Genomic DNA, 64,154 nt, shown 5'->3' on the forward strand with positions numbered 1-64,154 from the left:
AGCACGTACAAACTCCAAAACACAACGGAAGTGCTCCAGGATGCTAGGGGCCGTGTTGGCTTTTGTTACCTAGTGGCTACACAAGCCAGGAAGGACCAACAATCGGGTTGGGTGTGTGGTAGTAGGTAGTAACAGGTAAATTAATTTTTTTTAATTAATTTTATTTATATATATATATATATATATATATATATATATATATATATATATATAAAATAAAAATCCTCCTGAGACCCAGGAAAAAAGTATTTTGATTTTTTTAAATATAAATCAAGTATTGGCTTGGTAAAAAAAACACATTGCAAAAACAATTTTGTTTTTAACAGATTTTATTTAAATTTTACAACATGTGCACTCCAGTGCACAAGGGGAGTTCATTGATCACGAATGTGAAACTAACAAAATTCAAGAGCTGATTAAAAAAAATTAAATGCTGCACTGAAATCTTTGTAAGCAGGATTTTAAAACATATTTACATAAAAACATCACAAAACAGTAGATCATGGGTCAACTTAGAAGTCACTGACATTTCACTGGCTGTAGGCCATTCGTCTAGGAACAACTGATTGCACTGGTTTTTTTTTTTTTTTTTTAATTTCACAAACGTCCATTCATTTATGATATCTAAGAAAGCACTGATTTTTTGGATACACAGAGGAACATTTGGTACTTCACACATCTCACATATGTTTTACTGTTGCACCCAAGCATTCTGCACCTGAAAGGCCTTGGGCTGTTAACCATTTCAGGCAAGTGGAGTGCACCATATTTTCTTACACTCTCATCTGGTTGGGGCTTCCTTTTCTTGATTTCTGGAGAGAACTCTTCATCACTGGTATTATCCAGGTCTTGTTCCCATGTTTGTCCCTTGTTTATCAGTTCTTCGGCCAAGAGGAGCTTGAACTCCAGGTACTGTGTATTCTTTTCAGCTTGTTCCATGGCCTTGCTGTCTTGTCGATATTGAAGCCATGAGTTGGTGATGGCCAGATCAATGAAATGAAGTATGGTGCGAACAGTCCACTTCTTGGTCCGGCTAGATCTTCTGTAGAACCTGAGCATGCGATCACATAGGTCAACCCCTCCCATGTTGATATTATATTCTGCAACCACTGCAGGTCTTGGGACTTGGATTTGTCTCTGTTCTTTCTTTGACCATCTGGAACAGGTATCCTGGGGCTCAATTCCATGAGCAGTTGATGCCATGACAACAGGCTTGTTGTCCATCCACTTGGTGACTGCTATTTCATCAGGTCTCCGTACAATCATTTCTGACGAACGTCTTGGTTTTGAGCTCAGGATGTTGTCAGCAGTGAAGTGGCACTCTTTTGGGATTCGATTCTTTTGAATTGTTCCTGTACCTAGAAGGCCCCTTTCTTTAAGAGCATCCAGAAGACTGATGGTGGTAAAATACCGGTCAAAGTAGACTAGTGATCCTCTAGGAAGTGTCTCTGTTAAACGCAGGACTGCATTTCCACTTATCCCCATCTGTTGGACTTGAGTGAAGGTGTTCTTTCCCATGTAGGTTTCAAAATCAAGCACTAAACCACCTGGACTTGCAAGAACAAACACTTTTAACCCTGTTGGATTTGGCTTCCCAGGTACAAACTGACGAACTGGACAACGGCCAGTGAATGGAACGATCAGTTCATCAATACAGACCTTTGTTGGCCTGGGCAGATTGAGGCAACCTTGGAGGACCCTCTTTAGAACTGGTCTGACTTTCCACAGGGGATCCTTTTTCTTTTCGCTTTCTGGCACACTGAGATCGTCAACCACTTTCAGCGAGGACCTGATCTTGTAGAAACGATCACGTGTCATGGAATCAGCTATAATTGCGACTCTTGTTTTGGCAGCCCAGTACATTCTAATTCTCGGATATCCAAGGCATGCCATGTACACAGAGATTCCTAAAAAGGTATTGATCTCCTCTGGTGTTGTGTTTAAACTACACCCTGAATCCCGTACCATACGCTGGTTGGTGAAGAAGGACAAGTCCTGAATTAGTTTTTTATCAATGTACTGCTGGAAATACTGCTGTGGGCTCCAATCATTACGTGTCATTAGTGTGCCATCATCTCGAATTCTGCATTCTTCCAACACAGGCATGAACCTAAGATAAAGAAAAATTACTTAGCAAAACAAAAGTCAGAAAAATTATTTATACTCAAATATCCGATATAGTTCACTTAAAACACTTTTACACTATCTTTACAAGTTAAATTAATTTACTGTAAAGCATTTCTGTATGTTACTGGTACTTTTGTACTCAAAATCAAAAATTCCAGATTCTCCTACATGTTGGTTTTGGACCAGATAGGACGACGGCAGATTTCAGCTGGCCCTGTGTCTTTCTCCATTACATCTGGCCCTGCATCTTGGTCATCTTTGTCTGGTCCCTCATCTGCGTTCTCACCCTCTCCTGTCTGGCTCACATGACTCTCATCTTCTGAAAGATCTGTCTGAATTTCCCTCAATGATTCTGTTAAGAATTCTCTCTGCCTCTGTCAAAGAGCTGTCTACTAGAAAAATGTGAAATAAATACAAGTACAAAGTCCCGACGTGCACTAGAGTACACATTAATAAATTAGTCATTTGCTCTGTGAAATTAAATAAGCTTAGTTCTGAAAACTTCCTCAAATTACTTACTAGATGTTTATTTTTGGAAATTTATAAAAATATGAGTTGCAAAAATACTTTAAATGTAAATATCATGCTTACCTTTCCTTCTTCCATAAAATGTGCTTGTAGGGATGCCAGCCATTTTGAAAAGGAGGGAAAAGGATAGTTGGCAAGGCCACACCCCCACACATGTGACATCATTTTAAAGGTACACTTGTCCTCTCTAAGAAACAACAGGACTTAGCAGAGTGGCATGTAGAGTATGAGAGATACAAGCCAAAACTAAATGTGTACTACAGTGCACAAAAATGAACTGCTGGGTCTCAGGAGGATATATACATATACACACACACACATATATATATATATATATACACATACACACACACACACACCCCCGTCCACCAGGGCATGAAGCAGGTATGGAGGAGATCAAAACTCCAGACATCCAGAGGCCCTCAGAACATAAGAGACCAAGGAAGACCAACAGAGGGGCAGCCGCGCCACTATCCCAGAAAGAGCTGAGGAGAGTCCCAGATGAGGGGTCACTCAGCAGCCGCGGAGCAGAAGCCAGGGGGAGTTGCAGTGATGTGCCCATGAGCATCGCCGGCAGCCAGCTGTGCCAGAGTGACCGAAGTGGCCCGAGCGAGCTCCAGGCTCCGATAAGCAGCCACCAAGGAGTGAGCCGGTGTGTACCTGGACGCCCAACCCCGGACACAAAGAACCACACTGAGGGCGTCTGCCACTGGTAGGGGAAGTGGTGGGGGAGATAGGCCTCCATACCTTGGAGGACCTGGGATGTTCCCAGAGAGGTGGCGTCTGATACCCGACCTGACATATGGACACAGACAAACAGGCACACACATATACAAACATCCATTCCCACCCTCATGCTCTCATATGCAATTACTCAACACTCACCCAACGTGGAGACAGACATAGAGAGACACTGTACACACAATCACACTCCCCAAGCGTGCTCTAAGCCCCGGGTCTAGGTATCCTTGCCCCTGGAGGGGGAAACTGCACCCAGACCCAGGTGGTGTTACCCTTTTCCCTGGGGTGGGGAGAAACAGACCTCCCCGACTCCACAGCAGCAGGGAGGCCCCACATTCCAGACCCCAGTCGGACGGCCAACTTCTTCTTCTAGCCCCCCCGCTCTGCCCCTCTTGTTAAATCATCAATTAACAGTTTCTGTAAAGCTGAGTTCAGTTTCACTAGCCACACTCAGACCTGATTATTACAGACCTGCTGAATGAAGAAATCCCTTAAACAGAACCTGTCTGACAAAGTGAAGTAGGCTAAAAAATTTCAAAAAGCCAACGCATCACTTCACAATCTAAAGAAACAATATGAGAAACAAAGTCATTGACATCTGTCCATTTGGGAAAGGTTACAAAGACATTTCCATTGCTTTGGGACTGCAGAGAGTCATTATCCACAAATGGAGAAGACTTAAAACAGTGCTGAACCTTCCCAGGAGCAGCCTGCCTACCAAAATTACTCTGAGAGCGCACTGCAGACTCATCCAGGAGGTCACAAGAGATGCAGCCAGAACAGCATCTAAAGAACTGCAGGCCTCACTTGTCTCAGTTAAGATCAGAGTTCATGATTCAACAATAAGAAAAAGACTGGGCAAAAATGGCATCCATGGGAGAGGTCCAAGGAAAAAACTACTATTGACCAAAAAGCACACATTTGCCAAAAAACATCTTAATGATCCCGAAGACTTTTGGGAAAATATTCTGTTGACTGACAAGACAAAAGATGAACATTTTGGAAGGTTTGAATCCAGTTACATCTGGTATCAAACTAACACAACATTTCATAAAAAGAACATTATAGCAACAGTCACACATGGTGGTGGTATGTGATGATCTGGAACTGCTTTGCTTCACGACGCCTTGCTGTAATTGATGACTTCTGCTCTCTACCAGAAAATCCTGAAGGAGAATGGCCGGCAATCAGTTCATGTCCTGAAGTGGACATGAACTGAACATGAACTCATGAAGTTCAAGAGCACTTGGGTTATACAACAGGATAATGATCTGAAACACATCAGCAAGTCCACCTTTGACTGGTTAAAAACCCTCAAAATGAAACCAAAATAAAGGTTTTGGATGGGCAGGTGACACTACCATCATTCATTGCATTTCAGATGGAGACGAGTCTGCTTACAGAGCAGAGGTGAGAGCCCTGACATGGTGTCAGGAAAACAACCTACTGCTCAATATCTTCAAGACCAAAAAGCTCATCATGGGCTACAGAAGACTGCAGAATGGAGGGCACACCCCTATTCACATTGAGGGGACAGAGGTGGAGAGAGTATGTTGCTTCAGGTTCCTCGGGATCAACATCAGTGATCTGAACTGGTCAATCGCGTGCATGTGACATTAGCTCTTCATTCCTTAGTGGCTGAGGAAGTTCAGCATGGACTCTAGAATACTCACCAACTTCTACCAATGAACTATCAAGAGTATTCTGTCTGGCTGTATCACAACCTGATATGGCAGTTGTAATGCTCTTGACTGCAAAGCTCTAAAGAGAGTGGTCAGATCAATCACAAGATATTGCCATGTCTTAACTGCAAACCATCCAGGACCTCTACAGACAGCACTGTAGATCAACAGGTCCCCTCTGATCCCAGCTATACACTCTTCATGCTTCTGCCGTTGAATAGGCAGTACAGGAGCATTCAGACTCACATGAGCAGATTCAGTGTCAGTTTCTACCCGCAAGCCATCAGGCTACGAGTAAGTGCAGTTTTCCTCACTGTCCTCTACTTCAGATTCCTGCATGGCAGATAATGAAGATGCTGCAGACGCACCTAAATGTTCTTGGTTGAGCCTCCGGTTAGTTGTCACCAGCTACAGGTCAACAGCTGGCTTTGGGTCAAATGTCTCTGTGGTCTACCTTGACAGATGAATGTGCATCATGGTTGAGAGTTGAGCATTTGTCAGACGAGATCTGTGTGCAAATGTGCACAAGGGAGTCTGACTGGAGCAAGTTGCCGGACTTTTGGTACAACGCCATTGTACATAACCACGTTGGCAGCAACCCCGTCTGTGCACACAGTGACCAACTTTGTTGTCCAGTCATCCAGTCCTGTGTTCTCGAAAAGCCTCACAAGTCTGTCTGTTATGGCCTGCGCAGTTCGGTCAGCACCCAGTTCAATCAGTCCAAGAAAGTCCGATGTAAACTCTCTGTTGCTAGACACAGACACAATGTAAACAATTTCCTGCTTAGCTTTTGTGATGCCCTCAGATCCATCAAAAAGCATCCCCCAAAATTCGGCAGACTGTACTTTGGCTCGTAACTCCCCACTGGTGGTGTGAGCGATGCTCTGCATGATCTGTGTGCCCCCTTCATGTGAATTAGACGCACATCCGACATTTACTCCTAGCCGCTTCAATAATGGAGTATCCTCGGAATATGAAGACATAGGGCGTGCATGCTCAGCTTTATGGAAGGTGAGGAGAAAAATATTAAACAGAGCTTGCCGCTGTTCTTCATTTTTTTTCTTGTCTTGCTGTCTGTTAAGTGGGCGACTGGACATTTCTTCACAGCTAGCTTGTTTATTAGCAATGACTTGTGCCACATTCACATGTTCCTTATGTCATGGCGAATGGGGTGTGGAGGAATTAAATGAGGATCCAAGCACAGGCACTTGTAGATGTGAAGGAGGTTTATTGAAAAAATAAAGCACAAGGTGGAAATGGCAAAATGGAATCAAAACTAATCTATATTGGGACCAACTAAACTACTGAACAGCAAACATAAACACGAACATGAAGGAAGGTGAGCAGATGAACCTGAAGGCAGCTGGGCGGCAGACTGAACTGCGGAGATGATTGTGGTGGAGGTGTAACAGGTGGTGGAGTGGCTGACCGAACAGAGGGTTGTGACGGAAAAATAAGTTCAGAAACAACTGTTTCAGTGAGGTTTCCCTCTTTCCCTGAATGAACCAATGCAGGGGAAGAAACAGGCAACAGAGTGAACACAATTGCTAACACTTAGTGTGGGCTCAGAAGTGACAGTCTTTGAGGCGATGGTCATGGGTGATGCAGAAAATCCATCATTATTCTTAGTGGAAACATAAAAAAATAGCCCCAGAATAAACAATTACAGAGCCAGAAGAAACAGAAAATGTGTCCTTTTCACTCACCACAGCTGGCTGCTTTAACATCCTCAAATCTGGCTGTGGGGTGACGCGAACGTCGCTTCCTCCTTGGAGATGGCTCCGACGGGCCGGTTAACTCCACGTCCCGCAGTTCAGACCGCACATCCTCCTTTGAGGCAAGCGGTAGCGGCGGGGGGTGGAGAAGATGAAGTTCGTGGAGAATGAAATCCTGAACGAGCGGGTGCAGTGAGTCCAATAGTCAGGAGTGACTGGAAATGAGTTGCTGTAGCCTGGCTTCCACAGCGCTGAGAAATCCCTCTCCCTCATGCTCCAGCCATAGGTTGACCAACCGTGAAGCAGAGTCAATTATGACCTCCTGAAGCTCCTTGGGTGGGGCGAATGCTGCTGGATCCATAATGTGGCTGGTCTGTACTGTCATGGCGAATGGGATGAGACATGTGGAGGAATTAAATGATCCAAGCGCAGGCACTCGTAGATGTGAAGGAGGTTTATTGAAAAAAAATAAAGCACAAGGTGGAAATGGCAAAACGGAACCAAAACGAATCTATACTGTTAGCATGGTGATTGAGGACTCCCAACCATTTAGCATTGTGGAGGACAAAGGATTCAAAAGATTTGTTAAATCATTCAATCCTAGCTATGTTCTCCCCACTAAAAAGGTCATAAAAGCAGTGAAAATTTAGTTTTTACAGAATAAAATGTGAACAGGCAGGACTGTGTAGCTACCCTACACACTGCTTCACAGCCACGTCGTACTTTTAAACAAAATATTTTTTCTTACCTTTAGGCCCTGAAAGTCATGGTGGAGGCCAGGTACCAGAAGATGAAGGAGAAAGCTAAGGCTAGCATTGAGAAGGCAGCAGCTGTGAGTCTGACATCAGATATGTGGACCTCCATCAACACAGAGGCCTATCTTGCAGTCACCTGCCATTTTGTTGATGAGTCCAACACATTAAACACCGTTGTTTTAGGAGTGCAATATTTTCCTAATGCACACACTGCAGAAAATATTGCACAAGTGAAAGGCTCACTCATGACAGAATGGGCAATTACTGACAAAGTTACATGCCTAGTAACAGATGGGGCTGCCAATATGGGGGCTTGTGCAAGGGAGCTACGACTCAAACATGCCATATGCATAGCTCACACCCTGAACTTAGTGGTGAAGAAGGCCCTTGACCAGACCCCTGAGCTCTCTGACATCTGAGCCAAGTCCAGGAAGATCGTGGGATATTTCAGGAGCAGTACCACTGCAAAGGTAAGTTCTTAAGTGGCTTAATTACAGTTTCTTTAATGCTACTCAAGTGTATAGTTCTGCTCCCTTGACAATCTAATGTATGCTTTTTTAATTGTATTTTGTAAGGAGAGGCTTTCAGTGGTGCAGGAACAACTAAGGAAGCCTCAACTCAAACTAATACAGGAGGTGGAAACCCGCTGGAACAGCACTTGTAATATGCTGCAAAGACTGTTCGAGCAAAGGGAGCCAGTGGGTGCTGCTTTGGCAAGTCTCACAACAGACATCCCACCTATTTCATCTGAGGAATTTGGTATAATTTCAGAGTGAATAGAATAATCCTTTAATTGTCCCACAAGGGGAGATTTGGGTATAACAGCAGCAAGAAAACACATATACAAACAAACAGTACACAAGACACAGAACATACACAATTTTTACATATTTACATGAAGGACAATGGTTACCAAAAACTGAGTACCATACTGTTGTTAAATTAAATAAAATTAAATACAGATAAGAGGCAACCCTGGTTATAGTGTGAATCGGTTGATAAAATAGTGCAAGATACAGCGCTGATGTAAACATCTATGTTTGTTGGGAGCAGTTCTGATTGTACAGTCTGACAGCTGCAGGGAGGTAGGACCTGCGGAAACGCGTGTCTGGTTGTCCTAGCACCATTTAACGATGCAACCACTGAGCTCTCTCAGGAAAAAAAAAAAAAAGAGTGTCTGGGTCAAAGGTCATACCTTTACTCACTATGCTTGTTCATTGCCTCAATGAACAAATGGAGAAATCACCATCCATTGGGTCTTCTCTGGCTCAGAAGCTGAGGATGCTATTGAGAGAGAAGCTGGATAAAATACAAACCATGAGCATTATGTTCCTTGCAACACTGCTGGACCCAAGGTTCAGAAAACTCAGCCCTGCAAGAGCTAGCGAAGCAGAAAAAAGACTGAAAGCCGAATGTTCTTCCGTAATGAGGGCCTCCACCACCTCCTCTTCCTCCGCACTACCACCACAGCCATCAACGTCACAAACTGTTGAGGCTGTTTCCCACGGTACTATTGTTATTGCATTTGAGTTGCATTTATATAAACTGATTGTTGGGTTTTCCTCTGTATCTATTATTGTACGATCTACTGTACAATATAAAGCGCCTTGAGGCTACTGCTGTTGTGATTTGGCGCTATATAAATAACAATTAATTGAAAATTGAATTGTTAGTATCACATAAAAACTCTCCTTATTGTTTAGGTAACAACCTGTGCCGTCGCCTGGATGAAAATGTCAGGCAGACACAGACACAAAATGTAACAGCAGATGCGAATATTGAGGTCCAACGGTACATGATGGAGCCAAATATTGGAAGGCTGGAGGACCCCTTAAATACTGGGAGAGACAAAAATATGTCTATCCTCACTTATATAAGTTAGCACTGACATACCTGTGTACCCCTGCCTCATCTGTGCCCTGTGAGCAAATGTTTTCAAAAGCAGGGGAAATATTGTCCAAAAAAAAGAAATCGCCTACAACCTGCCACAGTGGATAAACTGTTGTTTTTAAATAAAAACCAATGATGTGTCCCCTAAACACTAATCACTGTCAATACCTCAACGTTACAAAAGCACAACCACTGTCCATACCTCAACCACACCTCACAGTAAATGATCATTTCCATTTTAAGCATTTCCAAATAATCATTTTCCATACTGCCAGTATAAATATACACAGTATACTGCCATCACTACAATATACATGTTTACACACTCCTTTTGTTGTTGACATTTACAGGCTGTGTGCAAAATGCCACACTCTTTAAATTCATGCCAACTAATATTTTTACGTCCAGTAGATGTCCTACTAGAGCAAATGAAGCTTCAAGACGCTTTGCGCTGGGGTGAACCAGTTGGATGAAAAGCTTCAGTGCTTCATGAAGCTTCATCTGCCCATCACTACTGAACAGCAAACATGAACACAAACATGAAGGAAGGTGAGCAGATGAACCTGCAGGGTGAACACACGGTTGAAACACAGACAGACCAGCAACCTGCACACGAGAGGACACGACTTAAATACACGCAGAAGAACACCTGGAGATTACACACAGGTGGGGAACACAGCTGGAAGTAATTGACGAGATGAGACAAGAGAAGCTAAACTGAATACACTCACATAAGACACGAACCTTCACAATAAAACAGGAAACAAGAAGCATCTACACAAAGACCCAGACTAGACACTATACTAAACCTACAGGAATCACGAGGGCACCAGAACAAAACCTACATTAAACATGAGACACAAAACCTAAAAACAAATCCCTTAACAAGAATAAACAGAAACAAAGAATTCTACTAATAATCAACAAAGCACAAGAATCAGAATACAATCCAAAATGAAACCAAAACATAAGAACTCAAAATGCTGGGTCAAAATGACCCAGAACCGTGACACCTTACTTTTTTCATGTTTGTCAAATAAAGGATGGTTAAAATTCTTTGAGCCTTTACAAAACACACCTGCTAGATGTGGATGGGTGTGGCAAATCTTGCACCACATTTCAGTGTGCTCATTGTTAGCTTCAAGCCACAGCACATCTTGGAGCCACTTTTCTCTGGCTCCAGTTGGTGTTTCTTAGCTAGTGGCGGCACACCAAAGAAGCTGCTTAATGTCTGTTGTTTTTTGGACATTTAGCTGGTGACAAGCAACACATGTAAGGTTAAATGAGACAGTCAAGTACGCAAAGTGTCACTACGCATTCCTAATTTTTGTCACGCATGCGTACCTGCGTACCAGTCATATGCACCCCTGTCTATAACACACAGCCAAACAACTACTCACTCAATAACCACTATCAAATTATCATATCTATTCAACCTAACATACATGGTTTAGGTCATTGGGAGGAAGCTGGAGTACCTGGAGAAAACACACACATGCGCAGTTAACCCTTGTGTGGTGTTTGTATTTTTGTTACTCAGCCAGTGTTCATGGGTCTGGTGGACCCGCTAGAGTTTTGGCTTTCCAAATTAACACTATCAAACTATTTTATGTTAAATTACTCAACAGATGTTTACTTCATCCCAATTACAAGACATATGAACAGCAAACATGGTTAATTTTTTCCCTTTACCTTTGTTAGATCACATTTATGAATTAATGTGCTTCTCGTTTTTCTTTTATATAAAATGTTATAAATAAATCAGTTATAATCAAGTGGAGTGAGTGGAAAGACACAACACATTTACACGTGAAAAAATAATTAATTGTTTAATTTTTCTTTTGAAAAAAACTGAACACGGGTCTCACAGACCCGAACACCATACAAGGGTTAAAAATGCAAACTCAGCCAAGGCTTTAAACCAGAACCCTTCTGGCTGTGAGACAACAGTTCAAACCACCACACTACTGTGCCACCCATGGTAACTCATATTATAATTGATAATATAGGGACAGAAGTATGTCCTGGAATACAAAAAACATATTCCACAATCTGTACTTACTTACCTAATTCTCTCCCTAACAATCAACAATACAAATTCTCCCAGCCCCCAGAAAAACTGGGTTATCATTTCCACACTGGTTAGCATTTACTCTGTCAAGTTTGTCGTTATAACTAATAACTATCCATCCATCCCATCCATCCAAGTTTGTACAGTTCTATACTGTAAACAGAGCCAATTTTACACTGTATAATTTCCATAGGATTTATTAGTTTCAGATTTTTTTAGTCATATCATATGATCTGATTTATTCTGTACTGCTAAACGAAACAATGTTTGGTTTCTCAAACTGTCCATAATTGCTAGTGATAAATTCATTGGTTTCAGGATGCACCTTCTGCATCTTCAAACAAAAAATCAGAACAAAAGTATAATAATTAAATACATTTTTCAGAAGAAAGCTACATCTTGATACATGCTTGATTACCGGCCAGTTGCACTGACCTCGGTAGTAATGAAGGTGTTTGAGAGGCTGCTGAAGAACATCATCTCCTCCTCCATCCCAGACACCACAGATTCGCTGCAGTTCGCCTACAGATCCAACAGATCTACACACCACTCTCAGCCATGTGGACAAGAAACAGGGTAACTATGTGCGAATGCTGTTTGTTGATTACAGTTCAGCGTTTAACACAATAGTGCCCTGCAGACTGTTCACAAAGCTGAGGGATCTGGGACTTAACAGCCGTCTGTGTGCATGGGTGTTGGACTTCCTCACTGGCAGAACTCAGGTGGTGAGGGTGGGCAGGTGCTTCTCCAACAGCATCACCATCAACACAGGAGCACCTCAGGGATGTGTCCTCTCGCCACTGCTCTACTCCCTCTACACTTCAGACTGTGTGGCCACCCATGGCTCCAACACCATTGTGAAGTTTGCTGACGACACAGTGGTGTTGGGTGCCATCTCCAACAACGATGAGGCGGCCTACATGGATGAAGTGAAGAATCTGGCATCGTGGTGCCAGGACAACCACCTCCAGCTGAACGTCAGCAAGACCAAGGAGCTGGTGGTGGACTTCAGAAGGGGTCAGCACAGAGACTACAAGCCCATTATCATCAATGGAGCTCCAGTGGAGAGGGTGCAGTCCTTCAAGTATCTTGGTGTCCACATCTCCTCAGACCTGACATGGGCTGCCCACATTCAGGTCCAGACCAAAAAGGCTAGGTAGCGCCTGTATCACCTACGACAACTGAGGAAGTTCAGGGTCTCTCCAAAGATCCTCAGGATTTTCTATACAGGCGCTGTGGAGAGCATCCTCACACAGAATATGACATCGTGGTTTGGGAACAGCTGTGTGAAGGACCAAAAAGCTCTCCAGAGAGTGATCCGTACAGCAGAACGCTGCTGCAGGATTGCTCTCCCCCCGCTTCAGGACACCTACACCAGGAGATGCCGGACTAGAGCAGCGCAGATACTGAAGGACCCGTCCCATCCTGGCAACAAACTGTTCCAACTTCTGCAATCTGGTAGAAGGTTCCGCATCTTCCGGGCAAGGACAGAGAGACTCAAGAGGAGCTTCTATCCCCAAGCCATCCGTGCTCTAAACACACACACCCGCCCTCTCACATCATCTATAATTGACTGAGTCAGGACTCTTCCAGACACTAAACCAAGGCACAATGTACATTTCAATTCCTTTAATTTTAAATATGTTTATATTGTCTATCCTGTAAAATAGTCAGATGTCTATTCATATTAATGTACAGAATTCACCTGCTTGCTGCTACTACTGCACATTCACCCAATATATATATAATGTTTTTCCTCTACACCCCCCCCCCCAATTTTTTTGCACATGTCGAGGAGCGTGTCAGGCTACATTTCACTGTGTGTTATACTTGTATAACTATGCATGTGACAAATAAAGAAACTTGAAACTTGAAATGCTGGTTTAACATAAGGATCTAAAATATGTCACACTATGTTGTTGGTTGAATCTCAGATTTGTTTAACCTATGCAGATGTAAGTGTAAAACCATTGCTTCAGTGGTGGACCTTGGCTGGTGGTGTGTGAGGAAACATGTTTTGCCTTATAGTGTACCTTTTCTTCAAATAAATAACTAAATACTTTTTAAAAGAGGAATTTCCTATAAACAAACAAATGTAATAAAACTCAGTCCTTCGTCACTGTAAATGTTTCACTGAAATTCCATCAAAAAAAAGTCAGAACTCTCATCACCTGACCACTTTTTATCCAATGAGCTGTTTTTCACCCCTCCCCCCTCACTTCGTGACTTCGAGTTGAGGAGTAGCAACACTTTGCTGGTGTGGAGAAGCCAACAGGTAGCTTTAAACTTTCAAATTTTGCCAGCTTTGTAGCCCAGCAACCAGTCAGATTTAGTTTTCTTGAGGTTTTTCTTTGGTGTATATTCCTTGATTAAGTTTTGTATTTCAGTGTAATTCTCATGCTAAAGCTAGCCTTTTTTGATGACACGTGTATTTAATTAGTCAAGGTTAAATACCTAGTCTAACGCACACCTTTTTAGTTAAACTGTAACATTTGAAAATACTCAGATGTTATTATTTATTCATCCCACTGTCTCCAGATTTTAAGCAATGCTGAAATATAGGTGACACGTTATTAATGAGACATTTCAGATAAGATAAGCTAACATTTAACTCTCTGGAGTGCAGATTATATGGCCAATTTACGGTGTATCAGAAACATGCGTATATAATAGTTTTTTAAAATGTGTTGATAGGCCAAGTAAAACCAGAGTTATGATACATAATTTAAGCTTTTTCCTGAAAACTGTTTTTACGTTTAGTGCAGGAAAATATAAAAATGGTATTTTCTATACATTATTGCCTCTCCTTTCCTATTGTGGTGGATAAATGAACATGAGCCGATCAAACAATTAAATCAAAAGTAGTCAAAAACAGCCAATTATACCCTTGGCTCCAGAGGGTTAAGAACACCTGTACGAGATCAGTTTTCACTGTAAACTATTTTCCTGAAATATTACATAAATTGTACTTTTTTTTTCTTTTTCTGAGACAGTGAATTGCAATGCAGCCCCCGAGAGCAAAAAGTAAACCGAAAGATGAAGCAGTAAAATTTGCATCTTTGGGGCAGGACAAAGATGGATTTGAAGTGAAATGCATAAATTCAGTAAAAGGTGAGGTACTAGGATACTTGTTGAGGATTTTTGGCACAGTCATAAGTTTAACCATTGCAGTAGACCAATGTTGAAATTTTCTATTTTCTTTGTAAGGTTGAGGAGTGTTTACTAGGTGCAACTATAACAAAGGAGACGTTGTAACCCAGAAGGAATATGAAAACAGAACAAGATTGTACCATGACGCCTTAAAGGTTTTTCTTTTTGAATTCCGGTACAATGGAAAACAATTATGGTATGTAAATTAGAATAATTAATTTTTCAGCCTACTTTTTGCAAAAAGTTATGACGACCACATTAAGACAAACTGCTAGTTTGTTACAAATCCATATAATTAAAAATGTAATCAAATTGTTCAGCCTTTTTATAAAGCTTGTGTAATTTTGTGTCTTACATTTTTTGTTGTTTCAGCATTGATGCAGCCAGAGGGGATGGCTCCTTGGGCAGACTGGTGAATGACGATCACGTGAGCCCAAACAGCAAAATGAGGACAATCACAGTAAATGGAGAGCCTCATCTATGTTTATTTGCCATAAAGGACATCAAGCTGGGGGAAGAAACAACATACAACTACAGTGACTCTGACTGGCCATGGAGAGTAAAGGTACATATTTATATTTACATTTATCGTAGTGTAGCTACGTAACTGTATTGTATAGTCTCAACGTATCTGTGTTGAATGGATGTTAATGTACTTTTGTGTTTGCTTGCACAAGGTTTCAGAGCACCCTGACTGTCCTCAAGCTGATGTGCCCATGGCATCGTCGTCCCTTAAAGATGATGAGCAGGTGACTAATTTTCTGCTGTTGTTATTATTGCAACAAGAACACACCAGAGTTGTTTGGATGTTGAGTGAGGGTGTTAGACACAAGTCCTATAGTGTTGGTTAATGTAAGATACCTACATTATGAGGACTGTGTGTGTTTTGGATGTGTAAGTCTACTGAAAGATGATCTCTTCCACAAAATTTTCCTGATGTTTTCCTTTTTTTTCTTTTTTTTCTGTAGAGGAGGCAAGGGGCGTGAGACTTTTATCTCTTTCTATCTTCTATCTTAAGACACATTACAGGGTTTTGTAATTGGAAACTGGGTTTTTTGTATGGTTGGTCTGGAAATTTTGTTTGATACTTTGTGGTGCTTGCATGGTCCTTGAGACATGGTGCTTGTAAAGTCCCTCTATAATCTGCACAAGGGACTGGAAATGTAAATGCAGTGTATGTGTTAGCATAGCATATTAATACATGTAGTGTTCTCTTTGTGTTTTTACAGATGACCTCGAGAAGCAACCCCAGAGCAGAACAATATTGAAATTGTTTTTTGGACTGTTGGGCGGATATATTATTGCCATAACTGGTCACCGAAAGGGAGTGATCATCAACATGACTGCTGAGGAGGTTGAAATGGCAGAAAAAACTAAGCAGGGTGCCCGCATCATCCGTGTATGTACTAAAACTATATAAATCTAAGTATACATAGACATTTTTTTATTCAGTTGAATAAACATGTCTTTTCATGTATTAAGTTAAACAGCACAAAACTCAAAGATACCATGGGCAAGCAGCTGTCCCCCTGTACAAGAATGAGTATACCTGGTTGCAGCATTACAATCATATCAGAGAGTATGTTGAAGGCTGTTCAGAGGAACCGACTTTTTTCCACAGTTCTAGTGGAGGTGTTCTTCATAGACTACCGGTATTTTTCAAGGCAGCCTGGGAGATGATGAATCTGGGGATTGCCCCCCACCTTCAACATGCTACGTTCCTCCACTTACGTGAGAAAACCTTTCATTTTTATTTTTTGACACCCAATGAAGTAGGTTAAAGTGTCATGGGTTTTATTCATGTGGTTTCTTTTTAAAACATTATTCTTTCAGGCCAAGCGACAGTTGGGACGTAAATTTTACGACAGAGTGGCAACATTTATGTGCCATGATGCCATCACAGCCAAAAGATTTTATCAAGGTTATTTAAATAAGCTAAAGTGAAGTCATATATTTATCTATACACTTACATTTATTCATATTTAGTAATATTGCTTTGCACAGCTGAGGACCCTGCAGAGGACACACTCCAGAGCCGAGCACTGACCACCAATGCAATTGCAACATATGCAGCAAGGAAAAGGAAAAGGAGAGAGGACAGAGGATCTGTGCAGGACGAGGACAGTGAAGGATCTGAAAAGGAAGAACAGCAGTCATCAGGAACAGAGGAGCTTTTAGACAGAACGCTCTTCCAGTGTAGCAGTAACAAGGTATGTGTGCCCTGATTCCCTTGGTAAGAGTTTTGATTGGTTGCACTTCTTTCATATATAATCATTTACTCCATCATGAACAAAACATATTTAATTTGTACCATAAACAGATGGTGAGCCCAGGTCAGGGTGAGGGTGCCGGTAGTGCCGGAGCCACAATAAACGAAACTAAACAGGATTTGAAAAAGGGGGTGGAGCATCTACAAAAAGTGACATACCAGTTGCGCAAGAGAAAAGTATGTAATGTATGTTCTTGTACTTGTTTTTAGTGTTTTCACTGATTACTAATCTTTTAGCTTTTTACTTTTACTTTTCTAAAATCAGATGGTGGTCTTTTACAAAAATGATAGGACAGATGTGGGGAAACTCACACAAGAAGACAATCCAGAAGAGGAGGAGGAGGATGAAGCGAGGGAATGGGTTCCTAAGGTGGGCAGGAAAAATCCAGCAGAGTTTCTTCTCCTGCAGTTAAAGATGTAAGTGTTTTGTTTCCAAACATCCATGAAAATGAGTAAAATATATATTTTTCTGCTCTAAAAGCAGTCTGTTAGCTCATCTGAAGATGATGGGACAGATGACTGGAAACCCACACAGGATGAATCTGAAGGCTATTCAGAAGAGGAGGAAGAACAAGAACGTAAAAGGATTCCTAAGGTAGCCATGAAAAACAAAACTGGGTGTCCTGTGCCACAAAGAGAGGTGAAATTCATCCTCAGTTTCGGTGCTTCCACAATCAATCCATCAAAAATGAGCCAAACATATTGTTGTCTTCTCTGAAAACAGATGGCGGCAGCATCTGAAGAGGATGGGACACATGATAGCAGACCCACACAGGATGAATCTAAAGATGAAGCAGAACATTTGGGACAAATGATTCACAAAGTGGCCATGGAAAAGGTAAAAATTGTCCTCTGTTTCAATGCATTCAACAAAATATGTCTTTGTATTCTTTGACGTCAGATGGTCAGCTCATATGAAATATGCAAGGAGTAAAGGTATTGAAGGTACATGAGTTTAAATACCTGGAGTCAAGCATCCAAAGCAACAAGCAGTGCAAAAGGCCAGGCAGGGGATGGCAGGGCTCAAGATGCTAAGATTTTGTTTGGGAGTGACCAGAATGGAGAAGATTAGAAATGAGTGCATCAGAGAAACAGCTCATGTTGTATGGTTTGGACACAAAGTTAGAGAGGCAAAGCTGACATGATTTGGACATATGTAGAATAGGCATAGTGAATATATTGTTCCATATGGAGCTGCCAGGCAGGAGGGAAAGAGCAAGCCCTTAGAGGGAGTTCAAGGATATAGTGATGGAGGATATAGATAGGGTTGGTATGAACGAGGAGGCGGCTATGGATAGGATAAGATGGAGGCAGATGATCCACTGTAGTGACCCCTAAAGGGAGGAACCAGAAGAAGAAGAACTCAGCTTATTCGAAGAGGATGGAACATGATGGGAAACCTTCACCAGATAAATTCAAAGACAATTCAGAAAAGATGTGTTTGAGGAAGAGGTGAGTTAGCTGCAGTCCATTTTTAGTGAGGTCATGAGGAGGAGTAGAAAGCTGCAGTAAATCTAATGATCGTGCTGGTGTATGTACAATACCAGCAGTGAGTTCTGAGGACTTGGACGGTCCAAAAACTATTTGCTAACAAATCAGCACAGGCACTTATAGTGGTGCACTATTACAAAATGATTTTACTCACAAATAGGGGGCTAAAGTTCATTCCTTGCAGTTTGATTTGTTTCTAAAACCATCAATACCAACATGAAACTGGTTTATAATTTTTTTCTTCTTCTTGCATTTCTGTGTGTTATATGTACAGGACAGGGAAACGGCGATGAGCTCATTACGATTACAACACCAAATTCCAGTTGTTACATAACAAATCTGAACATTACATCTAGATGAGCTAAAGTAACCTTGTTTTTCTTTGTCGATCATCATTTTTCAGATGCAGCAGGCCTATGTAAGCCAAGACACAGCAATGACTGTGAATAAGAGTTCAGAAAGAAGGGTGATTCACCAAACCAGATGCTTGAAGAGGCTCACTTTTCATCAGTCAACTCTCTTTGAAGACACGATACCAAGATCTGGTAACTGGAAACCAGCAGCTGTAGTAAAAATACACATTTCCTGATGTTTTCCAATGTTTTAAATGAACAGCTAAGCCACTTGATTTGAATTTAACTGAGACTGCAACTTAAAGTCAATGAGCAGTGGTTACACAGATGCTCTTTTACTCAAAAAGTATAGTCAGCCTATCAGAAAATATGCTTAAATCATGATGGGGAAACCCTGAAATGTTGGATCTTACTGTATGTATTCATGTCACATGGTCGCAGCAAATGAGTGAAGTTTCTGCATGGCATCAAAGAATTGAAAATGAATGGTATAAACTCAAGGAACTTTGTTTTTCAACAGAACTGCAAACATGATGTGGTGTATTCGTCAGAGAAGATGTTGAAAAAATGTGCCTTTTGTAATGCACATTTTCCTGCTTTCAAGTTGATTTGCGTGAAATGTAAAGGTGAGTATTCTTGTCCTTTTATTTTAGATGATTGTCAAGATATTACTCTATTAACAAGAGGAAGTTATTACCTGTAATATTTAATTTATTGTTTCTGCTGGCACATTATTTATTCACTTATCTTATGTTTTTTAAGTTACTGGCTCTGCTCTACACTACACACCAGCTTTCTTACATTTGTCTGTTTTAATTCTGTCATCTGCCAGTGTATAATAACTTTGGGTACGGTGTGTGAATTCTGCTTAACAGAATGTGAACACATTCATGAGCAAAACATTGTCAGGCTGGCAGCTTTCTAATTCTTATGGAAATATTCAACTCATTTCAATTTTAATCTGATTCTTGTGTCAAATATTAATGACACAAGTTATTCAGTAACCAGTGAAGACATACAAACAGGTTTTAGAAGTAAACTTTTAAGTTCTGCTTTCCTGACTACATCAAGCAGCATTCTGCTTTTAGTATTACCAGCTATTACAGGCCTTTTAATGGAGTAATACCAGCTTGCCAAACTACGGCAAAATAAAACTCCATCTAACCTTCAGTCATTGACTAAAAAAAATGCAACGTGGTCATTATTAGTGGACCATTAAAATCAATTTATGTAAAATAAATATTGTGACACCATTTGTTCCACTACTTTGATACTTTAGTACCAACTCGTCTCGAACATGTACAAGTTAATTACCAATTCTCAAAAACCATCCCTAAACAAATGTCTTTTGTATGATATGTAATTTTTGCTTTTGTTCTGGGAACCTAAAATCATTAAGCTGCATGGAAGTACTGGAATATCTTTTGTAATGTAAATACATAAACACGTTCTGTTTTTCATCTGTCTCGTGTAATCTTGTATCTGGCACAAGTCCTGTTACATCAAAAGCACAAGGTTTGGACTTGAACTGGTAGGTTATTGTAAGATTTTATATTGTTAAATTTTAGTACTTAAAATACATGATGTAGACTTATTTTTCATATTTTTTTTTTTCAAGATTAGTGAAGAAACTAGTTCAAGTGAAGAGATGTCAGGGGAAGAATATATACCGCATTCTAGCAGTTACTCAGACAGTTCAGCTGAAATTACCCCCCTACGTTCAAAACCTTTAAATATGCTCATAGTCGAGGATTGCAGTGAACTTTCGCCAGAAATTCAAAAAATCAGAGGCAGCACAGAAATTGTCTTGGTTGAAGGGTCAGTGTCTAAAGGTGCAGATACTACAGAGAAGCAGGTGAAAACTTGCTTGCAACTTGCAATCCAAAAAATTATTGTTTCATCTGTGACAAACCACAGTCAAAATTGGCCCGACACTTGAAGACCCATGAGAAGACGAATGCTGAAGTTGCTCAAATTTTAGCACTCCCAAAAAAAACCTCAAAATATCGTAAAAAGATGCTTGAAAAAAAATGAGGAATAAGGGTAACTTTAAACACAACACAGATGTTTTAACAAGTAGTAGTGGACTATTAAAACTAAAACGTACATCCAAGAAAAACTATGATGTGAAACAGTATGTGCACTAGTGATGTGCGGATTGATCCTGAAATATTGATTCCTCCGATACCAATCATTCACGTTCTAGAATCCATTCTCACATTGAAATATCGATATTTTAGTAATTTAGAGTAAATTTGTAGTTTATCATTAACAGGAACACAGTGGAAAGAAACTATAACATTGGATTGTCTACATTCAAAGGAACTACTTCCTCTTCCGCCTTTCATAGTCATGTGCGAAATACGGCTGTATAAATGTCTCGCAGCCCCTTGGCGTGCGCACTCACAACAATGGCTGAGCGTAATCGGAGTCATGTGCGGACTTATTTTACCTCCACAAACAGCTGAGACGTGGTTTGCGATACATGTGGCAAAAAAGTGCTCCAAGAGTGAGGTGTTGTGGCCATACGCTCACCGGACCTGGAGTACCTGATGATCAAGTGCCGGCCATTCTGGCTACCGACCGAATTTACAGCAGTGATTATTACGGCTGCTTACATTCCCCCACAAGCCGACACTGACCGAGCACTCATGGAACTGTACAGCGCGATCAGCAGTGAGGAAACCGCACACCCAGAGGCGACGTTTATCACAGCCGGAGAGTTTAACCCTTTAAAGCCAGTCGGAGCGGAGACGCTCCCTTTTGCGTAACTATTTTTAAATCCCGGTAGCTCTGCAACCACATAAGCTAGCGCAATAATTTTTTTTGCATATGAAACCAGAGGAGTTGTACTTACATCTTATGCCATCAGCTTGTCCTGGTCACAGTTTCCTTCCACATATAGCTTTGCAAAAACTGCATAAAAAGCACTTGCAGCAACAAAAACATAATATTCCAGAAACATGCTTTGCCGATCCGATCAGCTGTTTGTAACACTTCCTATGTCCATCAGCACGAACTATCGCATGTCCGCCATGTCCTGCCCGAAACCGGAAGTGACGTCATTTTGCGGAAATGTAGTTTTTTACCATCAGGGCCTCATGAGCCTATACTGGTGTTTTTAAAACTTATGTTTGACATTATGACTTTCTGTGTCGTTTCTGGGATGCTTAGGACTCATATTGCACTGCTGGAAATAGTTTATTTTGATGCATATTCTGTTTTTTTTTTTTGGAAATTTGCCTTATAATATTTATTTTCGTTTTTCCTGCAGTATATAAAAATTGGTGTATTTCAAAAATAAAACTATGAAGACACTCAGAATAAATTTCCTGTGGTGGGAAACTATTTTGTGCAACTTTTTTTTATATTTACAGTTTTGAGGGATAAGCCTCTTAAATGTCTCTAACTAGAAATGTATGTTAAATAAACAAAAACGATTTTAATTTTTTTTGTAGTTTATTGCACTTTTTTGCAATTTATGTAATTACTATGCACTTAATGCAGACATGTTATTAAAATTTGGGCTATAATGGTTGTATTGATGTATATCAACTTGAAATGCTCCCAAAAATGGCTCCACAGCATGTAAAAATATAATATAAGCTCTGGCGGACTTGGTTCTATGGTAGGTCTTAAAGGGTTAATAAGGGAAGAAAGTTTCACCAAAACTCCACCAACACATCCATTTCAACACTCATGGAGACCGGCTACTTGACCACTGCTACACCTTGTTACGATTTGGGGTTGGCAGTGTATTGTTTTAGGCGTTTTGTTTTGGCATGACTGTTATGTGTTTCCTGTTTTACTTTGAAAGTCTGTGTTATCTTAGTGTGTTCAGTTTACGTTTCCCTGTCTCGTCAGTTCTGAGTTGCCCCAGCTGTGTTTCCCTCTTGTTGTCCATTTCCTGATTGCCCCCTCTAGGTATTTAAACCCTGTGTTTCAGTGTGTCATGGTAGCGACCGTCCCCCCGTTGTAAATAGTTTGGTGTTTTGATGTAAATAAATATCATATTTTGCTTAAAAGAAAATAGTTGGGATTTTTTTTTTTTTTTTTGTGGAAGCCCGTATTAGTCTTTTTTATGGGTTCGCCCTCCTTAAGAGCAGTGAGCTTGGGGGCCTTTTTCCCTTATTTTTGTATTTTTCCTGTGTTGCACGGCGGTTGCCTAGGCCGGGGTGTAACAACCTCTTTCTGGGATGCGTACAAAACCCTCCCCCGCGCCATCCTGCTCCTGCCCGCCTACAGGCAGAAGCTGAAACAGGAAGCTCCAACCATGAGGGCGGTGCACTGTTGGACGGACCAATCTGAGTCTACGCTGCGGGACTGTTTTGATCACGCGGACTGGGAAATGTTTCACGTGGCTGCTAATGGCATTGATGAGTACACAGACTTACTCTGCGGATTCATCAGGAAATGCGTGGAAGATGTCGTCCCATCCAGAACAGTTAAATCCTTCCCAAATCAACTGGTGGCACGGAGCACCGCTTTTGCCTCCGCGAACACATCGGACTACAAACAAGCACATTTCCAACTCCGGAAGACGATCAAAGCAGCCAAACATGAGTACAGGGACAGGGTGGAGCAACAGTTTGACAATCCTCGGAGTATGTGGCAGGGACTAAACACAATCACAGACTTTAGAGGGAAAACCAGCACACCGCAGACCACGGCCTCTCTGTGTGAGGATCTAAACGTATTCTACACTGGATTCGACACAGCAAACACCATGAGACCGGACAGTGTGCGCACCGCGGATGACTTCAGTGCGCACACTGTGTCTGAGGAGGATGTGTGGAGGTGCTTCAGGAAGGTGAACGTGCGCAAAGCTACTGGTCCGGACGGGATTCCCGGCCGAGTCCTTAAGTCATGCGCGGCTCAGCTGGCTGGAGTGTTTACACACCTCTTCAACCTTTCTCTCTCTCTGTTTGTAGTCCCAGCCTGCTTCAAAATGGCCACCATCGTCCCTGTACCCAAATCCTCCACCATCTCCTCATTAAACGACTGGCGACCTGTAGCCTTGACCCCCATCGTAAGCAAATGCTTCGAGAAGCTTGTCAGGGACTTCATCTGCTCTGCACTACCCAACTCACTGGACCCTCTACAGTTCGCATACCGCCACAACAGGTCCACTGATGGTGCCATAGCCCTGACACTACATACTGCCCTGTCACACCTGCAACTCAACACCTCAAAGACTAAGGAACTGGTTGTGGACTTCGGGAGGTCCAGAGAAGGTCCACTGCCGGTTCAGATAGAGGGGGAGGAGGTGGAGGTGGTCAACAAGTACAAGTACCTCGGGCTGTGGGTGGACAATAAACTGGACTGGTCATGCAACACAGAGCACCTGTATAAAAAAGCCCAAAGCCGACTGTACTTCCTCAGGAGGCTGAGGTCTTTTAACATAGCAAAGAAGGACTCATGCAGGCTAGAGAAACTGATCAGGAAGGCTAGCTCTGTGGTCGGCATGAAGCTGGACACTCTGGTGACAGTGGCAGAGAAAAGGACACTAAAAAAGCTGCTGGACATTATGAACAATGCTGGGCATCCTCTGCACACGGCCATTAACAACCAGAAGAGTCTGTTCAGTGACAGGTTGCTTCTCCCCAAGACAAGAACTAACAGACTTAAAAACTCCTTTGTCCCACACGCCATCAGACTGTTTAACTCCTCTCTGGAGGGGAGAGGGAGGGGAAACAGGAGGACAAAGGAGGGGGGAACAACTAAGCTGTAGTGCCTCTTCACCTCACTGTACAATACCTTGTGCAATACTTTTTTGTAAATAGTCAATGGTGCAATAGACCTCAATACTTGAAATGTGCAATTCACTTGTATTTCTATTTTTTATTCCTATTTATCCCCTTTGTATATTTTATTTATATTTGTCTCTGTATTTATGTGTGTGTGTGTGTGTGTGTGTGTGTGTGTGTGTGTGTGTGTGTGTGTGTGTGTGTATATATATAATATTCTGTAACTGTAACTTCTGTCGGTGCTGTGCTTTTTGGAAATCGAATTTCCCAGAGGAACCCACCCGAGGGATTAATAAAGTTCTATCTTATCTTATATATTGTACATATATTTATTAGTCTCAGGTTTAGCCATTCTCATATTTTGCTTGTTTTACGTTATTTTATTTTTGCACAACTCTTTTGCTTGTGAAGCTCGTACACAAGAATTTCACTCACATGTACTGTACCAGTATACCTGCACATGTGATGTGACAATAAAAGTGATTTGATTTGAATTATTAGGGAGACATTCAAAAGGGCTGTTGGGGGGGGGGGGGGTAAATACATTTTACAGGGTTTATTTATCGGATAAAATACGTTAAATGTCACCGTTATTATTGGCCGGCCTGGAAACAGCGGGGGTGTCCAAATTCAGAGGCTGCTTCCACCTGAGGACCCGGCCTTCACGGTCTAAAGAAAGCCGGGTAGTACGTCACGAGCTCCCTTGGTGGAGTGAAACTCTGCTGTCTGCTCCTTGCTATCTAAAATATAACCGGGCACTGACGTAAACTCTCCTGTTTAATCATTTTCTGTTTGACGTTTATTCAGCTGTGTGAAAACCCCAGAGGAACCCTCCCGAGGGATTAATAAAGATAAATTTAATTTAATCTAATCTAATAACTTTAATCTGAGCCAAGCCGATTTACTCACGAACAAATAAAACACTGAAAAAGCCAAACAATAAAAATTTTAAGTTATCAAAGTGACTTATACATGATGTTTAACCCGAGTAGCGAAAGACCGCGGGGGTTTGAAAACGATGTGTCGGTCGGCTCAGATATTTGAAGTTTACACAGCTACATTCTCACCTAAAAATATGTTAAAAGTTTTTTTGCGACCCAGAAAGAGAAATAAGAGTAATATTAAAACTAAGTCGCTACCGCCATTGTTGGAAACTGGAATTGGCTGGAAACTCGCAGAAACTGGAATTCTGCGATATGGTTTTTCAATTTTGTTGTCCAGGTGGAAAATCGGGAGAAATTCGGGAGAATGGTGGCTCCGGGAGATTTTCGGGAGGGGCACTAAAATTCAGGATTCTCCCAGAAAAATCGGGAGGGTTGGCATGCATGGTTGTGGCAATATCACTAACCTTGTCAAACACCTTAGAGTAAATCATATCACAGAATATGACGAGTGTATGTTGAGGCGAACTGAAGAGGAGGAGAGGGACAGGTGCTGCTAGGGCGAGACAGACATCTCTCACGGAGTCCTTTAGTGCTGCTGGCAGGCAAGGTGTTCAAATAGCGCACAGTTTTTTTATTTCTATATGATGAACCCTACATTATTAAGTGATAAGAACAAGTAATCTGATGTCCTGTAATCATTATGATGCTATGATTTGAGATACAATGAATAAAATAACTTTTTGTACAAAGTATCGGTATCGGATCAGTATCGTCGATACCACCCTGAATATTACTTGGTATCGGATTGGAAAGAAAATCAGTGGCATCGCACATCACTAATGTGCACTGCATGTATTGTCAAGGAATGTACCTTCGGAGAGACCTCGTAAATGTCTCTCAAAACGATGGAGGCTGATGAAAAGGCAGGAAGAAAAAGTCTTGTCCTTGTCCATGATGGTGGACTCAACACTGTGTCAACAAATATCCCAAGGTGTATGGAAGCTTTTAACTGTGATGAAAGATGATGAAGTTTCTGCTGCTGTGCGAAGTGACTTTTACATTCTTCTCAAGGAAGATTCGATATACAACCTTGAGGATGGGATCAGACCTGCAAATTTTCATAAACTTATCCAAGCTGTCAAGGAGGTGGCTGGGTTTGATGAAGACAGGCTCTCCTATACAACTCCAAGTCTTGCTCTAAAGTTGGGTCACTCATTGCACAAGATATTTAACATCATACAGTGTAGGGCTCTGACAGCAGAAGACAATGAGCTGGAAAAGTCAACCCAGACTTTAAAAAAAACTGTACGCATCAAAATGGTCTGAGCTTATCCTTCACAGAGCTTTAACAACTCTGAGTGACAAGCACTTTAACAAGCCATCCACACTCCCTTTCACTGAGGATGTGCAGCGTCTTCACCAATAGCTTGAAAAGATGGCAAATTCAGCATCAGAGAAATTGAAAAATAATCCATCACCACAAGCCTATGGGGAACTTTGCAGAATAACTCTGTCAAAAATTATTTTATTCAATCGAAGAAGAGGAGGAGAGGTTTCAAAGATGCAGCTGGAAGCGTTTCTTCAAAGGGACACAGCTGCCCTACATAAGGATGTTGCAGTTGGCCTCTCTAAGTTTGAGCAACAACTGTGTGCACATTTCAATCGTGTTGAAATTAAGGGTAAAAGAGGCCGAAAGGTTGCTGTACTGTTATCACCAGACATGTTTGAAGCCCTAACGCAGCTCATAAGCAGAAGACTAGAGTGTGGAGTCCCGGAAGAAAACCCCTTCCTCTTTGCAAGACCCAACTGTTTGACTCCTTACACAGGACAGGACTGTCTCAGGATTTATGCAAATGACTGTGGTGCACAAAGTCCTGAACTCCTTAGGTCAACACAGCTACGCAAACATGTTGCAACTTTGTCTGTGTCCGAATTCAGGGGAAGGATGCTTAAAATGCCATATTTGGATGCAATGAGGTCACAGCGACTTGGCGAAAGCTGTCCGAATTCAAAGAGCACTCAAAATGTGGCGACAAATGCGTCCTACCTCTCTGCGAATTTGAAGGTTAGTCGTGTCTGAAACCAGGGAAAGGATACGCCAATGCCACATTTGGAGGCAATGACGTCACAGCGACGTGACGAAGGCTGTCCGAATCCAAAGAGTACTCAAAATGTGGCGACAAATGAGTCCTACTTTGCCCTGAATTCTAAGGATGGGTCCGATGTATCCTTCATTTCCTACTATATCCCAGGAGTCATTGCGGGCCACCTGCCGCATAAATTCCGAACCAGTAGAAGGATTTTGGATCGGAACAATGGCGGGCGAACCGGGCGTGACAGTGGGAGAGGAATCCGCATTCAAATGTAAGTACTTGAAAATCTGGTGTTACAAAAGTGAAAACCCCATAGCGGTTCTGTTGGTAGTCTCTGGGCATATGCCTGTGTTTAGCTTATAATCCATAGAATCCCCGTGATAGATTACACGTGAACTAGTATGGTGGCCCCAGCAGTTTGTCATGCATTGCCACTCACATACAGCTACGTTATATCTTGCTAATTAATCGGTCTGTGATACGTTGCAGGGAACAAAGAGCAAACAACTCTCCTCATCAGATTGCGACCACCTCTTCACTGGGGTGAAGAATACTGCCACTGTTGCATGGAGGTACAAGAACAAATCAATTCACACCCATATATGAGTGTAGTTTCATGAACCCTCATGCTGCACAGAACCTGTGATGTCCATTCGGTATCACTCTGGCGTGCTGATGTGCAAACATTCGGATGTGGGGATCAACATAGTTGCAAAGGTTTCTGTCTGCTCTTATTTTTCAGGTGTGATCAGGACTATACTGGAGAAGATGGGCTTGCAGGGGACAGTCACCCCCTTGCAGGCAAGGAAAAAGTGGGATAACCTCAAGACAAAATACAAAGTATGTTCTTCTCAAGCAGATAAGTCACGAGGACACAAGTTAGTAAATGTACACCTGCTAAGAAGTGTTGTGGTGTTATCATGTGTTAACTGTCGTGTTTTTATTTCCCCTGCCTTTAGGACTGCAAGTATCCAGGGTCAGGCGAGGGTGTAAGTGGGAAGCCCACTGCTGCCACTTGGCCCTGGTATGCGCTCATGGACGAAGTAATAGGATAGAGGCCGTCCATCAGGCCCCCTTTCCTACTGTCCACTCTCCCTGAGGACACTCCAGGGCCAAGTTCAGCAGTGGGTGACCAGAACGTAGCAGAATCTGACACTGATGAGGGAGACAGTCAGCCACGGACAACAGCAAGGAAGAGGAAATGGGATCGGGATGACGAGCTGCTCTACCTCATCAGGGAGGACATGCAGCAACAAAGGGAGGCAGAGGAGAGAAGGGCGCAGGAGAGCAAGGAGCGAAGGGACAGACTTTTTTCAATCCTGGAACGTCTGATACCAAAATGACTGCTGCGCCCCTCTAATTTTCTTTGACAGTTCCGTGACATTTGTGTGTTGAGATGATTTTCCAGGCACCAGACACCTTCTATTTCCTGCATTGCAGACACTTTCCTTTAAATCATTTGGTGACATTGTGCCCTTTGTGTTGGACGTTACAAGTCTTATTTTCGCAATAAATGGAATCAAACAGTAATAGTCACTGAATCCATTTAATCAACAGGTATTGACATGATGCCAAGTCATAATTACAAATAAAGAGAGTACATATCAGCAACAACAAAAACAACAACAACAAAAACAAATGTGCAATGCATAAGCAGCATTTGAAGACTACAATGTTTGCAGCTATGTACATGTGTCCACACGAGATTAACCTGAGTATCCTGTTCCCGGACCATTTCTGTCACAACTCCAATACATGCCAGGAAGTCCCTGGCAGTGTTGCTGGATCTGCTGAAGATAGATCAGACATGGATGGGGTGCTGCAACTGTGTCCTGCGGTTTGTCTCATCTAGTCGGCAAGTGGAGAATCACATAGGGTGGTCTGCAAAGAGAGCTTAAGGATGCATCCTCCCACTGTCCACTGCAATGTCCATCCACAGGTTTGCAGGGCTGGCTCTATCGACGGCTGCTGCACCACTAAGATGTCAGAGATATGCAAGCAGGAGTGCCATGAAGTGTACTTCATAAACACTGAAAGGTGGTGGATTGGCCAGATGCTGGGAGGTGTGTAAAAATAACTCAATTGCTTGCTAATGTTACTGAATCCAGAGATTCAGTAACATTAGCAAGTGGTGGAGGCCAGCAGATGTAACACGCTGGCAGGTGGATGACGGAAAGGCAGGAGGAGCAGAGACCCGAGGCGGTGAACTGAACTTCAGGTAAGAAGTTATGACCTGCAGTCTATCTGGGTCAGATATAAACCAAGTTTAGGTGGAGTTTATTTTCGTTATGCTGACTTTTTACAGTCAGTTACAATAACTCGTACTGTGTACTAGCTAGCATGACGGAGTTTCTTTTTTTTTTTCTCTCTCTTTTTTTTTTTCTTCATTTCATTCTAATTCCATTCTTTTTATTGAAATTCCGTTGTTTTCATTCAAATGATTTTGTTTTCATTCTAATTCTACTCTTTTTATTCAAATTCTGTTGTTTTCGTTCAAATTCAGTTGTTTTCATTCAAATTCCGTTGTTTTCATTCTAATTCCGTTGTTTTCATTCTAATTCCGTTGTTTTCATTCTAATTCCATTGTTTTCATTCTAATTCCATTGTTTTGATTCAAATTCTGTTCAGTTCATTCTAATTCCATTGTTTTCATTCAAACTCTGTTCTGTACATTCTAATTATGTTGTTTTCATTCTAATTCTGTTGTTTGTTTTAAACTTCCATTGTTTTCATTCAAATTCTGTTGCTTTCGTTCAACTTCCATTGTTTTCATTCATATTCTGTTCTGTTCATTCTAATTCCGTTGTTTTCATTCAAATTATTTTCATTTCATTCTTTTTTTCTTTCTTTTTTTTTTTTTGGCCTGTCCCGTTTGGCTCTTGTGCCATCAGAATTGTTGTCTAAAGGCAAAGAAAGATGCCCAACGGATTTACTTTACCAAATTGACCATCCCAGCCTTGCCGTAATGGTCCATTTGATTTACCTTTTATTGTTTATTTTATTTTCACTTACTGAATACAGGACAGACTTGACTGGGGGAAAGAAGGGGAGAAAGAAAGAGGGAAAGAGAAACAGCTGAGAAGAGGGACGGGGGAGAAGGGCAAAAGACAAAAACCAACAGAACGGGCAGAGAAAAACAAAAAAGAAGAAAAAAAATGCATATATCGATCACCTGGATCACCTGTTGAGAAAGAAAAAAGAAAACAAGCAGAAGAGAACAAGAGTAATAGAATAAACAACATCACAATGATATATGGGAATATGACAGTAAATACTAAATATTAAACATTATTGTGCAGCACATAAGATCAACAGCACACAGTGTGCTTTGAGGTAGGAGCCAAAAAGGGTGTAGTTTGTGGGTGTGATCACCCGTGTGTACACCTGTGAGCATGGACGTGCTTGTTTTTTTAAAAGGTTCCTTCATGTAATGATCTGCTAGAGGGTGGGGGGGGGCCACAGCCCCGTCCTCCAGGGCATGAAGCAGGTATGGAGGAGATCAAAACTCCAGACATCCAGAGGCCCCCAGAACACAAGAGACCAAGGAAGACTAACAGAGGGGCAGCCGCGCCACTGTCCCAGAAAGAGCTGAGGAGAGTCCCAGATGAGGGCTCACCCAGCAGCCGCGGAGCAGAAGCCAGGGGGAGTTGCAGTGACGTGCCCATGGGCTCCGCCGGCAGCCAGCTGTGCCTGAGTGACCGAGCCCCAGGCCGAGAGGCCGGGGGCACCCCACCTCCGAATGACGGAGCATGACGGAGTTTCTATATTGCTGGGCGGGTGCTATGATATTATTGATGTTGAACTTGTTTTATCTTATTTTATTTGTAAGGTTAGTTATTAGAGTTTCCAACCATCCGGTAAAAAAGGGACTCGTCTCGTATTCAGAGAAAATATTGCGCATTTTGTATTGAGGTGAAAAGGAACGCAGTTTGTCCCGGACTTCAGCTACAATGAAAAAGACAAAGTTGGAGTTATTCTGTCTTTGCTGCACAGCTGCCTCTTCTTCTCTCATTCTCTCCCCCTCCCTCCTGTTTCTACTTCAATCATGAAACTGAGCAATGATCAGCTGATCGGCTTTTCTCTCTTGTTTGTTTATCAGCGGAGAAAACCCCGAGTGAAAAACGATACTCAGGGTTGAGTAACCCCGAACTGTCCAACTCGGAATATTCGGTTTCAGAAAGGCTGATAACAATTAGTTCAATCAACGCGAAGTTGCTTTAACCCCAAATTAAGCGCGCGCACGAGGATACATAAAGGATACATGGAGACGGAGGGAAAAAAGGCGCGGTCAATGTATTTTACAGCGCTTGAGGCCGAAATTCTGATGGCAGCATATGCCGATAACATGCAAATTTTGCGGAAAAAAAAGCCTCAGCTGCAAAAGAAAGGGAGCATGCATGGCAAAAAATAGCCGACAGAGTCAATGCGTGAGTGTTAATTTAAACATTGATCTAGGGATTTCCACCCATTTAACACGTTATTTTATTATATTTTATTTTGTTTTGTATTTTATACATTTTATTTTGTGATGTGATGTGAGCGCAGGTGCAACCCAACAGGCCCCAAACGTTCCTGGCAGCAAGTAAAAATGAAATATAAAAATATAGTCCAAACAGGTAAGGTGTAATTGTATTATGAGCCATAGTGCTTGGTCTGTTTGTCCGATGTAAATCAATTGCAGTTAGAGGCTACATTAATTCCCCCTCTGTAAGCACTTATTGAAATTATCTGAGCACATTACAAGTACATATTTGCTTACTCTGTATGCTCAAATGTGACCCGTTATAGCCAACAGAAAAAAAAAGCGGAGGCCCGAAAAACAGGTGGGGGTCCTCCACCACCACCACTCACAGAGGCTGAGCAGTTGGCTTCCACATTTGTGATAATGTTGGCAGCATCACATATGATCTTCACAGTGCAGAGAACACAAATTAGCATCCATTACTATAATGAAATGATTTGTTAGTTTGAAATGCTACAGGGAACTATGTACCTGTACATGAATGCTGTGGAAAGACTTCCTGTTCACATAGTGTCAGAGTATTTTTGTTTTTAAAGGTTTTATTATTCATATAATAATCAACTAAGAGTGTTTATATTTCTCTTCTGTACTCAACCAGCTGTATATTTTAATTGCTGGCTCCCTACTTTATAACGGAAACTGTTTGCTTTCACATAATCACTCTTTTGCCTTCACATTGTCACTGTTTGCCTTCACACTAGCAGGAAACCGCCACCCACGAGTAAGAAACAACCTTGTAGAAAACACAAAGTTTTTGAGAAACCACACCTGCGTTCTTGACAAGATAAGGATGATATTTCCTTTTTTGTATGCTTCATGATGTGTATAAATAAAGCCAGACTGCACCAAGGAGGTGTGTGAGTCTCTCCCTGAGTCTCTCACCCGTGCACGTTTAAAACTGCTCTAAGTGTCTGAGTGATATTTCATTGCATCTGAGTACTTGTTAAAATAGAATATCTTTAACACATAGTCTCCTTCATTTACTGAAGGAGCAATGATTGGAATGTGAGTGCCATCTATACAGACAATCACGCCTGGGAACCGTGAACATAAATGTAAAATTTAAGTAGTAGTTCAAATATCACCACATCATGAATTAAGTTTCGTTCATCCTGATACTTGCAATTTTGTGGCATCCCTCTTTGATGAATCTTGTGGGTCTATGACCGGGGAACACCACAAACGAGTACAGGAGACGTTTCAGTGCAACTGTAACATTCCTGACTGCCCGACAGACGGAAACAGCCTTGGAAACGTGCTCAGCGTCACCAATATTATACAGAAAGCTCCCGTTTGCAAAAAACCGAAGTGCGATACAAATAATATGTACAGAACTGAGAGAATGTCCGCGATGTGTCACATGAGCAGTATTAGGCCTGAGGATGTTATTCAAATAAATTATAGATTGTGCTGAAAAACGGTAACGTTCACACAGGAAATCATCAGGAAATGATAAAATGTCCGAACGCGCTCTAATCACTCTCTCCCGGCGGAGAGCTCTGCGGAGAATTTGGGCTTCAACATCTACTGGCTCTTCAAGGAAGGGGCAGGCCATGTCTGACACTTCCTACAGTCAGGTTTCCGACAAAGAGGCGGAGAAGGTCAGGGTTAGTTGAAGTAAACCTGCTAGGGGGCAGGTTAGCTTCACGGAGTGTGTCGTCATAGTAACTCACTCAGAATTAATCTAAACTCGCTTTGTGAAACCGAAAACCCAGAGTTTTCGTTAACTCAGGGTATACTTACTCAGAGTTTGCACTAAACCGGCTTCCTGAAATAGGGCCCAGGAGATGTCCTTACTGAATCATCAGAGCTGAACAGGTGATGGAGAAACAGGTTTACCTTTTAGGTGACATGAATGAGTTGAAGGGAAGTTATTAACTGTTTCTGAGAGAGAAATAACACCAGGATCCTTTTCTAAGTAGCTGACAGCTGGTAACTGTGCAGGAGCAGATCTAGCAAAGTTTTGCCAGGGGGGCAGGTAGGGCATTAACAGGGAGAGGGGAACACAAAGATATACTTTTCTTTCTTATTCTCATGTCTCGCTTTTAACAAATAGTTATCTGAATCTTACAGCAAACGTTTTCATCTGATGTAAAATGTATAGAAATCCATTACTGTACATAGTAATTTTTTTTAGGGTCCCATCATATTTTCTTCAGAAGTAGCTAAGTACTGTATATGATGCCAGTATTTTCCCACATTTTCTAGATACTATACCAGTACTGTGTGTAAAATGCCATCAAAAAGTCAATTAAGTTTTATTCTTTCTCACCTGTCTTTCTGTCTCCTTTCACTTTTTAAAGGTTGCCATGTTAGAAAAAATATTTTGCCCTGCCATACTGTTTATTGATGTGGCAAATGAATGGTTTATGAAAATATATCTAAATCTGTCATCAGTAATGATCACGTCTCACCTCTAGTCTTCTCTGTCTTAATTTCAGGTTTTCACCCTGTGTTGTAGATAGTTCAGGAGGTTAACTCGACCAAGCAGCCTACTTTCGGGTACTGTTTAGTACTGTTTAGGATGGTGTAGGTTTAAGTTTATTAGATTGATACATATATACCAACAAGACAGTGTACATCACTGTGACAACAGCGTTTGTTTTCATTCAAAGGCTTTATGGTTTTTCCTATAGTACCTGGTGGGCTGGTCTCTAGTCTAAATGCCCGGGCCGATTTTTGGCCCAGTCCAGCCCTGAATACATCTAACTTAGAACATGAATTTATTTTAGGTCTTTGTAGTTATTGGCCTACTTGGTGAAAACCCTGCACAATACTTTATTATTATTATTATTATTATTATTTAATTTGAAGATTTATCTGACCTATTCACCATGGTCATGAAGTCCTGTTAACTTGTGGAAAAACAAACTGAGCATTTAAACCGAACTGATTTTCTAATATATATTGGAAGAAAATTGGAGAGGGATAAATATGCCCCAGCACTGATAAGTGAAATTTCAATAGCAAGTTGTTGTTGTTGTTAATGAAAAGGAGAGAGAGAGAGAGAGAGCGAGAAAGGATAAAAAGCCGTTCAGGGTGCTGGATAGTTTCTGACCTCCAGGCATTTTTATGACAAGCCTGATAAAGATATTAATTGCTCTGACAATGTATGTGCAACATTTTCTTTAGATTGGTTCATTTGGTCTTTATCTCACCGTTCTTGACTTGCCCAACCTAACGTAACGTAATATAATGATTGGACACTGGGAAAATAACCTGTTAGAAAACAGCGGAATCTTGCAGGATGTTAAACTTAAAGCAGACTTGCATGTAAAACATTGATTTTAGACACATCACAAAAAACTCAAAGCCTGTTATTGCATTACATTCTGTTAGGTTCAGAAATTAAATCTAAAAAAAAAAAACTGTTAGTGTGACACTCTGTTGTTTATGTAAGAAGTCTCTTTGTGTGTCTGTTTCCTTTGTTTCCCTCTTTTATGGTTTTTCTGCTCCACCCTCATTAGTGTGACAACTACAGGTGACACTAATGAGGGTCGAGCTGTTGAAGGTGTTAAAGGTTGTTAACGATTGTTTTCACCTTTCACGGTTGTTTTCATGTGTCCAATCACTGGTGCATATGGTCTCCACCTTATCATTTATCACTCTGTTCTCCTTGTGCATGTTTACCCATGTTTTTATTTTTATCAACTCTTTGCATTTTGTATATTTTTTCAAGTTACTTTCGTCACTAAATACTTTATTTGCATTGCTTAGGAATTCTTACAATACACAAGAATGAAAGTTTTTAGGAGTCTTTAGAAAAACTAATTGGAAAGGAAATCGAAGAGTTGCATTTTCTGGTATTTATGTGTCCATTGCAGAGAGTAAGTCCACATAATGACCAGCTTTTCTCTCCTGGCTTGTCTCACAGCTGATTCACATTCTAAAAATCAGCAGTGTCTACTCTCATGTTGATGTACAGTAACACAGTGATATGAGGACAGCTTACCTCACTGTTACGCTTCTTGGCCAGCTTCACTTCTTCAGCTTAAAATAGATCCGACGGAGCTCAGCTGCACTCAAACAAAATGAATAAAAATGACCAAACTAGAGTTAAAGTGTTGATTTTTGATTATGCTGATGCAAACTGCTCATCACTTCTTTGATAAAACAACAAAAAACAAAGTTTTTACAAACATTACATATTCACTTTTAAAAAGTTGATATGACTTATCATCAATGATTGATTCAACATTATGCACGAGTTTATTCTTTGTGTTTCAAAGTCTTTGGGCATCTTCATGTGACAAATCTATTTTGGTGCATTGAGCCAGTAGAGATTTGAATTAAGCTAAATTTATGCTGTAAGATTTTTTCATATAGAATATATTTTTTGTTGCCCCCAAAAACATTTTAACAAACTGACTGTGATTAAGATTTTAATAATAAAAGATAATATTACAATTATTTTAACCATTTTGTTTCATTTAAACTAAAATTTGTTTTCAGGTATTTTTTCAGGTAACTGATTAATTTTCTAGTAGACCGATCATTCACGCTTAAGAGGATAGAATTGCCCATAAATACTGATTCTGAGCCACAAGTGATTTTTATTAAATAACACTTAAATACATTTGATTTTTTTCTGACTCTGGTGCTGCTTCTTTAATAGTTTCCTTTAAGTGGCACCTATGTTTTCCCATAGTTTTTCCCACTCTCACATGCACTTCTGTCCTTTAATGTGTAGAACAGTGTGTAGCTTTTTTGCATGTCTGAAAACGGCTGACTGGTTTAGACCAGGCATGAACTTTAACCCCTCTTTTGAGGTCTTTAGCTACAGAGAGCTGTTGAGACTCGTTGACCCAGCCAGCCCTGAGACGAATACATGTAGATTGCAAACAGCAGATAAAGGTTATGCAGGTTTTGTTTAATTCACAGTTGTACGACGCCCTCTCGTCCCTGCTTTCTCTGTTTCTTTGTTATGCTAGTGCATCATTAAAAAGATGTTTGCAGTGGTTTTGGTGGGAGAAAGTGGTCGATACTTCTGTTAAAACCATCTCACATTCTCCCGTCATTTACTTTTTTCTAACTGGCTCTGCGGGGGAGAATCAGTTTTCAGTTAGGTGTTATAATGTTAAACTGTTATTTTGTTATTATCTTATTTGTAATACTTTTGTATGGTTTCATGGGGGAAATTAATTAGAGAGCATTAAGCTTGTTATCGTATTTCTATTTAGAACTTTTATTCACTGTTGAATGAAAATCCTCCAGACCTGTACAAAATGATCACAGAGTCCCCTCAGCTGAAATTTACTGACATACTCTACATAAAATATTTGGCACAAATTTTATGCATGTATTAACTGTGATAGGAAACGTGAAGATCTTTATTGCCATTCTTCAGTCTGTAGAAACGATCCTCTAGCTCTGTAGTAGGTTATTTGTTTATGCACTTTAACTGTATCAAAAACAGTCAAATCAAAGTAAGAACTGATCTAATCTTTAGATGATGATGATAAATTTCTTCCAAATCCATTTGTAGCAGCTAGAGCGGGGATGTTCAACTAGATTCCCCGAGAGCTACTGTCCTGCAGCTTTTAGACGCATCCCTACTCCAACACAGCTGAATCAGATGTGCTTCAGCGTGCCATCAAGTTTGGCAAAGGCTTGATAACAAGCTAGCATTTGATTCAGGTGTGTAGCTCTCGAGGACTGGAGTTGAACACCCCCGCTCTAGCTGCTCCAAAAGGATTTGGAAGAAATTAATCATCATCTAAAGATTAGATCAGTTCTTACTTTAATTGGACTGTTTTTGTAAGTGATCATGGATAAAGTTAAAGTGCATAAAAAAAATAACCTACTACAGAGTAGTCACATGTGGCTCCATGCAGATTTTGGGCTGCTGAAAATAACATGCTAAAAACAGATTTTTGCTGGCCTCTGAGTTAGCTGATATACAGTGATGGACTGCAGATAAGATCTGTGTAACTCTGATGTGATTACAAAACCTTTGGTGCTGTAGAACATTCAGTTATTACAAGCTTGAAATAAACTCTTTTAAATGAAACATTGAAAATATTCTTTACTTTGATTTACATTTAGCTAAGAAAAAGGGACAAAAATGGGTGGCGCAGTGTGACTGGTGTTGTTTTCTAAGTGTGCTAGTTTAGACGTTTTACACAGGAATTCTGCATGAACACATGCAACAGCAATATGTCATGGTGAGCTTTCAGATGCATATGAGAAAGAGAAGGGACATGAAATTAGTGGGTGTAAGTGATGTGATCAAGCAGTCTGGGACACAACAATGGAGTGATGAGCTTCAGCCTCAAGTAAATGGTAAATGGCCTGCATTTGTATAGCGCTTTTCTAGTCCTTAAGGACCCCAAAGCGCTTTACACTACATTCAGTCATTCACCCATTCACACACACATTCACACACTGGCGATAGCAAGCTACATTGTAGCCACAGCTGTCCTGACGCGCACTGACAGAGGCGAGGCTGCTGGACACAGGCGCCACCGGGCCCTCTGACCACCACCAGTGGTCTGTATCAAAAACATGGGGTTAGTATCTTGCCCAAGGATATTTGGCATGCAGCCAGGAGGCAGCCTGGGATCGAACAACCGACCTTCTGATTAGTGGCTGACCTGCTCTGCCACCTGAGCTCAAGCACCTTTGATTGACCTATCGAGAGTTTTTGAGGTGTAAAAGGAGTCGTTGACACACCCCACTTGACTGATGTCAACAGCAGACAAATAGGAGGATATACAGGGATTATTTTATTGACAAAGTCATATGTTAATTAAGTACCAGCAAGCTTTTTAAGGGTCACAGACCAGGGATGGTCACTCTGCTTTGGCCCAGTGTGTGTGCAGGCTGGAAGAGCTTCTTCATCACTTTTCAGAAACTCCTGCAAGGTAAGGATTATTCTCTGCCACAAACTATAATTTGCTGTGTAGTTCAAGTTTACCTGTTGTAGCATCTCTGCTGGTTAGATGTACTGCAATGCTGTTTTCGTCAAGTTAAGCATTTAAAGTATGGATAGTAGTGATGGGTCGTTCGCGAACGAAATGGCTCTTAGAGCCGGCTCTTTGACGTGAACGACGCGAGCCGGCTCCTTATCGCGAGCCGTCACGTGGGTTTTTTTTTTTTTTTCTCTCAGCCTCTCTCTCGCACTTTTTTTCCGCTTCACTCTGCACGCGAGCCTTGTGCTTTACGCTGGGCAGAGGGGGGAGGGGCGGTAGTTACACTCAGTAGCACAGGAACAGAGCCAGAGAGAGAGAAAGAGAGGCAGGGACAACAACATTAGAAAGGTATAGTAATCATCCACAACTATTTTCGGTTGCAGATGATAAAGGATTGAGAAAGTTTATTCATGCAGGTCCATATGACAGAGAATATGCATGTTCTTTTAGTTTTCATATTATAATTTATATTTAATTGTGTTGTGGTTTGCAGTGTTTTGTGTTCTTTTCACTTTAAATTTGTGAAAGGAAAAAGCTGAAAATTTAAATAGTTAAAACTTGAAATGTGAATAGTTGATTTTTGTATTATATGATTTATTTATTACATTTTATGTGGAGTGAATAAATAAAAGTATATTTACGGTGGCCCCTAGAGACAAAGCACATACAAACTTCAAATCACGTACGAACTCTGAAGCATGTACAAACTCCAAAACACGTAAAAACACGTACAAACTCCAAAACACGTAAAAACTCCAAAACACGTAAAAACACGTACAAACTCCGAAGCACGTAAAAACTCAGAAGCATATAAAAGCTCAGAAGCACATAAAAACTCAAAACACGTACAAAAGACAACAGAAGTGCTCCAGGATGCTGGGCACAGTGTTGAGCCTTTGTTATCTTGTGGCTACACAAGCCAGCAAGTACCAACGACCGGATTTGGTGTGTGGTAATAACAGGTAAATGAACTTTTTTTAAAATTATTTGAATATATATATGAGTGCCTGTGTATAAATACACAAACAATACACACATGCTTTCAATTGTGTGATTTAAGTGATCTAGTAGCTCTGCTTTGGAAGTTCAGTTCATGCTAGAAATGTGTTTTGGAGTTTATACGTGTTTTGTCTCTAGGGGCCACCGCATATATTTATATATAAACATATATAAATAAAACCACTTGTTTTTACGTTAGTAATTCCTTTTGTGCATAATTTTATATTATTGTTAATAATAAATTAATTAAAGCAACAAAACAACCTGAAGAGCCGGTTCGGAGCCGAAAGAGCCGGCTCTTTTTAGTGAGCCGAACCGAAAGAGCCGGATCTCTAAAAAGAGCCGGAAATCCCATCACTAATGGATAGATCTTTATTAACCTGTTTTAAGTAATTTTGGGAGTGAAAGTGGTTTTTCTGTTAAAACACATCTCAGATTATCCTTCATTTGTTTCTTTTTGGCTGGCTGTAGGGAATTAACGTGTGCATGAAATGCTTTGTGAAAATAATCTAGGATTGTAATAATAATATGACTTTTTATATCCACGTTTCATGAAGCCAGACTGAGTCAGAGATTAATTTATTTGTTTGGAGATGAATACAAGGAGGCCTTGTTTTCAGTGACTCACAGGCACAAGCAAATTTCACCTCAACAAGCTTCTTTAAATTCACATGGCAACCCACAAGGACGTTGGGATAGTTATTTCATATTACAGTCTTGATGGAGGTGTGAGGCTTGCCTGAATAGTTTGGGGCAAAAATAAACACCTTTTACATAAAAAAAGAGCTTAAGTGAGGTCTTGGTCATTTTTTGTTTAGCCTGAGTTGTAAACTGTTGTTGTTCCCTTTCCAGGTGCTCCTACATTTCAGCGAATCAGTGTGATTACTCAGGGACAAAGGACTATTAATTGTAGGTCTGTGGCCTCTGCATTGGTTGAATTTGTGTAAGGAATTGAGGTGCAATGGCTCAAACAGTCAACATGAAGGTCCAGGAGCTACCATATCTGCCACCTGAAGTTTGGGTTTTGGTGTTCGGCTACTTGAACACTGAGGAAAAGCACACAGCCCGCCTCTGCTGCAGACACTTCAGAGATCTCATCGACCACCCGTCCCTGTGGAAGGATTATACAGCAGGACTCTCCAACTTTCCCCGCTACACATCTGGATTCTGGGACACCGTGCAGTGCCGTGGGGTCAGCCGTGCCACAGTGCGACATTTACGACCCAAAGATTGGAAAATCCTCAGCAAGTCCCTCCCATCGCTCAACACCATTGTCTGTGTGAGGGAACGGCGATATTACAAGATGAAATACTTAGACAACCTGTGTGAATTCCCCAACCTGACGAGTCTTGGGGTACGAAACGCCACCTGGGTTGGGCCGTTCGTGGTGCAGTGTCAGAGTCAGCAACTAGTCGAGCGATTGACTCACCTCAGCGTCTGCAACATTCAGATGTCCTGCGACGACACTGTGGCGTTCATCAATAGCGTGTCACACTTGGTCAACCTGGAGTACTTGCTGTTCCACCAGCAGGAAAGTGAAGGGCTTGAGAGGATGAGGCCAGTGCCCTCCTGCATCTTCCACAACCTGCTGCTAAGCCTGAAGAAACTCAAACACTTATCCTGGGGAATGAAAGGGGAGCCACCAGTGCCACTGCCCAGCAACTACTTCTACCCACTGGACCCAGAAAACCCAGGTAAGCCAGTCTCCTGATTATATTTTACACTTGCAAGCATCAGAACCAATACAGTCACTTTTTACACCTTTGACAAGAGCTTTTCATCAAGAAAATACAATATTTTCTTGACATTATGCCTTAATATTGGAACAAAACCCATCATATTGAAGTCAGTTGAGCTGCACACATGCTGCATTATTATATATATTTCACCTCTGTAATATTCTTGATGTTTATAATTGAGCGATTTGTATATATTAGTGCTATTTCTTGTAATATATTGTATTATTTAATTAGTTTAGTCTATTACTGTTACTATCTTGGACCAACTGTCTAAGCCACATAATTTCCTTAGGAATTATTATTCTGATTACATTCATAAATACATATTGTTCTGATTAGTATTGTGAGCACACAGCCTGTTGTGCAGTATTGTGTGACTATGCTAAACTTAACTGACAGAGACTAAATGTTTAGCTAACCACCTCTTTTATCCTGTAGGAGAGTACGGCGGCCCAGAACTGATCTCTTTGGAGTTAGTCAATTACACAGAAATCATCCTGTCGGAGGATGCGCTGAGGGGTCTGACTTCACTCAAGTCGCTTGCTGTCCACTACAGGTACCCCTGGGATGGTCTCCAGTGCAACCTCTATTCCTGGCTCAGTCATCTGCAACAGCTGGAATCACTCTCAATCATTGGTGAGTCAAAACATGCATTTAATCTTTGTATTGTGTGTGTAAGTGTGTGTAGTAAGCAAAAATCTGTTGTCTTGCATGCATCCTTTTGTTTGTTTGTTTTTTAAGTGAAGCTGTGTGAAGCTCCAGGCCAAAACTGTTTTCTGTAACTTCTGTCCTGTCGTTTCTTTCCTTATAGGAGGGAATTTTCTTGCCTCTTATACGGAAGACCTTCCATCCCAGGTGACCAGTCTGACACTGCGAACATCCATATGCGCATGCCAGATGAGCTCCATTGCATCTCAACTCCAGCGACTTGAGCATCTGGACATAGATAAGAACCGCTTTGCTGACAGTCTCTGCAAACGGCTTCCTACACTGTTTCCTCAACTCAAGACTCTTAGGATACGGTATGCCCAGCAGATTTTTATTTTTTATTACTATTACAAAGTAAAAGTTCCATTTGATGGTTTATGTGTGACCTGCAGCATCAAATCATCTCACTTGAAAAAAGTGTCGTCATTTACATTTTGCTGCAAATGAAGCTTTTCTCTGTCTTGATTTCTTAAGTACAACTGAAACACTACAGAAAATCGTGTCAACAATTTCCCATTATGGGTCTATCGTTGCCAACACGCAACTAGAGCTGACGTTTTTTCCTGTCTTGTCTTCTGTAGCTTCCACCGTGAGGAACCAACAAGAGACCTGCTGTTCCTCAACAAGCTGCGACACCTGGAGCGACTGGAGCTGATCAAGAGACAGACATACATTCTTATAAGTGACGAAAACAAAACTTGGCCGAGTCCATCTGTGGAGGGACTGATCAAGGAGCTGCAGGAGATCTCCAGGAACAGGTTCAGCATCATGACCACAATGCCCGAAAGGGACGTTTTGCAAGAATGCGACTGCATTTGGGAAAGAGTGGAAACACGATTCTAACCCTGAGCAGTGCAAAGTGAACTATACAAACAAAAATTATATTATTATACAGTTTTCCTCCAGTGCCTCATGTGACTTTCATGTAGATGCAGCAGGTCCTCAGTTCTGTAACTGTCAGTAACCCAAGGACTCACAATGCATGCAACACCACCTTTAAAATAAATGAAGGTCAGAGCAAGAAGTTTTGTTGCTGCAGAGAACTTTACACATAGTTAAAATGATGTGATGAAATAATCTACTGTTTTGTTTTGTTTTTTTAAAGGTTTGGTTCAACAATATTACGATGAGAAATTCTCTGGTTCTTTATGATTGTTTGAGTGTTTGTTTGGTTTTTTTCGATCAAATAAACTAGTTTTCATAAAGAACTGTATTATTGTTTTTCTGTGAATTTAGTTTATTATTTCATTTAACAGCTTTCAAATCAAATACAGACCTTCAACTGATTGTATAGAAAGCCTCCCTTCTAAGAAGGATATTATCAGTGTCACGCTCATGTCTAGCTGTGGAAATTCAGTTCAGTTCAAAAAAAATTTTTTTTCAGCAAAAAAAGACTAATACAGAGAAACCCAATCACAACAACCCTGTCATGTTCCAGGTGAGTGCTGTTTTTTTCCATTGTACCAGTGTTTCCACCTTGGGAAGAAGGCGTGTTGTCTACTCGGATTGGCAACACCTGTGTGTAATCAATGTCTACAGGGATTTAAGACCAGAGCTCACTTGAACACTTCAGAAGGTGGAAAGAGGCAGTGGCGGGCAACAGGGGAAGGTTGAGACAAACCAAGGAAATTACAGACCTATAGCTTTAACATCGAGTATCTGTAAAATGATGGAGCAAATGATAAATCAAAGTGGGTTCAGAAGAGGGAGAAATTCAAGGGATCCGGTGTTGTGTTTGGAACACAAAGTCAGGAAAGCACAAATAAAGAGGGTCGTGGCAGTTTTTTCTTTGTTTTTTTTTTTTTTTTTTGATATAGAAAAAGCCTATGACATGATGTGGAGAGAAGGCCTACTAATTAAAATCAGTTAATTGAGTGTGATGGGGTCAGGCAGAGATAAAGAGTATGTTCTCCCTGTCACAGTTTGATTTAGTTCTCTTTCGTTAAAGTTTTTATTGCACGGTCCTAGGGGCCGCTGCATCATCCAGATTTCTTCTTTGAGACTCCTGTTCAACTTCTCTGCTCCTCTTCTCCTTCCCTCGATGGTCCTCTTTGGAATATACTGTAGTCGATCCCTTATGACTGACTGGTTCTTGTATTAAATGATTGTGAAAATATTCAGCTTCTGAGCTAACGGGAAGAGTGGTAGATATAATAAAATATAAATTCTAATAAATTAACTAAAAACACTATATTAAAACAAGAAAGGCAGACAGATTCCTGCATTAAATTGTGGAGGGGATTTAGCCTCCACAAGACACTGAGTGCTTTTGTGCTTTTTTTTAGTAATCAACATAACCACACAATTCTGTTAGTTTTTATAAAACACAATTTGTTTACAATCTCTAAAGTGTACATGCAATATCAGTGCCAGAGGAAACTGTCTAGTCCATCTGATATCAATATTTCTTATTTTTATTAGAGAGAGGGAGAGAGAGAGACTCTGTACCCACTTCTGGTGGTGAAAAAAAATTGTTTTCCTTGGTCTCTGGACTTAGTTCAGAGAGCGGTGGCACCTTTGCCTTAATAAGAAAATCACCCAGGTTCCTGTTCCTCCTAAAGGCTGCGATTATTCTGTGGTCAGTCAAGATTTGGTTTCTTTGAAGAAGATTTTGAAAATGGGTCCTAATCGTTCCAACCAATTTGCACGACGCAGGGGAACATGTCACCCATACTGGGAGCATGGGGGGGACACATCAATTGGTTTGGTTATTAGAAATGATTTAAGGCACTTTCTTAAGAAAGAGCGACTATACCCTCTAGTGGCGAGTGCCGCAAATAGGATTCTGGTGGCCTGTTTAAAATCACATTGCTGCGTGCAGATTCTGTGAAAACGGAGTAATTGTGATTTAATAAGCCCAGCAAATGTATGTTTTGGGTGAAAACTGGTTTTAAACAGTAGGGCATGTGTATCCGTGGGTTTAAAGAACACTTTTACATCCAATCTGTGGTCAGTTAGAAAATTTGGGCCCTTGAATGTTGTCGTGTCCAGAAAATCAATCTTGGTTTTATGAAATGTGGATTTAAGCTTTGAGGCATTATGGCCATTTAGGGTATTCAGGAACCCTTCAAAATCTTGCTCAGAGTGATGCCATATTCCCCAAATGTCGTCCAGGAACCTGTAATAATATAGTGGCTTTTTAACACACTTGCTTAAGGCTTCAGACTCCCATTCAGCCATGAAAATATTGGCGTAAGCTGGAGCGAATTTTTTACCCATGGCTGTACCCTTTACCTGTAAATAGAAATCCCCGTTGAATTCGAAATCATTTCTTGTAAGGTTGATTTCTAACAATTGTATTAATTCTTTGTCCGGTCTCTTTTTTTGTCCGGATATTTTTGGAAAATTCGTCTGAGTTAATTCCTTCCTGGATGTCAATGTTTGTGTACAGACTGTCAATATCAATAGAAAACAAGAAGGCTTCATCAGGGATTTCTATTTGTAACTTATTCAAAGACGGAGGATAAATGTCATTTGATACATTCTTAAGATGATGGATCGCTTTAATGAGTCTGTGAATTATACGGACCTTGGCAGAAAAATCTGGGTCGTCTGATTGTATTCTATCTTCAGGCGGCCCAGCTTGCTCCGAACGAGTGGGTTTTAAATAGCGATTATCTTGGGTTGGTCTCTGCTGAAAGTTCCCTCCCCGGTGTCGGGTCACAAAGTGATTCACAGCCGGCCGTTCCCTTCTCGAATTTCGGTCCCGTGTTTGGAAAGGGCGATAATCATTGTTTTGTCCCCGTCCTCTAACAACTGACGCGTAGGTCCTCGGGCTGTTGCGGTTGGGGTAGCTGGTGTGTCGGGCCGTCCTTTGTCTACTCATATCGGCCGACCAGTAGCGATCCTCATTCCGGCCTCTTCTCCGGCGAAACACGGTCCAGTTGTCCTCTGTCTCCCATGTGGACATGATTGGAACAATGCCTCTAAACTTTGTTTAGCTGCGTTGCTGCTAAAATTCAAAACAAGCAGCGTCAAGCCGTTCTCTTCTAATGGATGAGACAAACTGCGACTGAGTAGATAACTGAGTGCTTTATTTTAGCGTAACTCAAAATTACAAAAGTCAAATATACTTGCAAGCCAAAACGCGACGTTTCGGTTACAATGAACCTTCTTCAGGCTGGCTTGCAAAAAAAAAAAAAAGTCCGGTACAGCAATCATGATGTCCGTACGTGATCCGTACAAATGAACAAGATACATGGTTAGACACCATGTATCTATGTGCCAAATGGCACAACAACTTTTCTGGAGGTGTTCTAACCCTACCTTCTAGTTTCGCCCTCACCAAAATGTCCCCAAGACTGGGATTCTTCCTGGGAGCTCTAATTACCCGCGCCTGACTGGGTACCTCCCAGCCCGGTTGCATTACTCTAAAATGCTCTTGTATGCCACTTAAAAACGGTGTAATCCCGATGGAAGGTACAGACAAAAGGGAGGAGTAACTTCTCTTCCACCATATCCTCTGCCCCTAATTCTGTAGGAGGTCGGGTCTCAGTCTCAAACAGCCGCTGCCCTGTCCCCACGTTCGATCGACTCATACCTTTAGTTTGGGAAAGGCGAGTGGGAGAAGGGAGGAGAGAAGCTAATGTCTCCCTGCGTACTCTCCTTAAAAAGGAGCGCAAGTAACCCCGCCTCCTCAGGCTCCTAAATAGTACTGTTATCACCTCATGCAAGTCTGTTTCTTTTCAATAAATCTGGTGAAATCTGAGGATTTGGGATTTTAATTATGCCACGAAATGTATGAGGCGGGTGGTAACTGGTACGATGCATGAGTACGTGCGTATCCGTGGGTTTGAAATACACCTTCGTTCTCATTCTTTTCTGACCATTCACTGTTTCAAAAAACACTGTCTAGGAAATTAATTTGTGAATGATTTGTCTCATGTTTGAATGATGGTGTGTATTCAAGACCTGCACAAACACTTTAAAACTCTCCTCTCCATGGGCCCACGCGCCTATAATATCATCCAAAACCCGGAGATAGAATATGGGTTGCAGTGCGCATTTGGCCAACGCTTCCCTCTCCCACTCGCTCATATAAATAGTAGCATATGACGGTGCATATCTCTGCCCCATGGCCGTGCCCTCAACCTGTCAATGTCCAGCAAGAGACTCTTTATTGGCTCAAGCTTTTGCTCCAGATTTTGCAGCTTGATCAGCTCCTGACACTAGCAGTACTATTATCACCGCTGTTATGTTCATTCAGGTCCAGGTTACAGTTAAAATTAGGATGGAGGGGATCAGAGCGGGCAAGCGAGACTCTACTCCTCTTTTTCCCGTTGTTCTATCGTCATTTCCCCCACCTCCTATATCTATCTATCGATCGATCGATAATTTTTTTTTTTTTTTTTTTTTTAAATTCGGAGCTGGTTAGCTGCAGGCCGGTAAAGCTCGCTAGGTGGACGCCGGGAGCGCGGAGGGGCTGAATGAGGCGTCGTCAATATAGGAGGCGCCGGTGACCGGGCGAAATCCACCCCTGCCCCTGAGTGTGCCAAAAAGGAAGCAGAGGGAGATGCAGGTAACTCCTCAATCCCTGTATTCAAATCTACAGCAACATTAGAGCAAACCATCTTATTGGGATGAATCAGACCCTCCCTCCCCACTGTCCTCCTCCCTCCCTCCTTAGCCTTCAACTTCGCCTTAAAACTGAACTCCCCACCCTCCCCAAGCGAGGTGCGGGCATTCCCCTCCCCATATTTCTTTACTTCTTGTATCTACTCCATTAGCGTTCTCCATTTGCCTAGAGAAAGCGTGTGGGTTTTGTTTTGTTTTTTTAGCAAAATTCAATTTTATGGGTGCCTGAGTCGGCAACGCTGGAAATTGCTCCTCATCATTTAAATCTATTCCTAGTGCTTCAACCGCTATCCCCTCTCCTCCCTCTCCATTTTCTGCCTGTGGATGCCCGCCCTCCAACTGTTTCCCACGCTCGTCGTCTCTCAAAACCAAAAGTGATTCCACAATTGTAAAAGTGGAGGCCTTCAACCGGGCCCCATATCTCTTCCCTGCCCACCCTTTTGCAATATCGAGTGACACCTTGTTCATTTTCACATATTTCAAAGACTGTATCACAACTTCATAATTTGCATACAGAATGTTCATGTTGTTCTTCGTCCAGGAGTCTGTGTTATCCGCTAGTTGCGCTTTAACCTTATCATTCAGTGCTGCTGGTTTAATAAAATCAGAAAGTCTGGTGGCCTGCTTTACCATGGCCCGTGGGTAAATGCCCGTTTCCAATGCTTCCTTTACCACATTTTTATGATGTACAGCTTGAATTAGGTTGAAGGTGTCTTTTGCGCACTGTCTGGTGTTAATATCGGGTGCATGGTTTATTCTAGCAGGTGGCACATCGGCTCTCCGACTCCTAAACCGTTTCACCACAGGCTTGTCTGGCCTCACCAGTACTTCAATTTGTCCCGTCCCTCCCAGCCCCACCTTGCGCGTTCCCGGACCAGTCTGCACTGGGCTTTCCCTCTGACCCAATTCATTATAGGATCTAACTAAATTACCGGTGAGCTCACCTGTGATGTCCTGCGCGTGCCAGCCCGATCCCAACCTGTCGGGTGGGTTCTCCCGTCCTCGCAGCTTTCTCCGGCGTTGTGGGAACAAAGAGTCATGTTCCACCTCCTGTCATTGCTCCTCTGCCGATGCTGCATAGCATGCTGCCATCCCGAGCGGTGGTTCTCCTGTTCCTTTCACACAGAGTCTGTTTGTAACGAGGCTCAGCAAAAACAATTAATCCACATATGTCACAATGAGGATATACACAGAAATATTTTAAATGGAGTTCCAAATGCCGTTTCTCGGGTATACCTGAGTTTTGGATCAGAGAGAGCGCTATGTCCTGTCTGAGCCTGGTAACCCCCTCCTCGTCAACAGGGTAGAGTATATTGGTCCCCGAAAGTATTTGTTCTGCAAGCTGAACATTGTCTACTCATTAGAATCTGTCCATTCAGGTACAATACACCATGAGCACTTTACTTACCTTGCATACAAAGACGCCACAGGATGTTAGGTCCTGCTGTTATGGATGGGCAACAGTTGAGCACATCCATTTGCCGATGGCTGGACATTTTCTCCTAACAAGAGCTCTGGAAAGAAGGAGAAAAAAAAAACAAAAAAACAAAAAAAACAAAACAGGTACTGAATGTTATTCAGTGCAGCAGCCTTATGTAATTCACATGTACAAGTTAGAAAAATGACTGCTGTGGTTAACATTAGCCTTTTTTGCTTACCTTGTTATATCCCTGCACTTATCCATTTGTGCTTGTGTTGCCCCAAATGGGTCAACAAACGCAACCCGCATCTGTTAGATACATTATCTTGAAAAACAAATGGAGATCATGTTAAACCTAGTAATTTCACTTCAAATTCTCATGGTTGTGTGATGTCTTACAATGAGTGTCCAGTGTCTGTTGTCACAGACTGCTCCAGCTGCCACGTCATAATTCAGCAGATCTAGCTACAAAGTGAAGTGGAAATTTGGAATTCAATCATGAATAGTCTTAAATGAGGATGTTTAAATGTCAAAGCCAACTCACCTTTCTGAAACAGTTTGTGGACCCCTGCCAAACTGATGTCATGAAATAGGAGTCCATAATCAATGCAGCGTGTTGTCGCCCCACCAGTGTCAAATAGGCATTTATGATCTAGGAGCACAAACGGTACATTGTCATTTCCTTCCAATGAGGCGACCACTCATGTGGAAAACATTTACATACCTCACTTTCCAACTCTTTCCCAGGGGCCAAATCGGCAATGTTTTCCGAAAATAGCTTGTAAGGCCCAATTTTGGACCACAGCACCTTTCCCCTCGCATGGAGGAGGTGACACCGGTGGCGCCGATGGCCCCTCGCAGGGAGGCGGTGACACTGGTGGTGCCGATGGGCCCTCGCAGGAAGCAGACAAGTTCTTCAGTTTTGCTGGGACCCTCTCCTCAGGCTGGAAGTAGTGTGTCAGTTGGTCGATGTTGACCTTCAGAGTCCTCTTGCCCTTCTCTGACACCAAGTCAGCACTTTTGCCGTCCAGCATCACAATCTTCAAGGGTCCCAGCATATCAGCATCCAGTTTGCCACCTTTTCTCTGTTCTTGCCTCACATTTTTGCAAAAAACCAGGTCTCTCACCTGAAAGCCATCTTCCTCTCCCCTTTTTGTCTTTCCCCTGCGGATTTTGTCTTGGGTGGTTTTAACATTTTTGGTTACTTCAGCGTATACCACCTCCTGGGATTGTAGGCCCTCACACACTTCTTCATTTGAAATGATTTTAGTGACCATGTCTTCTGTGATCTGCCAAAATAGAATGACTGAGTAACTGGATTAGGATTGAGACATTTTCTTTCTTGTAAATTACATCATTTTACCCTGTATTCCTTTGGGATCTCCGATGGATACCTTGCCTCTCTGCCGAACATGAGGAAATATGGGCTGTATTTTGTCGTCAGCTGCTTTTTTGTCCTCAGTCCAAACATGGTGGACTGCAGAAATTTGTCCCAGTTCTTGGGCTTGTCACTCACCAGTTTGAGGGATCTGAAAGGTGAATGCATAAGAACAATATACTTAATAGCCAGCGTTGTGACATAGTTACAGCACAAAACATAAATGACAGTATTGTACCTCTGGATTGTGCCATTTAATCTCTCCACCATTGGTTTGGGGATGGTATGGTGAGCAGAGGCTTCTTTGGATGCCCAGGGTTTTACACAAGCCATAGTTGACCTTGAAAAGGGGATCACATTAGTCATCCAAGCTTACATTACATATTTGCTTGAGCTATTAATACCTTACCTTGTTGCAGAACTCTGAGCCCTGGTTAGCAGTCTTTTAGGTGCACCAAATTTGTAGAAAAAATCCAGAATACAACTGGTGACCTCATCTGCAGTTTTGTTTTTCAGTGGGTAGGCCTCTGCCCATTTGGTGAAATAGTCAACCATTACACAAATGTACTGATTACCACCATCCGTTAAGGTCAGTTTACCCACAAGACCCATTCTAACGAGCTCAAAGGGCTCTGTGACCTGTGAGGGGGGGAAGAACATGTTACATTTGATGTATTTGTACAGTATCAAATATTCTGTCTGTGTTACTGTACCTTGATTGGAATGTATCCTTTCTCTTCCTTAATATTGGCCCGCTTACACTGGCATTGTGGGCACTGAGCAACCTATTGACAAATGAAGTAACGTTACATGCTAATAATCAGCAAAATGCCTTAGAGCTGTAGGTGATATGGGTTAGTCAGGAGCAACAAAGTACAAACAAAAGACAAAAACAAACAACAGAAAAACAAACAAGGGGGGGGGGGGGGAGTTTTGGGGTTTTCAAAATGAGTTTGAGGCTCATTCAGACAAAATGTGCTCACCCATTTTTTTTAATGTTCCCCTCCATGCCAGGCCAGTAATAGCGTGCCATGATAGCACTGTGGGTCTTCTCCCATCCACAGTGTCCGCCAAAGTGGCTGGAATGAAATTCCTCAAAATATAAATCTGTAAATCTGATGCATGCAGATCTTTCTAAACAAGCGACTATGTCATTGTGCTTTTTAGATGTTTTAGAAAGCGACTGCTGTGTGAATAATCAAGTCGCATTAAATCAGTCTTTTACGTCACTGACACAAGACAGACGCCAATTATCAGCGCCCGATAAGACATCCGAACGCTTCCTGGCCATCCAGTGAAACTGTTGGGAAGACAACGTTGGAGAAACATGACGTTTTATTTATACTGTGTAATCTGCAGATTCTGACAGAAATCTGCAACTATCCTTTGAAGCACCGCTCCTCTAAAACAGCAATAAGGATAATTATTAGGTTACATTATTATGTAAATAACAAAGTAACTTAAAGCAAAAATTGGGAAACGTAAAGTCCGAAGTCTTTATATTAAGGGCCATCAGTCAAACAATATTGTTTGCTCTGAGTCTAAACAGCACGTTGTGTGTGACGTCTTCTTTTGCGCATGCGGGCCGCTTTGAGGGTTCACACTAGAGCGCGTTTGCTGTCGCATTTTATTTGTAGTGTGAACAAGCAGAAAAAAAAGATTTGATCAAAAAATCGGAATTGAGCATTAAGACCTGCAGTGTGAACGTAGCCTTAGTCCAGTGAGAGAAGTATTTATAATGAAAACAATTTTCACTAGCAGTCAAAAACTACTGTGTACACTTATGTCTGCATTTTTATTTTGTTAAATACGAACCGTTAAAAGTGAGAAAAAAATTTGTGTTCACATTCAGTTTTGTTATACTTGTTATATAGCTGGCACTGTCATCTAATGTGAGAGCCACGTAATTTTGAGATCCCTGATCTACCGTATATTCTGCACTATAAGGGACACTTAACCCTTGTGCTCCCCTTCGGGGCAGCCCCGGACCCCTGGGGTCCCAGAGTACCCCACCCTCAGTAGAGACAGGTGAATGAGGAGGCTGAAGAGCCGCATGCGGCTCCGGAGCTGCAGGTTGCCGACCCCTGGCGTAGATGTACATGAAGAAATTACTCAAAAATAAATTATCAGCATTTATTAAATAATCATGCTCCATAAATAAAAGAAAACAATGTTTTTGTGCATAACAAAAAGCACAATTGTGCAGTCAAAATGTAAACTAAAAGACGCTGAGCATAATAACAAAGAGACAGATTTCACAGCTGCTCTATTCCCAAGTGCGTCATCTACTGCGTGACTGACAGCCTTGAGTTTGAAATCCTCTTTGTAACCATGTCTCTGAACAGGTGCCATTTATGGCCCTTATACACACACAATATGGTAATATTACATTGAAGCACAGTATGTATCGCTCCAGACTACGGTAGCCGTAATGCTCCAACAGTCCATCAAGCGGTGCAGCCCTGTAGCCTACCAAAGTTGTACTAAAACATTTTTTGACAGATTGCTGAGCGCCGTGTACCACATAAAATCGGTTCGCGGTCAGTAAGCACAACCAGAATTCATACAAAAGGCGCACTGTCAATTTTTGAGAAAATCAAAGGATTTTAGACCGTGCAGCCCCTGTGGGCTGCATGTTGTTAGCGCGGTTAGCTCGTTAGCGCGGTTAGCTCTCTAACGTGTTGCCGCCGTGCAGCCCCACGCACGGGGCGATCCGCGGTAACTCGCTAACGGAGATTTGCCGCGTTCATCTTGTCATTGCCTGCAGGTGAAGCTATGGGGGAGGAGGAGTTGTGTTCAGTGAAGGAGAGCCAAGGCCGAGTAACGTTGCGTAGAGACAAAAGTGGACGAAAGAGGCAAACCTGCGGCTCCACAAGTATAATTATAACGTAACATATACTATATCGATATAAACGATATTGTATCTTATATCTCGTATGAAAATATATCGATATTTTAAAAAAAAAAACCTCGATATATCGCCCAGCCCTATGAAGACATTTTATGTAAAAATGTATTGATAAAAAAACAAAATTCTTAGTACAAAGACTACGCCTACAAAATTATGAACATGGTAATAAATCCGGTCAATTTCTAGCAAACCAGCTAAAAATAAATAAAGAAAAAACAACTATATGTGCTGTTCAAGATTCATCTGGGAACACAATATATGATCCGATACAAATAAACAACATTTTCAGGGATTTCTATAAAACGTTGTATTCACCACAAATAAACCCATCTAAAAAAGAAATTGATCAGTTTTTGGACAACATAACTCTTCCAAAATTATTGGACACTCAAGCAATGGCACTGGATTCACCAGTGACACCAGGTGAACTCCAGGAAGCTCTGATAAGTATGCCCAATAATAAGGCTCCAGGTCCAGACGGCTTTCCTGCAGAATTCTACAAAGAATTCTGGTCGATTCTAGCACCAGTTTTCTACAGAACGTTGTTGGAAATTAAAGAAAAGGGCAGACTTCCATCAAATATGAATTCTGCAAACATTAATCTCCTGCTAAAACCAGGCAAAGACCCTGTATATCCCTCAAGCTATCGTCCAATATCCCTTATAAACGTAGACCTTAAAATAATCTGCAAAGCTCTCTCAAAGAGACTGGAGAAAATAACCCCCCTCTTAATTCATCCTGACCAAACTGGTTTCATAAAAGGTAGGCACTCATCAACAAATACACGGAGATTACTTAATTTGATAGACTACTCATACAGTAAAAACCTAGAAACTACAATATTCTCTTTAGACGCAGAAAAAGCATTCGACAGAGTTAACTGGAAATTTCTATTTGCAACTTTACACAAATTTGGTTTTGGATCCTCTTTCATAAACTGGTTAAAAATATTATATAATTCCCCAACAGCTTGTGTTAGAACAAATGACCAGACGTCCTCCAGCTTCTGTCTCTTGAGGGGCACCAGGCAGGGATGCCCACTCTCCCCTTCACTGTTTGTCATTTTTATTGAACCACTAGCAGCAGCAATTAGACAGAATTCAGTAATTAAGGGCATAAAATGCAAGAACGTGGAACATAAAATCAGCCTTTATGCGGATGATGTGTTACTCTTTCTCCAAAATTCACAAACTAATATCTCTGGGGTGATTGAATTGATAAATTCTTTTGCAAGAATATCAGATTACTCAATTAACTGGTCAAAATCTACAGTTCTACCGATTAATTGCTCCCTCCATAATTCCTCTTCTACACCACTGCAATCGGGAAATATAAAATATTTAGGTATTAATGTTTCTCCCAAGCTTGCAGATCTAACTAAATTAAACCATATCCCACTTTTAAAGAAGGTAGAAGATGATCTGGCTAGATGGAAATATCTACCCATATCACTCATGGGAAGGGTTGCCGCTATAAAAATGATGGTCTTACCAAAAATAAATTATTTATTCTCAATGATCCCAACTAAACCGCCACAAGATTGGTTCAGATCTCTAGATTCATGTATGTCCAAATTCCTTTGGAAAAATAAACCCCCACGTATAAGCTTAAAAACACTACAAAAGACCAAGGATAAAGGAGGACTAGAACTGCCTAACTTTCAGCACTACTTCTTAGCCAACAGGCCTCAGTTTATCTCAGGATGGCTAAAACATACCCTCTTAGATGAACCTTGGCTAGATGTAGAACAAGCACTTTGCAATAATCTAGAGATCTCAGACCTACCATTTATCAGCTCAAACATCCAACGACATGAATGCTTTAAAAGCATCAACATCAGCGCTTCTCTGACAGCATGGTGGGAGTTTCTAAAATTGACGGCGTCTTCATTAATCCCATGCAAACGTACACCTATCTGGAACAACCCTGACATATTACAAAACAATAATATGATAAACTTTTCAGATTGGAGTGGTAAAGGAATCAAATATTTAGAACATATACTAGAAGGAACAGAATTTATTTCATTTGACAGACTAGTTACACAATATGGGATCAACAAGAAAAGATTTTTAGAATATCAACAAATTAAATCCATAGTAAAAAAGAAATTTAAACCGGGTCAAGTTGAACTACAAACACCACCAAGTGTGGTTCAATTTCTTACTCTTAAAACCCCCAAATTACTATCCAAAATATACAGAATGCTTTCTAAAACAGATGAATCAATATCACTTCCTATTGCAAAATGGGAAGCGGATTTATCAGTTAACTTAGACCTAAACTTCTGGTCTCAGATTTGCTTAAAAACCTTTCATCTAATTAGAAATCCCAGTCTTCAATTAATTCAATACAAAATATTACATAGAGTGCACTATACCTGTCATTGGATGTTCAAGATGGGCTTTACGTCTACCAACAACTGCTCACACTGCCAAACTAATTCACCGGACAATTATATCCACGCTCTTTGGTTCTGTCCACCAGTTCAGAAGTTTTGGCGCGAGATATGTGAAGACTTATCGAAGTGTCTGAAATGTAACATTCCAACTTCCCCCTTAGTGTGTTGTTGGGCAGCTTAGATAATGTCACTTCAGAAAAGAATATCGCCCATATGGTCTTCACTGCCCTATGCATAGCCAAGAAAACAGTCATGAACTGGAAAAATAAAAATAATCTTAATTCTAACCAATATAGAAATTATCTATTAGATTACATTAGTCTTGACACAGCCTCTGCCACCACATCAGATCAATTGCTCTGGACTGCTTTGATCAGCTCCATCACCTAGTGGGGGTGGGGGGTCATAGTTTGGTCCCGCCTTCACTGTTGTGATTGGTGTGGGGGTAGGGACAGGCTTAGGGCGTCGGGGGGTTCCCCGGAGGCATTTTCCTTTGGGGGCTCAACCCGGGGTAGCGGTCATGTCCGGTTAGGGGCTCTGTTGGCTCTCAGGTGACTGTTTCCTCGCGGCTGCGTGCAGCGGGACTAGGGGAGGGTCTGTGCTGACGGACGTGGGTTACTGACCTGGTAGCCTGGCTGCCCCTGGGTGGGTCCGGGATGGGCGTGAGGTTCTGGGGGCGCTCCGTCTCTGGGCTGGGCCCGGGCCGGGCCTCGGGGGCTTGGGTCCTGGTTGATGTGTTGCCGGGGTTGTGGGCGGGTGGGTGCATGGGGGCCCAGCCCTGGAGCAGGGTGCCGCCGGTGCATCGAGCCACCTGGGGGGCTCTTCAACTGGTGGGGAAGATTGTCACATCATGCAGGAGCTTTCCTCTCCTCAGGGGCTCTCTCTACAGGAGGGGGAGATACAGGAGAGGTGGAGGAAGATCTCAGCCTGGGTGTTTATTGTCTTATGTAGTCTGGAAGAAGAGTGGATGGTGGGGTGGGTGCAGTTTTCTCTGTGGTGGGGTTGGGTGGACTGTCCTGGGCTCTGTGGGGCCGGGAGGCGCTGCTGCGCTGGGCCCAGGTCCATCCAGACCGGGGCCCCCTTTCCCTGGTGGGCCGCCACCCCCCCCCCCCCCCCCCCCCGTCCCCCCGTCCCCTTCTGGCTGCCTCTGCCTCAATTTTATCCCACAACTTAGACATTCACATTACTCACACTCTCATTACACATACATATAGGATCTTGGGGGTGGGCACGATACACGGAATCCAAAGTACCAGCAGGGTGTACCCCCCACCCCTGGCGTCATTGCCCACCTCTCAATGTTAAATACACGTAGACATTGAGGGCTAGCAGGAGGGACCATGTGCTTACCTGCTGCTCTCTGGCAGGTAGCTCCATGCCCTCCTGGGTTTTAAATGCACCTTAGAACACACATGCATCAACACTACAATGAGCGGGTGGAGGGAGGTTTGGAGTCTTCTCTCACCCCCATTCTCTGCGACCTGCTGGAGCGGGGGGGCTAGGAGGAGGAGTTGGCCGTCCGACTGCGGTCTGGAGTGTGGGGCCTCCCTGCTGCTGCGGAGTCGGGGCGGTCTGCCTCCCCCCCACCGCAGGGAAAAAGGGTAACACCACCTGGGTCTGGGTGCAGTTCCCCCCCTCCAGGGGCAAGGGTACCTAGACCCGGGGCTTAGAGTACGCTTGGGGAGTGTGATCGTGTGTACAGCGTCTCTTTATGTCTGTCTCCACGTTGGTTGAGTGTGGAGTAAGTGTATATGAGAGCATGAGGGTGGGAATGGATGTTTGTATATGTGTGTGCCTGTATTTCTGTGTCTATATGTCAGGTTGGGTGTCAGGCGCCACCTCTCTGGGGACATCTTAGGCCCTCCAAGGTATGGAGGCCTATCTCCCCCTACCACCACTTCCCCTGCCAGTGGCGGACTCCCTCAGACATCGGTGCGTTGGTGGTTCTTTGTGTCCGGGGATGGGCGTCCAGGTACACACCGGCTCACTCCTTGGCGGCCGCTTATCGGGGCCTGGAGCCTGGGGCTTGCTCGGGCCACTTCGGAGGTGGGGTGCCCCCGGCCTCTCGGCCTGGGGCTCGGTCACTCAGGCACGGCTGGCTGCCGGCGGAGCTCACGGGCGCGTCACTGCAACTCCCCCTGGCTTCTGCTCCGCGGCTGCTGAGTGAGCCCTCATCTGGGACTCTCCTCAGCTCTTTCTGGGACAGTGGCGCGGCTGCCCCTCTGTTGGTCTTCCTTGGTCTCTTGTGTTCTGGGGGCCTCTGGATGTCTGGAGTTTTGATCTCCTCCATACCTGCTTCATGCCCTGGAGGACGGGGCTGTGGCCCCCCCACACCCTCTAGCAGATCATTACATGAAGGTACCTTTTAAAAAACAAACGCGTCCATGCTCACAGGTGTACACACGGGTGATCACACCCACAAACTACACCCTTTTTGGCTCCTACCTCAAAGCACACTGTGTTCTGTTGATCTTATGTGCTGCACAATAATGTTTAATATTTAGTATTTACTGTCATATTCCCATATATCATTGTGATGTTGTTTATTCTATTACTCTTGTTCTCTTCTGCTTGTTTTCTTTTTTCTTTCTCAGCAGGTGACCCAGGTGATTGATATATGCATTTTTTTTTCTTTTCTTCTTTTTTTTCTTTTTCTGCCCATTCTGTTGGTTTTTGGTTTTTGCCCTTCTCCCCCGTCCCTCTTCTCAGCTGTTTCTCTTTCCCTCTTTCTTTCTCCCCTTCTTTCCCCCAGTCAAGTCTGTCCCATATTCAGTAAGTGAAAATAAAATAAACAATAAAAGGTGAATCAAATGGGGAAAAAAAAACATTTTATGTAATGCTAGAATCATGAACTCATATGATGTAGAGATGATTTGAAAAAGGCAGCTGTACTCACATAGACCCATTGTTCCACTCAGGGTGAGGAACTGTGTTGGACTGTGTCTTAAACAGAAGTGTGAGCATCAGCTGTTATTTCCTGGATAATGAAACTGAATGGGCGTCACTGGGTCTGTGAAGTAAATAAACGTCCTTTTATTTACGTTAGGTTTTTGGGTGTTTTACCCCTTTTTGTGATTTTTAAGTTTCCCCCTTTGGCTCGTTTAGTGAGGTCAGTTTGTTTGAGGTATCAGTATTGGTTGCTGTTAACTTTGAGTAGAGTTCTGTTATTTTGACCTCTTTTATGGGCCCAAGATTTTGATTTTTTTGTATAATTTAACCAACTATGTTGTTGGGTTAAATAAAAAACAACTTTTTGTGGGACTGCACTGCGGTGGCCCTGAGAGGCTAAACGGACTGCAACTTAAGAAAACACCAGCAATAAGAAAAGCCCTACAAAAGCACACAAAACACAACGGAAATAGGAAAAATGACAACAGAAATAGGAGAAACAAAGCAGAAATAGGAAAAAACATTTCCAAAAGCACAAGGGAAGTGTTTCTGGGGAGACAATAATCCGACGGACCAGTTGCAGGAACCAAAATATGCTAAGAATTGCGCTGGTAGACACTTAAAAGAAGTGGAGGATCTATCAGTTTTGGAAAGAAACAGAGGAGAGGTAAGTGTGTTAGCCTAACTATTAGCCTAAAAATCCGTCATCATATGAATGATGATAAAACACGCCTACCATCATCATCATTAAAATACTGAAACCATCATAACATTTTGACTTTGTAGTAACAAAAACATTTAATAAAGACACCTGCTTACCGGTTCCACTTGCATTTTAGCTACAACCAGCTGATTTCAGGCACCAGGGGAGGAAAATGGTAGTGCAGTATACAGCCTGGATATTGAAATTACTTTTTTGTATTGCACAAAAGGACAAGAGAGATTTCTTTCATTTGCAACCACAGCATTTTTTTTTTTTATCATGTAGAGAAAACTGAGACATACTGTTGAAATTGCACTTCTTTTTCAAATATTGAGATAGCTCAGAAATGAAATGTGCAGTTATACTACTTTACACGGGAGATTTTCACTGGTGGCATGTATGTAGCCCTCGATGTAAAAATCAGTTTAACATCTGTGGCTTAAACAGTGTAAAGACAGTGTATGGGATGGAAATCATGAAACATCTGTGTACATATTGTTGGATTCAGATGTGTAAATCCACAAAAAGCAGTAAACCTCAGGCCAAGATCAGCTGATCACAGACTGTATACAGGTTTCAGTTCAAGAAGACAGATTATTGTAAGTAGCCTCTTAACAGCTTAGTATTGACATATGTTTCTCTCTCTAAATTACATTGGAAATACAGTAAAGGCTCACAGTCAGTGTGACAGGAAACAGAGGCACAGAGTTTTAGAAACCGGTGCAATGTGAAAGCCCTTTTTTCTGACAGTTGGAGCTACCCTATGAGCAAGCACTTGGGGATGGTGGGATGGAAAAAAAACCTTTTTAAGAAACCTTTGGCAGAATGAGGCTCAAGGACGAGCAACGGGTTAGGGATGACAGAAAAGACAAAATAAGAAACAAATCAAGAGCATATGAGGACAGGACAAAACACATGATGGGAGGAAGAGGACCAACGTTACTGACACGCAGTAGTGATATATTAACACACAGAATAAAAGACAGAAGTGCTCAGTGTATGATGGGAAGTTAATCAGCAGTTGTGGCCTATAACAGCATAACTAAAGGATGGGACAGGGTCAGCTGATCCAGCTGTAGTTTTAAGATTGATCAAAACGGAAAGTTATGAGTTTAATGTTAAAAGACGAGAGCGTTTCTGGTTAAACAGGACAGGGACAGGAAAGCTGAAGGCTCAGCCTCCCATTAGACTCATTAGACCTCACCAGAGTGAACAACTTTCTCTGCAGCAACACAACTCACAACTTTTATTCACACCTTGTCCTGATACTTCTATTTCATCTGCTATAAACAATAACCATACACTATTATTGCAATCTGGACTACAGCTCAAAAGTTTGTAGAGAATTAGAAGTGTCTTATTTCTGACAACAGTAAAAATCTTTTTGATGTTTTACTAAATTATTCAGAAGCGTAAAGAAATATAAATAATTAATGGTAACATTTATCATAAATCACAAATGAGATTTAGTGGAATATCTACCAAGTGTTGTTGAGACAACGTTGGTCTCTCCGATTCTTTTTGTCTTGGTAGAGATCACGCAGAGATGTTTCCAAATTTCACACAATCATTTTATTACCCATTTTCCTTACAGATGCATCTGGAGATTAGCACACTGCATCCTGTGCAGTCCTACTCTAAAGGCTGATCTGAAGACTTTCACACAACAGTTAAAGTTATAGTCTCTGGTCTTCAATTTCTACAGTAAACCCCCCACATTGGAAAAACACTGGTAAAGTGGCCAGGGGTGCTGACACCCTGACCCCCATCTCCTTTTAAATCAAATCAAATCACTTTTATTGTCACATCACATGTGGAGGTTCACTGGTACAATACATGCGAGTGAAATTCTTGTGTGCGAGCTTCACAAGGAACAGAGGTGTGCAAAAATACAATACCATAAGAACAAGCAAAATATAAGAATGGCTAAATCTGAGAGTTATATGAATAAATATATGTACAATATAAGAGTGTATGCATTACTGAATGTGTATACTAAATGTGTTTTTCTACGTGTGTGTGTGTGTGTGTGTGTGTGTGTGTGTGTGTGTGTGTGTACATATTTTACAAATTAAATAGAGTAAACAATAAAATATATAAAATATACAGAGGTTGGTAGTTGGACATGTGCAAAACAAGTGGCATTTATATACAGTGTGGAGTGCATAATGTTGAAGTTCCAGTAGTGAAGCTGAGGTGTCTATGAAGTGTTCAGCAGTCTGATGGCCTGGTGGAAAAGGCTGTCTCTCAGTCTGCTGGTACGGGACTGGATACTGCAGAACCTCCTTCCTAGTGGAAGTAGTCTGAACAGTTTATGGCTGGGGTGACTGGAGTCTTTGATGATCCTCCCCACTTTCCTCAGGCACCGCTTCCTGTAGATGTCCTGGAGGGAGGGAAGCTCACCTCCAATTATCCGTTCAGAGCACCGCACTACTCTCTGGAGAGCTTTGCGGTTGCAAGCAGTGCTGTTGCCATACATCCAGTGAGGATGCTCTCAATGGCACAGCAATAGAAGGTTCTGAGGATGCGGGGGCTCATGCCAAATCTTTTCAGTCTCCTGACAAAGAAGAGGCGCTGCTGGGCCTTCTTCACTGTTTTGTTTGTGTGTACTGACCACGTAAGATCCTCAGCCAGATGTACACCAAGGAACCGGAAGCTACTCACTCTCTCCACAGCAGCGCCATTGATGGTGATGGAGATCTGTACTTCTCTGCACCTCCGGAAGTCCACTATCAACTCCTTTGGCTTTGCGATGTTGAGGGTGAGATGGTTGTCTTGACACCAGTGGGTCAGGGTGCTGACCTCCTCCCTGTAAGCCGTCTCATCACTTTTGGTGATAAGACCCACCACTGTAGTGTCATCCGCAAAGGGTCCAGTGAGTCGGGTAGTGCAGAGCAAACGAAGTCCCTGATCAACTTCTCGAAGCATTTGCTCACGATGGGGGTCAGGGCTACAGGTCGCCAGTCGTTCAATGAGGAGATGGTGGCGGATTTGCACAGGTCTGCACAGAAACAGAGAGTGAGCAAAAGCAAGAACTGATGGAAAATGTGACAAGACTGTGGCATGATCCGTTACCTTGGTAATGCAATGATCTGGTTGTTTAGAAGCCAGCATGAAGACCTCGTGAGGAACAGGCGAGTAATCAGCTGATTGTTCACAAGTGACTGAGCGACAGGAAGGTGGAGGAGCATCCCCTAAAAAAGACAAGCACACAGACAACAACACAGGCATACACCGAAAGAGGAGAGAGAGAAAGAAGCAGGCCAGCAAAAGAGGGCAAGGGAACCATGACATCTACAGAAGCCCATTTTCATTTGGTACATCGTGTTACCAGATGTCAGTTTGTAATGTTAGATCTCAACTTGTCAGTCAAGAAACCTTTTTCCAAAGATATCAGCACAAACCGAAATCATTGTGCGGATTAAAAACAGTAAATTGTCGAAGTTTGTGATGGATGATGTTTGTAATCTGATTAAATCAGATGTGTTCCTGGTTTAGAACCATGTGATCTGTCAACATAGGAGTGATTGTTACTAGAAATGGGCCCATGTATAACTGTGTAGACATTTCCTAATACATCATGGGTGATTTAACATGAATGATTCATTAAACACACATCTGTGAAAACATTTCTGATAACCTTTTTGTTATATTATGTTAAAGTAAATGTAAATTATTAATAAAAGGAGAATGTTTGAATTTGACCACAAAATTTTGAGCAGTAGTGTGTGTTGTATGCATGTGTCTGTCTGTATCTGATCAGGATTATGTCATCAGTGTCAACAAAACGCTCATTTTTTTTAGCTGTCTCTATCACCAAAATTGAGTTGGAGTGTTTTAACTCTGACAGCGAACTCTCCCTAACAAGTCCACTTTATTGCGTGCTCATTGACTTAAATTAAAGAAAAAATAAATGTGTCTGGATCATCCCAGGTTTTGTTTTTAACCTCATTAAACCAAGTTTACATTTTCCTCTAAAGGGGCTACAACACCCAGCTGCACAAAACCTTCACTTTTTTAACACTTTCACTCTTTGAATATTTTTCATTTCTTACCATCAGAATTCTCCAAAAGATTTTTAAAAGAAGATTATTTTCTTTCATGCATCACCAACTGAACCTTTTATGTAAACGTCTCAAGTTCCAACCTAACCTCATTTAATTTTGCTTAGCAAAGTACTTGTAACTCTAATAATTAGTAAGAGTATATTTCTTATCATCTATTGGTCATCTGACCTGATAAACTTAAATTAACATTATAACACAGGAGTGATTGTCTCTAAAAATGGGCTCCTGCACACTTGCATATCATTGTGATGTTGTTTATTCTATTACTCTTGTTCTCTTCTGCTTGCTTTCTTTTTTCTTTCTCAGCAGGTGACCCAGGTGATTGATATATGCATTTTTTTTTTCTCTGCCCGTTCTGTTGGTTTTTGTCTTTTGCCCTTCTCCCCCGTCCCTCTTCTCAGCTGTTTCTCTTTCCCTCTTTCTTTCTCCCCTTCTT

The 64,154-nt window shown here is 41.8% G+C and overlaps 2 protein-coding genes and 2 long non-coding RNA genes across 4 annotated transcripts; 2 read left to right on the forward strand and 2 right to left on the reverse strand.

Annotated features, from left to right (window-relative positions):
- The first annotated feature begins 16,146 nt into the window (after positions 1–16,146).
- On the forward strand, positions 16,147–28,839 carry LOC112433547 (uncharacterized). The gene is made up of 11 exons (XM_076889548.1): positions 16,147–16,390; positions 16,493–16,580; positions 16,664–16,869; positions 16,980–17,105; positions 17,194–17,298; positions 17,410–17,523; positions 17,653–17,766; positions 18,823–18,964; positions 28,239–28,336; positions 28,456–28,539; positions 28,597–28,839. The coding sequence occupies exons 1-11, from the start codon at positions 16,370–16,372 to the stop codon at positions 28,837–28,839; spliced, it is 1,341 nt and encodes a 446-aa protein (XP_076745663.1). The 5' UTR covers positions 16,147–16,369.
- Positions 28,840–40,811: 11,972 nt separating this feature from the next.
- LOC143420972 (uncharacterized) lies at positions 40,812–43,496 on the forward strand. The gene is made up of 4 exons (XM_076889616.1): positions 40,812–41,622; positions 42,106–42,303; positions 42,479–42,689; positions 42,957–43,496. Exons 1-4 carry the CDS (start codon positions 40,890–40,892, stop codon positions 43,216–43,218), a joined length of 1,404 nt encoding a protein of 467 aa, XP_076745731.1. The 5' UTR covers positions 40,812–40,889; the 3' UTR covers positions 43,219–43,496.
- Positions 43,497–47,731: 4,235 nt separating this feature from the next.
- Positions 47,732–49,667, reverse strand: LOC143420973 (uncharacterized). The gene is made up of 4 exons (XR_013100711.1): positions 49,608–49,667; positions 49,358–49,463; positions 48,894–49,291; positions 47,732–47,857 (listed from the first exon to the last, which is right to left on the reverse strand). It is a non-coding gene; the product is annotated as an uncharacterized LOC143420973 (long non-coding RNA).
- A 1,071-nt stretch (positions 49,668–50,738) lies between these two features.
- LOC143421002 (uncharacterized) lies at positions 50,739–51,264 on the reverse strand. Its single transcript, XR_013100727.1, has 3 exons — positions 51,157–51,264; positions 50,986–51,087; positions 50,739–50,898 (listed from the first exon to the last, which is right to left on the reverse strand). It is a non-coding gene; the product is annotated as an uncharacterized LOC143421002 (long non-coding RNA).
- Positions 51,265–64,154: the final 12,890 nt, after the last annotated feature.

This window comes from Maylandia zebra, linkage group LG11, assembly GCF_041146795.1.
Source record: "Maylandia zebra isolate NMK-2024a linkage group LG11, Mzebra_GT3a, whole genome shotgun sequence".
NCBI classification, from domain to species: domain Eukaryota; kingdom Metazoa; phylum Chordata; class Actinopteri; order Cichliformes; family Cichlidae; genus Maylandia; species Maylandia zebra.

What these genes read in the sequence shown, in the direction of transcription:
- LOC112433547 (XM_076889548.1), top strand. Translation starts at nt 16,370, where the DNA reads ATGCTACGTTCCTCCACTTAC. An exon ending in TGCTACGTTCCTCCACTTAC is followed by an intron (nt 16,391 to 16,492) that starts GTGAGAAAACCT and finishes TTATTCTTTCAG; the next exon opens with GCCAAGCGACAGTTGGGACG. An exon ending in AACGTAAAAGGATTCCTAAG is followed by an intron (nt 17,524 to 17,652) that starts GTAGCCATGAAA and finishes CTCTGAAAACAG; the next exon opens with ATGGCGGCAGCATCTGAAGA.
- LOC143420972 (XM_076889616.1), top strand. Translation starts at nt 40,890, where the DNA reads ATGGCTCAAACAGTCAACATGAAGGTCCAGGAGCTACCATATCTGCCA. An exon ending in ACTGGACCCAGAAAACCCAG is followed by an intron (nt 41,623 to 42,105) that starts GTAAGCCAGTCT and finishes TTTATCCTGTAG; the next exon opens with GAGAGTACGGCGGCCCAGAA. An exon ending in CTCAAGACTCTTAGGATACG is followed by an intron (nt 42,690 to 42,956) that starts GTATGCCCAGCA and finishes TGTCTTCTGTAG; the next exon opens with CTTCCACCGTGAGGAACCAA.